Here is a 69,968-nt window from a genome sequence, read left to right on the forward strand (position 1 = left end):
CACTTATTTATATTAACAATCTGCAAAAGATTTTAAGTACCAGTGGGACTATCAACCCAGAAATCTACTTCATTTGACAACAGCCAAAACTTGGCATCAAGATAAAAAGGAAACACCTTTCCAAAAAGCAAACCAACCCATAAAAAAGAACACAGTCCTAACATTTAGTCCATTTTCTATGACAATACTTACTTCTTACTCAACACATCTGCTCTTAAGGGCTCATTTGATTCCGAATCACTCACTGCATCTTCATCATCTTCTCCTACCATGCTTGGAATGCAAACAAAGAGAGCAGCCTTTATCAATTGTTTGTTGTATAAATTCAATTGATGTAACAGTCAAAACATTCCAGTGCTCAATTAAAAGACTCCTGTAATACTTTAAAAGCTTTCCAAATCTATTTAAATATTGATGAGTGACAATTTATATTCTAGTACATAGATGCTAACTATAAAAAACAAACGAGACATCAATTACATGAGTGAAACCTGAGAGATATGTACACCTTCCAGTACTCACAGACCTCCAAAATTTCACTGACGGTCCTTCTTGTAGCTATAAGCCTTTACTTAAAAGCTTCATCAATTCAAGTATGTTGCATATACTCAGTAGGATAGCACAGTCAGTAATATGTCAGGCAGAAAGTCTACTTCACTGCAAAACTAGCCTGTCACCTGCCTCGTGCCAGATGGCCATTCAGAAACCTACCTGTGATAAGGAGTACTCGGCTCATCGATTTTCATCAGGCCATAATCTTTGCCCGCTGGGTGGTACGTGGCTATGATGTTCATTTCGTCCCATTTCTGAGATTTTTTACTGAAACAAGAAAGCAAAGTGGTTTTGTTTTAATCCCCTAAAATCAGCTCATTCTGTTTGGCCATAGAAAAGGAATGCTGAGAGTGATTTTTGCCCTCAATTCTACACTATGGAAAAAAAGCACTGTTAAGGCACGGGGGCAAGTTTGAAGTATAAAGGTGGTTGTTAAGCACCACCTCACGCACACTTCTGTTGGGTCAGGACAAATCACCGCTGTGACTTCCCTTTCCCTAACGAGTCACAGTATCTAAATGAACCAGTGCTCACAGATACGTTCAAGTACCTGTGCACATCTTCAAGAGACCACCAGTGCTGCCCACTCACTGCCCCGTTAACCAGCTGCTCACTGCAAGTCACTGCAACAATCATTCTTCCTGTCATTACAGCCCTCAACACTTGATGCAAAGAAATAACCAACTTCCACTTCAGCACAGCTCGGTGAGCTGCCAGGACTGTCTGCAGAACCGCTGCACAAACAACAGCAACCAACAGATAACTTCCTGCAGTAAAACTAATTGGACTGAACAAGGTGGTTGTTAATACTGCCTTTGTCATCTTAAATTGGAACCATAAAACAGAACTGACTCACTGCTGTAACGAACCAAAGGGAGTTTCGTGCTCTATACAGCCAGCCACCAGCCATGCTGCTTAATTTAGGATTTCCTCAATTAGTCACAGAATGCATCATTTTATGTGTATTTGTAGAAACAAAAGCCTACCCAGACTGACACAACATGGAAGCCACAAGGGAAGCAACTGCCTTGTGGAAAAGTCCCCGCTCTTCTGGTCTAGAAGCCACTGAAAGGTTCCCTGGGCAACCTGATCCAGTGCCTGATTTAGTGACTGGCAACCAGCCTGCTGCAGGTGTTAGATCTTTGAGGTCCCTCCCAACCAAAGCCATTCTGTGAAAGATTTAGTCAACAGGACCTACCAGGTTCCACATTTTTCCTGAAGCATCAACACAGCCTTCCGGAGAGGTGGCCTTCTCTTAGATTAAACCAAGAAATGTAATTCTAGAACAGCATCAAATTCCACTGTAGATTTCTATTCCCTGTAGGGGGCACAGTTGGCTGAAAGAATGTAGCTCATGTACTCTTTACTTAAGTACAGGCTGCTCCAATAACAAATTGCCAGACCTGACATCTGAACTCAGCCTCAGTAATATTACTGCTTTTAAGCAGAATGCCATCCGTAAAACAAAACTGATAATGCAAAATTGCAAAGACAAACAAAGCTTAGCCTTCATGGAGAGCTCTCCATAATACGACGGAAAGAAAAGAAAGGATAAAAGAAATAGAAGTGGAAGAGCTGATGCAGAATCCTATGTGCCACAGACCTGTGAGCTGAATAACTTCAGCATAAACTAACCAATGCCATAAGTTCCCATCTGAAGTTCCCTATCTATTTAATCACCTTGTGCAAACTGCAACACCAGGATTGCAAGCTGAGCAGACAGAACACGAGTCAGAGTGCCTGCTTTGGTGGAGAGTCGTGAGCTCCATGATGACAAAGCAAGAGCTCCAGTGTAGGAATGTCCGCTACTCAAACCTGCCTCGTGAAGGTTCTAAAAACCACTGTCTCAACGCCAGCTGAACAGCTGCTTCAAGCTCCTGTGATTAACATACCACAAGCACATGGTTACAGGGAGCACGTGAGAATTTTTACTAGCCATAGCAGCTGGATGATGGCACAAAGGACAAGCTCAGATAGAGAGGAAATATGACAGATGGAAGACAGTCCCACCCACACCTTAGTGCTCACTGCGCTGCCCACAGGACACCCAGGTGTAACCTGCACCAGTTCACAGCACAGTACCCAATCTGCCTCGTATACCAGTCTGGAAATTGGATGGTCCACAGCTAGCAATTCAGGAACTCGCAAATGCAACATGGAAAGAGAATTTAGTGGCCTGTTTTTCACAGTCGTGTGTTTAAACTTACATTTCAACACAAAAAGCCTTGGCTGTGGAACACACCCCAGAACACAACTTGAAATTCAGCTGGGAAAAAAATGATCATGAACAACAAAGAGACAAGCATGTCATCTCACCCCTTGGTGGAAAACAGCATCGCGGGAGGGTGACTAAGTGCTCTAAAAACACACACCTCCCTTGGCTGCCTCCAATTCAGCGTGCTTATGCACCGCCATGGCAGCCTAGCATTAACAACAAAGCTTACGACTATCACCACAAAACACTTCCTGCATCCCTTCAGAGGACCAGGTTCGTATTTCTATATGTGAAACAGACTCTTCCTTAGTAAAATCAGATTTAAAAGATGAAACATTCCACAAGTATTCGTTCGTATTCTTTCACGCCTTCAAATGTCTAAATCATTCATTCTAATACCACAAGCCAACAGGTCAGAGGCTGCAGCATTACTCAAAGGAATACATCTCCTAACTCCCTCACTCCTGCCAGTTCCAACACAGCTACTTGCAGGACTACCCAGCAAACAGGGCCAAGGAACAGCAAAATACAGCCAGCTACTTTGTACAATGCCATGTCACGTCCTACAGAAACTCTAACAGGAGTGCGAAGGCAAAACATACTTTCTATCTGGTTTGCCAAGAACGTCTCTCCCGTTAAGCCATCATCTCAGCCCTTCAGATGCTGTCCCAGTGATGTCTCAATTTCACCAATTTCTCTCTTGAATCACACCTTCATTAAGGATATTACCATCGCTAGCAATAGCACAAGGCTGATGACGATGAAAGTACGAGAGCTCTTCTGAACACGGTACTTTGAAAGATGACAGCTGACACAATGAGCTCCTTTATCTACAGCTATTTTTAAAGGCGTTCAGATTTGAATTTCAATGCTAGAAAGAAGCAGGGAGGCTGCTGACAGACGTGCACTAAGAAAACAGAGGCGTTAATTTATAAACCCGTTTTTTAGTCTTAAAGGAAAATAACTGCAGTACTGCTTGCCATTCTTTCAGAGTACAAAATGTTGCTACTTCTGACCAAATAAAATCACTTTAATGAAGAGCTGCCATCCAGAAAACAACAGCTGCACACAGCCTAACATTAAATATCCTATTCTGATCTTTTCAGGAAATTTTCTATTGCAATGTGCCAGGTTTAGACAGAGTGCTTTAACTTGCAAGGCAGTTTCAGAATTAACCTAACGATGCATTTATTGACTCTCATCAGAAAACAAGCAACAGAAGATGGAGTCCTGCTCACTTAACTGCAATACCAGCTGTCCCACATACTCAGCTCAGCAGCCTGTATTCTAACTTCTGCTCATCCTACAGGGTGGTGGAAAAAAGACTCCAGAAAAATGAAGCTGAGGCTCCTAACAGCCAGTTTTACTTTATGCCTGCTGTCAGTCAGTTTCTTGTCCTTATATTAAAACTAGGGAACAGAAGGAAAACATTAAAAAGGGACAACTTGTGTGTAGCACATTCTTACTTACATCTGATTCCACTCCCAAAGCCATCATGCCACGGCTTCCATTGCAATACTTTCTCCCTGGAAAGCAGGAGCCCTTAGCAGGCAAGAGAGCAAACCAAAGGTTTTCTGTCCTACCTCGCAGACTCGGACTGTATTAATGACTGCCCAGCCAAAGGGGAAAAGGAATTACTATGCTATAAAGAAGACTACGTGCCCATTTTATTTTATTTCATTATTATTCCTCACCTCTCCTCGCAATACCGGGGTCTCAGATTAGAAAACTGTCTAAAGCCACGTTATAAATACAGCAGCCTGGGAGCGTGCCGGCGCTCAGAATAACGTTGCAGCGTTACGGCATCTCCAGGCTGTCCTGCTGAGCGCCAGGGCCTCTCCTGCGCTTCAGCCCTCATTGCCCTCATTGCCCTCAACGCCCCGCGCCCCGCGCAGCGCCCCGCTCCGACCCGCCTCACGACACAGCGCGCTCAGCCCCGCGCCGCCACCCCGCCGGCTTGGGCGCGGCCCTCACCCGTGCTCGTCGTCGTCGCGGGCCGGGCTGGCCTGCCGGGCCCCAGGCCCCGCGCCTCCCGCGGACTGCTTGCCGCCGCCCTTCTTCAGGATGCCTTTGATGGGCGCCCGGCCCGACGCTCCCGCCGCCGAAGCGGCCGGCACCGAGGGCGCCTCCATGGCCGCGCCGCTTGCCGACTTCCGGCCCCCGCCTCGGCCCGCCCCGAGCCGCATCGCGTCAGATCCGCCGGCGCCGGACAGGTAGCGCTGCGCCTTCGCTGCCGCGCCCCCTGGTGGTTGGAGGACCGCCGCTGTCCTGCCTGCAGTGCTGCTGCGCGACCGCGGTGGGGCGCCGTGCGCCGACGGCGAGTTCTTGCGCGTGCACGGGGCTCCGGCACGCGCGTGGGGCCTCGCGCGCGTGCCCTGTCGTGGATGGCGATCGGTGTCACGTGGGGCACGGCCCGCACGGCCCGCGTGCGGTTTGTCGCAGGAACGGCTCACTGTCATCCCGTTTCTGTCCCGTTCCTTTTCCCCTCCATCTCAGAGCTGGGCAGGGCGACGCCACGCCAGGCTGGGTGAATGCTGCCTTAGAACTGACTGAACCCCTGGGGAGAAACGAAGTGATCTGCCCCCAGATGTCACCCAGTGGGAAGCGGCCATGCGGCTGTCTGCATCCCCACGTGTCCCCGTGTTACCCCGAGGCTGCAGGGAGAGCCTGGCCTGCACCATGGGATTGTGGTGGAAGCACTGAGAGCCGTGAAGGGGAGATGGCATGAGCACGGCACCTGCATGCAACCCTACACGGCTGTGGAGTGCAGCCCAGGGCCCCCAGGGCCAGGGGCGAAGGTGGGAGGCAAGGGCTGGCCGAGCCCCTCACAGTCCAGGGGCTGCAGGAAGGCTGCAGTGGGCTGGGAAGCGCCGCAGGGAGGCACACAGGGCCGGGAGCAGATGCTTGGTTTTGTTTTTAATGAGTTGCTTCGGTGCTATGGGAACAGAGCTGCAGCGGGAGTGAGGTGCTGAGCAGGCAGCTGTGGAAGCAGGACAAGGCACATTGTAGGCAGGAGCTATGTACTATGAGCTGTGTGTGAGAACACAAGGTGCTGGCCCTGGGGCTCTGTAAGGCCTCGCTGGGGGGAGCTGGGGGCACATGCAGACCGTGGGAAGGAGGTGTGGTAAGGTTCTGGGCATTTGGAGACTTCCCAAGCTTTAAATACAAAAGACCAAATCTGAATTTTAGGGTGGAGATCAGATGTGGCAGCAACCTGCGGAGAAAGCACACTCAAAATGCCTGGCCCCAGCTGTAGCACTGTCCCCTGTGTTCCCAGCAGGCCTAGAAGCATCAGAACCAAAACTGGGTTCATGATCAGTCTCCCCTGCATCTCACAGCTTTTTGCACCCACGTGCTGTGGGACCCGTGGCAGCAGCAGAGCCCCATGCCTGCACATCAGTTGCTGGTTGTCTTCCCCCATCAGCTTGCAGTCAGCCACACTGCAGAAGTCAGGTGGGGTGAGATGGACTGGGAGGAACAGCGACAGCGGGAGTGACACACAGAGTGCGGGGCTGGCAGACTACTGGGAGCGAAGGGATCATTGCTTTGCTCTCTTACACAGAAACACTACTGGCTAATAAGGGAAGCGACCCAGTTCAGAGCTGGCCTGCTGTGCATGGCAGCAGTTACATCTCGGCGGGGCAGCTGAGCTGATCCGTGGGCATCATCTTGTCGGTGTCGATCTTGTAGGACTGGAGCATGCTCTTCAGGTGCTCTACAGTGTCTGGGTGCATGTCGGGAGTTCGGGACATAATCCAGGCGTAGTCAAAGTGGAAAAGCCAGAGGATGTTGGTGCAGGAGTACACCAGCGAGTAGTTCTCGTAGTCAGTGGAGATGACCCAGTATGGTGCAGAAGGCATAACTGGGGAGAGAGGCTCGGTTACACTGGGGGCAGCCACTCCTGCATAGTGGGTGGCCACAGCTCAGACTTAGAGCTGCCCCCGCTTTTGCTGCTGTCGAGCTGTGAAACTGCAGATCTTGTTGACAAAACCCCATCAGGATTCCTTGCTCTGCCCAGAGGGACCCAAAAATGCCCTGCATGGGAAGCTGTAGCAGGGGAATTAACACCATGACCCAACTTGCTTGCTCAGTCGTCTGGCAGTATGCTATCCATACTCATGTGCCTCAGGCCCCTGCCTGCTCTGAGCCCCATGCCCTCACCCCACTGTGCTGCCAGGCCCCAGGGCAGGCCTGGCCCTTACTCTGTGGCTCTGCCCCTCTGCTGCGAGGGAGCTCAGCCCGCTCACATCAGCAGTACTTACACCAGTTGAAGCGGACGCCCAGCTTGGCCGGCTCCTTCACATCTGTGTGCATGATTTCTCCTTCAATTTCATTTATTTTGCCACTGGAACTAAGGGCAGGAGAACACGGAAGAAATCGTATCAGCCATGCTTGAAATCACATTTCAATTTCCTGACTTGGTGGGCAGGACGTTACCCCTCCAGATACCCTTGCCTACCAACAGGGGCAGACCCCTCCTACTGCCTGTGGGAGCTGCTGGCCTGCAGGGATGGGGGCCGGCAGCACCCAGGATACACCAAAGATGCAGACCTCCCTGCGCAGGACAGGCAGAGCCCAGCACCTTATGCGATGTGCCAGGGCTTGCCAAACCCTGCTGCTTGTTGTGTGTTCACCTCTGTTTAATCACCTGTGTTTTTTCCAGGTCAGCACACTCTTCCGCACACCAGTGGCCCGCCCCTGCTCGGTGAGCTGGGGTTTGTTCCACTGCAGGTGCTGAGCACGGCCCTGCTGGCAGCAGGCTCTGCCACTTGGACACCCATCTGATAATTGCCTTTATCCGCCACATGCCTCAACACCTCCACGCTGCCCGTGGGGCAGGAAAGTTTCACTTTCCTGTGGGGCAGGAACGTTCAGGACAGCAGCGCACGGCCCCATTGGCACGCCGCCTGCATCCCACAGACAGCACACAGCTGTTTGCCAGAGTGGGAGCTGCAGGGACAATGCGGTGCAGCCAGAGAGCATCATGGGCACAGCTCCCTGCCGGCCACAAGGTGCCTGGTGCCACGCTGTTGTTCTTGTGAGGCAGAACAAAGTCCCCATGCCATGCCAGGGACCGAGGGGACGGCGCATCCCCCCTGCTTGCTCACGCGCTCCTCCTGCCACTGTCACTCCATGGCACCAGGGCTAGCACAGAGCCTGATACATCAACATCTGTGTTTGTTCCTCCCCCAGCAGCCAGAAACAGGGGATGTGGAGAAAAATCACCCCCTAGGATAGGAAGAGGGGTGGTGGAAGCCTCACCAATACAGGCATGGCCTGCACACCGGCACTTACAGCATCTCCTTGTTGATCACTTTAAACTTCCCGTTCTCCTTCAGAGAGTAGTTTGCCTGGACACAGCTTCCTTTCTCGAAATTTGAGGGCAGCTTTTCTATCTCGTACCATTTTCCCAAATACTGAGAAAAGAAAGTCAAGAGAGAAGCTTGGAGCACAAGGACTGGAGGTGGAACGGCTGAGCCCACTGGGTTTATGTGAGCCACAGGCACTGCAGCAGGGTGGCTCCTCCTGCACAGGGCTGGGTTGGACCAGGAGCAGGGCACCGGTATCACCGCTGCCATTGGGCATCCAAGTCACCACCGACCCATATCTGAGCACTGTGCCACTGCTCCTGTGCCACCCAAACCCCCTCACTGCCTGCTGTGAGGCTTTAGAATAACTTCACACCTTGTTGATATCGAAGTCCTGCTGCACTGGTGGGTCTGGGCATGGTCCCATGTGGAACATCTGTGCGTACCCCAAGCCGAGGAGACCGAGCAGGACTGAGAGCTGCACTGCCGTGCTCAGCATGGCTGTGCTGGTGGGAAACAGACCTGGGAAGGAGGAAAAAAGCTGCATTTGGTCCTGAGAGGTGACAGGAAGGACAGTGCAGCTTCAGATGCTGGGGTGCTCACAACTTCATCAACACCAAATGAAGTGTGATCTGACCCCTGCGAGGTGTGCTGTGAGGAGGCAGAGGGCACGTTTCCTGCAGCACAGCCCCCAGCCCCATGCCACAGGCACGATGCAGCATCCTTCATGATGTGCTGACCAGTGCAGAGCCGGGTGAGACCTGTGCCCCCCACCCCACATAGACCCAGCTCCACAACCCTGCCCACACGGTCCGGGCATGGACCGTGGCATCTGCGTCCAGAAAGGAGCAGCAGCTGCATTTCCCCAAGTTTTGAAGATGAGCCCAGCCTGCCTCCAGCTGCAGGGCATGGCCTCTCTGTGGACAAACACAGCATCTCCTAGCTCGTACACGTACCTTGGCTGATGAGACACAGCAATGCTCCGCGAAGGACCAGGTCCGTACAGAACAGCTCTGCAGGGAGATCTCCACCCCTCTTTTTATAAGCGAGCCAGGATTCTCATTATTCAGCACCAGCACAAGCCACTCCCTGGCCTTGGACATGTTTTACTTTGCGGAGGGCCGGTCGGCTGCCTTGGATCCGTGGTTGGTATGGGGCCAGGGATGGGCCGTGCCTTGGCTGCTCACCCATGCAAACAGCACCCCTCGTCTCTGCGCTCTGCTCCCTGCTGCTGGGCAGCCCCGGCTGGCCGCTCACACAGCCCTGTGGCTGCACACAGCGGGAGGGAGAACCCGCAGCCCTGCCCTGTTGCACTGGCCCATCACTGTGCTCCTGGGTGAGATGTGACCGTCCCGTCTCGCACAGAGCCTGTCGCCTGCCCCATGTCCCACGGACCCTTGGTGTGCTCAAGGGCACGGAATGGGGTCTGTACTGCAGCGTGGTGCCGCCCCACGGCCGACCCACAGAGGGGCCTCCTGCTGGGGGGAGCACTGGCTGCTCACAGCCACCTCTGTGCAGGGTCTGCCCGGTGACACAAGCTGGCAGTGTGTGCAGTGCTTGTGCAAGGCAGCTCCCAGTCATCCTGGTCAGACCCAGCGCACGGGGAGGATGAAGTGCAGGAAGCACTGCAGGAATGCTGAGGAGCCGCAGGGTCTTTTGGCAGTTTGTTTTCCAGACTTGTCTCATCCCGAATGAAAGGTGTCAATGTAATTAGCGGTGTGCTGAGCTGACAGCCCTTCCAACAGGTGCCCGGCAAATGGCTCTGACAGCAGCGCAGTCATCTGTGCATCCGCCGGGCCCATGCGTTATGCAAGGAGCTGGGTGGCAGCCAGCTGCCCCGTGTGGTTAATTGCTGTCTTTAAAACCTTATCTCTGCTGAGACTTTCACTCTGTGTGCACTTACATGTGTGTGCACATTCTAGGGACCCCCTGGCTGCTCACATGATGCACCAAGAGCCACAAATATCCCTCCCAAAAAGCCCATGCAGGGACAGTCAGGCCATGATGGGCCCCTTCAGGTGCATTAAGACAGAACCGAGGTGAGCTGACAGCCGGGTCCTGGCTGCTGGGCTGCCTGGTGCCTGGGCTGTCCCTCTGTATCTGCCTGGCCACACAGAGCCAAGGGTCAGGGGGAAGCTGAAGCTGAGCCTCCCGAGCAGCTTAATTGCAGGGTGCAGAGAGCTCATCTCCAGCTGGCGGTGGCTCCTGGCCCGGGGCGGAGGAGGGAGGCACATCAAAGAGCAGGAAGCTGGGGCAGGGCTGGGAGGGCAGGAAGGAGGAGAGGTGGGGGGAAGCCGAGCCGAGGGAGAGCAGGAGGTGCCCGGAGCGCTGCTGCAGGAACGGCGCCTCCACCCGTGTCTGGGTGCCAAAGCGCTCTGACCAGATGCTGCTGCCCGCTCCTCACCGTGCACCCCAGGGATGCCAGCTTAGGGCGGGAGGCAATGGAACCCCTCCTTGCACTGAGAGCCTGAGGCAGGGAGGGGTCTCCTCCAAAATGCCATCTCCCCTGTCCACCTCTGCCATGGAGAGCGCCGCAGTGTGCACATTGACTGTGGTACTGGTTAGAAGCTCCACGTGGAAGTGCTTCTCAGGGAGCACAGGATGCGGTGGATGCAGGGCTGGATGGCTCCTGGGGCTGCTGCTTGTGGCAGGGTGGTGGAGCTGCCCTGGGATTTTCAGTTGCAAAGGATGGGAGAGCAGCTGGAAAAGCCTCTGTTGGAGGCACTGCAGTGACCAGGAGCTCAGCCTCTGCTGTGGAACACCAGCAGCTCCTGCCTCAGTGCTGGAGCAAGAATGTCCTGGGGCCACGGCAGAGATCCAGCACAGGGACAACACTGTGGCTCTTCCTCATACACAAGGTTCCTTTCTTCCCTTTCTCTGTCTTCACCCCTGCAAGTTCATCTGAAGTGTTTTTCTACCTCCTCTAAAGGAAACGTTGTTTTGGGAAGGCCAAACAGGCCAAAACATGCACTGAGACAAAAATGAGCCCAGAGGGGAAAAGGCAGAGAAAAGAAGGGCAGGTGGGAATTCTTCTCCGTTTCTAGGAGTGGCAGAAAGTGCTTTGAAATCTGTTTGTGCAAAATGGTGTAAAAATTCCAATTACAGCTATAGAACCGAAGGAAATAAACAAGCTCTGGAAGCAAGTAGTGGCCTCTGGGATGGAGGAATGTGGTCCAAGGTGACTGCCTGAAAGATGTTGTGATTCATGTGTGTACATTAGTGAGTAATTTTCCACCTCGGAAATTATCCAATTACATATTCAAAACACAAGAAGGCAGAGAGAGATTTAAGGAGTTGTAAAACTGAACAAGATGTTATTATGCCAAAGCAGTCCTGGCGGTGAAGGTTGCCCTGGTCCAGGTGGGCAAATCCCTGGGGAGAGAAGTCAGTTGGGTCCCTCCCTGCCTGATAGGAGAAAAAATGAAACAGAGCAAATTAAAATAAGGACAGAGAGGTATAGCCAGGCAATCTCCTCAGACAGGACTACATTGCTGAGGTGGCAGCACTTCACCCCTGTGGACCAGAGCTCAGGTACTGCTTGATCCCAGCCTTCCAGCCTGACCCAGAGGTGCCCCGTACCATGCTGTACACTGCTAAATAAGGGCAAAAAATGTTTATTTTGCATTTCACTGCTGCGTTATCTCTCACTGTGCTGGGTACCAGGCACAGCGTTGTGTTCAGCCCCACTTGGAGGAGCAAGGAGGGGTGCTGTGGAGGACTCCTCCAGGGCCATGCAGCAGCTTCCAAGGCTGTGCTGTGCCACACCACATCATGTCACAGGGGTCAGCGCTTCAGCCTGGCCCAGGCACTCCTTCCCACACACATCCACTTTTTGGCAGAGTCCTTCAGTGGTTCCCAGCAAACTGAAGCATTTATCAAATGCTTGTCCAGCATACTTGGAGCTGTGGTGGGACTTTGCACAGGCTGCAGATCATTGCAGCAGAGGTGATGGCTGTGCCCTGAGTGGCTGCAGTGAGGCTGCTGGGCTGGAACTCATCTGCCTCAGTGCAACACAGGCCTGAGTGTTCCCCGGCTGGAGCTTACCCTGTACAGAAAGTAAATAGCATACATTCTGCACCCAGTGCTCTGGCTTTCTTTCAATCCACAGTTAGGCTTTGAAATAGCACAGAGATACCATTCATGGTGAGCTTTGTACTAGTCAAGGGATTTCAGGAATGATTAATTCACTTCTGTAGCATTGACACATAAATCTGGAGCAATGTCTTCTATTCTGCTACAAAAAGTGATTCAGCTGATGGAAGAGGTAACAGTGATTTGGACATCAGTTATAACAACAAAATAGATTTGGTTTTCCACTTTCTGACACCTTCCAGACAGCAGCAGAGGTGTGAGGAAGCTGAGCACAGGCAGAGGGAGCTGCTCGGACACCTCACACACCAGCAGCAGTGCCAGGAGCAGAGCTGCTGCATCTCAGTCTGTGTTACAGCATTAAAATGGAGCAGCTCTTCCTGGACTACATGCCTAAATGCTCGCTTTACAATAAAAGCAGCTGTTTTCTTCAAACTTACCTGTTTCTACTTTCATCAGTGTCTTCACACACGGTGAAGGAAGATGGGTCAGGCTGCTCCAGATCACTCTGCTGCTCTGGCTGTGTGCTGGAGCTGCCAAGGGAACTGCCTGGTCCTCCAAGAGAAAGACAAGAGGCCAAAGAACCTGGCACAGCACTTGAGGGTGGACAACCTTGCAGGTGCAAAGCAGTGCTGCAAACCCCTAGGCGGTGGGAGACAGAGACCCGCTCTGCAACTGTTCTGCTTGCAATCAGTGCTGGGAGATGAACCCCTTGAGGGAAGTGAAACTATCCACCCTGAGAGAAGTGAATCACTGCACGACAGACATGACAACCACACCTGACCATCGGTGCCTGAAGCTGCCCCCTCCCAGCCAGGTGATGCTGTCGTGGCTCTGAGCAGGCGATGTGCACGCAGGGGTGGTCAGACTGAAGAGCAATGTGAAAAAACCATTCGCTATACCAAGATGCTGCCAGAGAAGGCAATGCACCATTGTGCCTCTGGAGCTTCTATCAGGGAAGAACTGTTATTCCACATTGTTCTAGGTGAAGGCACAGCTGTGCTATGTCCTCGAACACATGCCAGGGAGAATATGCTCTGGCCATGCTGGTAACATCCCTGAGGCTCTTCCAGCTCTGCTGAGAATTAATGCACTCCACCTGGCTCTTGGCCAGACCCCAGAGGTGGCTCTGGCTCTGTTACAAGTTCTCATGCTATTTGTAGCATCTCTCCCACCCCCAGCACTCAGGCAGCTGGCTGAGAAACATGCTGTTATTGGTTTTGGTTTGTTAAAAAGGCATTTCTCAGCATTGTGGTTATAGAAGAAGCTGAAGACTCACTTTTGAAACCCCAGTCAGAAAGACAGGTGCTTCTGCTGCTGGTGTCTTGCTATTTACAGCGTCAATGTGTCCAGAGCAGCCCAAGGCTAGGAAGATTAAGACCTAGGACACACGGAATGGTTTTGAATTGTAAAGCACAAAATGAGCCTCCAGCTGAGATGCACTGGGTGGCACTGTTGCAGTGGATGCAGCTGTACCAGCAGCAGTCAGTGCAGAGCAGGGCTCAGCAACCTCACAGAGCTGATGTAGCTGTTGTAGTAATCTTGAGTACAGCCTTCTAACCTTCATTTAACATGTTGAACACTTTTTTCTTTTTCAGATGGTAATGATGATGTTCATCTTTGATCTTTTCTGCGTGGTGGTTTAACCCAGTGGCTCCAGTGCAGCAGTGGGTAGGGACAGCACGTGAATTTACAGCTTCTGCATCTGAAACCCTCAGCCCTGTTTCCTTGCCAGAGCACATGAATTTATTTGTCTAACCTCAGTCTTTCAAACTGAACTTCACTCATCACATAAGTGGGAGGCCACAGCTGCCTGCACAGTGCTGCACTTCAACACTGAAAAATGATGTGGATGAAAAAGTTTAAAGATGGAGGTTCTTTAGTCAAGATTCAGTACAATCTTCAGATACATAAAAAGCAGTTATGAATGGAACAGGCTCCAGTCTGTGTCTCCCACTGGTGCAGGAGATGTTTGAGGGTTGAAGTCAGGAGCCCTGGGTACCCAAGTCCCCATGTAGACCTTTGAAAACAGGACTGCACCACAGCAGCAGAGGTATGGTGCTGAGGAGAGCAGCCTTGGGTAATGTCCCATGCTGGTTTCAGGAACATTGCTGTGTGTGAGAACACTGCCATCACTGGCCTCCTTCCCAGTAACGTTTCTGGCAGAAATACAGCTCCTCAGCTACAGGTTCAAAGCCAGATATGCACAAAGGGATCTTAAATCCAACATCCATCCACCTCCATCCCGGGTATTGAAGCAATAGGCTCCACAGACTGTTGCCAACACGAGTTGGTCAGATGCACGCTTTGGCCAGGAAAAAGAGTATCTGTTAATTTGGGCCTGCCTGGCAGAGCAGAGCAGCTCACATCCCTTGCCCTTTGTTTTTTTTTTTTTGGCAGTGCTCAGTAACCAGACAGTGCCTTTGAGGCCATCATTTGGAAGAAAAGTGGCACATAGAAATATTCCAATTGTAACATTATCTAAGAGAAATTACGCACCATTGCCTATGAACACTTCTCCAGATGCTGGCTGTTCTCTCAGCCAACAGACTGCAGATTACCATTCCAGTGCAGCAGTTAACATTTGGTATCGCTCAGCTCCTGACCAATTCTGCAATTGTTTGAACTCCCCCAGACACACAACAACAGCAGACCTAGAGTGTCATTCATTCCCAGCTGTGGTAACAACTTCTGAAGCCCAGAGGAAGGAGCATGCATTCTTATTCTCTGTGTGTCTCCCTGTACAGCTAAGCACATACAAGACCATCAATGAGGGATCTCCATAGCAACTTCTTGCCTCTGCCTGAGATGAACTGCTTCCTCTGCAGCTCTTGCTGCTTAGAAGCTTTCTGGTTTCTCTGGACTTATAGAGATCTTTATTTACTTAATCTTTATTTACTCCACCCCCAATGAACCTCACCCTGTAAACTCTCTCCCTGTGCTGCCAGTTGAGGATTCATGTTGGGTGTAAGCCAAACACCACGGGTTCTCTGAGGTCAGGGACACACACTGAGATTTGTCACTATTCTGGGTCTTGCTTTGTGGTTCAGACAGAGAGATCCTGGAGCTATTTGGAGCACCCAGACAGATTCACAGCGCTCATATCGGCGGCTGCAGAAGTTCCCTTGCTGTGTTAAGTTGGCCCAGAGCAAACACGACATGCAGACAATCACCCCTTGGCTCTCAGAGGCATCATAGAGAACTAACCCCATGTGAACAGGAAAACAGAACTATTTTGCAAAGACTGAAGGAGCTGTATGTCTTAAAGTATGAAGAACACACAGGAAAGGCAGGACTGCCATGGTCTTAGCAGCTGGCCATTTGTAGGAAAGCCACAGCCTCCTACTCCTCACGGGATACCAGAGCAGAAATGAGCAAGGATTTCCATGGGATATCACTTAGCTTCTGACTTATCTGTCCTCCAGGCTTGAAGGTCATTCTCAAAAGGAATTAAGCTTTCTTCCCTGTTACTCATTAGCAAGACAACTATCTCCCTCAATGACTGCATAATGCAACATGCTACAGTGATCTAACTGCCTCAGGGAGCAGATTTTAAAACCACGTTTTCTCTGGACAGCAAACAGCTGCTGGAAGATGGGAAGGGAACCGCTCAGTCAGTTTGGCTCTCCCCCGCTGGATCAGAGCTCACGTACTGTACAGAAACATCTGATATTGCTCTTCCACGTCAGCACTCTCACCCCCAGCCATCCATGCAGAGCTCCCAGCAAGGCAGAAATCAGACTGGGCTGTGGCAGCTCACCCGAGCACTTCTCAGAAGGACAGACCAGGGGACTGGGGCTCACATGCTGTGAAATCCTAATGCCGGCTCTGGCATGAGGTCCTCGCATGGCCTTGGGCACTTTTTGGCTTGCAAGTCTCAGTTCTGCCTGTAAGAAATACTAATCCTTATTACCTGACAGCTGTAGCATTTGGATTAATTACATGGAGAATGCTGAGGCAATGAATAACTTGCATCAACACTCTCTCACAAGTCACTTGAGGGAAACCACATAAAATACAAACAGTGGTAATGTGTGTGTTTGCAGAGGCCTTTCTCTGGCTGCCTTTTGCTAATGAAACACAGGGCCTGTGGAACTGTAAGTGCACTGCTGGTCTGGAAATGGCCTTCGCAGCACAGGCAGTGGGCTTGTTGAGACCTCCCTGAACTGGAGAGCTGAGAGACCTAAGCAAAGGCAGCTCAACTTAAGAGGCTTTTTGCTTTACATCCAAGACTGAATACAAACAGCCACCAGGTGCGGCTCCAGAATAGGGATCTTCTGAGGAACCTTTTCTCCGATTGCTTCTTCCCTTCCACTCACTCCTACCAGCAGTCCAGACTGGGAGCTGCTGGAGGAGGGATCTCATTCCTGTCACTGCCTCAGTACAAAGCCACCTTGCAGAGAGGAACTGGCCTGGTAACTGAAGCCATTAACTTGAAAAGCAGCACAAACTTCTCACTGCCCATTTGTCCAAGTAAGCTTGACCAATTCCATTGCCTCTCCTTCTCCTCACCCCATTTTTTACTTCAGTGCTAAAAAAAATGGGTATAATCAACCAACACAAAACTGCTCGGGACACTGAGATGTTCACAGGAGGAAAGAAACGTTGTAGAAATGAGCAGTGGAGACACAGACATGTGCTTTACAAATCTCACAGTTTATTTTCCTCTGTGCAAATTAGTGCTACTTCACATTACTCACATTTCACAGTGCAAGGGGCAGAAGTGATTTCAACACTGCCTAAACAAGCTGCAGTTCGGTAGGACAGTGGAATCATTCTGGGTACCAGATCCCAGACAGCCTCCATGTGATTATGGTCTGAAATAAAAAAAGAACTGCATAGCCAGCATTTTCAGAAATTATTTGTAATACAAGCTACCTCCACGGCATATCCAAAGGAAGCCTGCTGCCTCCTTAGGCCTCACAGCATTCAGTTGTATCCAGTCTCCAAGCAGTTACAAAGAGCAGCATATAAAAGTTTAAGGCACAGTTTCAAAGTCATAGCTATCCAAGACAGATAAGGAAAGAGCAAATTATAAGCTCTTTTCATATTCATTTAATCTCACGTAAGTCAAAACAGAACAAAACTTAGCAGAATGGGAAGCTGGTCCCCTAGAATGACAAGGCAGATCACCACTAGCTGCTTTGCTGGTGTTCACCACTTGGAAAGAGGACATAAGGTGTGAGGTTTGGCAGCCTCAGCACTTGGAAAAATGATTGAATGCCCCAGATATGGCCAACAGGAGAGATCCTCAGGGGTATTTTGCAAAAGCAGCTCGTATCAGTTGTCGTGTCATGAAATTCTGAGGAGATGATTACGTGTGACGTAGAAATTTCATTGTGCAGTATTAATTAAAAAGAAATCCATCACCTGAAACATCCTTCCAGAGCTCGTAGTCAGGCCAAACTGACTGCACACTGTCCTTTTTTCACCTGGTACCTAACACAGCAGTTAAAGGAGCTAAATCTGTTTGCTACATAGATTCAAGTCTGTCTCACACAGCTCATCAGCAGTGGGTGGAAAGATCACTGGCTGAAGGGCAGCTCAGATACCAGGAGATATTACAAGGGCTTTTCCCTGCCTAGTCTGTCTCCAGTTGCTGGACACAGTGCTGGGAGAGAAGAACCCTTCTTTGCAATTGGGTGATGAGGCTGTTTAGAGGCAGTGCTGCTGTTTTCTTGGAAAGAGCAAACAGTTATGGAGCAGCAGAGCTTCCTACCAGTACTGTGAAAACAAAATAAGGCTGTGATTGACCCATTTTTAATCAAATGGAAAACTGCTTTTGTTTCCCATTTTAGCTTCTTCCCTATGAGACATCTCATAGCAACAGCTTCACTCTGCTATTAGCAGCCTATCCTTGTAAGGAAAACCAAGAGCCCAGTAATTAGTCCAATTTATCACTAGGGGAGCTCAGCTGACCTAGTTACAATAGCCACATATTTGATCTGTTATGTTAACCTTCCTCTGTCTTCTCCACAGTCAAAAGCAAAACACCTTTCAACTTCAATCAGGACAGTGGGGGATACAAAGACCAAGGGAGGAGACAGTAAAGACAATTACCCTCCGCATCCCGCAACGCAAGATGCGAAGCCATAACCCAATCAAACTGAAGACACAAACATCTAAAGAGGAGATGCACCAGCAATTAGTACAGGACTAAGTCAGCTCTAAACTGTGCGTACATACAAGCCCTGGAAGGATGTTTGAAGGATGGCCGTTCACAGTGTGGCTCCAGGAATGTAAAGCCAGTCAGCAATGGCAGTGGGCAGATGAGTCATGACTTGCAGTCTCACCCACCAGTAGGTCTCCATGGGATTGTAGCGGTTGCTTGGGTGTGCGGAGACGAGCGCGTTGGTGATGTCATTCAAGACAAGAGACATGTCCTTCAGGCCGCTGTTAACAAAGGACTTCATCGTGGCCACGTGGCGAGTGAAGTACTCCCTGCCATAGTCCTCCCGCACGGTGTTGCTGGCTCCACTCCACAGCACCTCGGCCTGCTTGTCGATGCCGCCCTCTGTCAGGATGCCGGTCGCTGCCACGAAGTTACTGGGCTCGATGAGGATGACTTTGACTCCCCAGCGATACATCTCCTGCCGGAGGCAGTCAGAGAAGGCGGCCACCCCAAACTTGGAAATGCAGTAGCAGGAGCGAGATGGGCTCACCATCCGTCCTAACATGCTTGTGATATTCACTACACGGCCTGGAGAGGAAAGAGCAATGAGAAATGACTGACTGGTTGTTCCCAGTGAGGTCGGCATGGGCTACAGGAGCAGCAGTGACGACGTTCTAGTAAAAAGGTGCTTTGTTGGATGGCACTGATTTGCGAAATCTGTATCTTGAAGTAGTGTCCAAATCTTCTGTCAGGAGTCTCTCCAGACTCAAGCAGGCCAGCCTCAGCTCTGACCTCTTCAGTGGGTTGTCCACATACCTGCCTATGTACAGATAAGGATGTACAAAGCATACAAGACATCTTCTTCCTTCTAATTTCCAAGTCAGTCAGTATCTGTATCTTCTCAGGCTACTAGCTGTATGCTCTTACACCAGCGTTCGCCAGTAGAACCAGTGGAAGAACCTGCAGCACAAGAGCTGTAATTTTCTCACCTCACTGGCTGGCCAGGACTGCCTACAGCATGGGATACATGGAGAAGAGACTTGATGTGCTTCTGTCTGTGGCGCAGCAAAGAGCATTTGTTCAAACGCTTATGAGCAGCCCACGTCAGCCTAACAGCAGAGCCCTGGCAGCTTGTGCTAGATCACTGTCTGAGGGCAGTGGTAGTAGCAGTCACCCCTCCGTGGGGAACTGTCCTTCCCTCACCAAGTGTAGGATTACAGCTTCAGCTACGCTTATAAGACAGGCCCTTGAAATCTCATCAGCTATTCCCGCAAAGAGGATTTTCACAGCCATGGAGTATGACACCTTTCTGCAGTTTGAAACTTTAGCTGAGAAACAAGTGGGTGGCCCTGTTCTCTCATTACAGAGCAAAGCAAAGTTTGGAGGGACTGTGAGAACCACTTACTGATCTGAAGGATAAGTGGCATTCTGTAGTAAGACGGGGCTTGTTTAGTGGGTACTTTCTGGAAATGGTATCCGAGCAATCTGCTCAATATAGCCTCTTTCTGTCCTCATAGAACATATAGCTGTACCAGCATTCTCCCACACACACTAAATAAAGAAGTTCTTCAGAGCTTTGCTCTTCCCCCCCCCCCCTATAAAATAGAATTTTGATGGTAACCACCTTTTTGTACGCTATATAAAATGGCTGTTATGGATTCATTTATTCCATGACTACTCCTCTGCAATCATCTGTGAGCTGAGTAACATGAAGGGAAAGATTCAGCCGTCCAAACTTAAGCACTCATGGTGACTTTGGAAACCAGAAGCATCTTTTTTATGGCCTCCAGACACTTTTTCTAAAGGTGGCTCAAGTTCTGCTGTCATCTCTGCCAGCAATGCTTGGAGGTCTTTGATATCCCAGAACGTTTAAGATCACACCTGCTGTGTAGTGCTTAGACGCCCCCCCTGTTTGGAACACAATACATCAAACAATGCTGTCTATTTTGCCTGCATGCCACAGACCCCTTGGCATTCTTTGAAGCAATCTGGTTCATACATTTTAGCTACGCTTCTTTGCTGCGTGGCAAAATATCCATGAACCTTCCCACACTACCCAGCATATACCTTTAGCTCTGCGAATGAGGGGCAGAAAAGCCTTTGTCACCCTCACGGTGCCCCACAGGTTGATATCTGCCACCTCCTTGTAGTTGTCTAAACTTGTAAATTCCACCTCTCCAAAAGTTGAGACACCAGCATTGTTCACCAGGCCCCACAGACCTGCCAACAACAAAAAAAAAGGTTAAAGAATGGAACAAGGAAGAATGTCACAGAGAAGCACTTCAGAATGTCACAGAGAAGCTCTCTTCACAGTAACCCAACACCTTGACAAAGAACTGGACACTTTCATAGAAAAAAAGTTATAGACAAAAACCCAGCAAGGAGAGAAATTATCCTAAAGATAACAGATATCAAATTTATAGGGCTTATTTGAAGCTTCTGGGATTGTGAGAGGGGTCCACAAGCATAGCAATCCTGAATGTCTCCTCTAAGGCCAGAGGCTGTACTTTGTCTCTGTATGGTTGAATCCTGTTGGCCCTCTTTTATACCTTTTCTAAGTCCCAGGTTTGACTTCTCTCATGGACTTTATCACGCCCTCCTGCATTCTGAAGAGGGTTGGACTTTCCCTCAATTAAGCAAACAAAAAAAAACAGAAAGAAAACAACTATCTTAGATCTCTACATCTTCTTCACAACTCTGGGATGTGATGCACTACCTGGGAAAGCATGCAGCATTGATCTGCAGGATCATGGCCAGTTACCAGCTCCTGGACTTCAGTCCAGATATTTGGACTCCCTCAATCCTAACTATTGCAGGACATGGCAAATTTACAACCAACCCTTAAACTACTAGAATTAAAAATTGAGCTTCTATTGTGCATGCAGTCCCATCAAGATTAAATAGACTGCACTTATCACAAGCTCCTGCACTCAGCCCCTTACATGCCCAAGATTTAGCAGGTCACTGAGCATTTGAGCCTTTGAAGTTATTACTGTAGGAATCCCCATGGCAAATACTTTAGGGTGGAGTCGACACTTTGTGAAATTGCTGAAGCACAGGACTATGCAGCCATAAACTGCAGTAAGAACAAACAGAAAAGCTGGAACAAGATAAGAATTGTCCTAATTAGCTGTCCTGATGTTGCTATTTTTTGTGTAAGTAGCAAGCTTGAATTGGGGCTCCATTCTACTTTCCGACCCTCTTCTTAGTACTAAGAACACACTTAGGAATGGGAAATAACATTTGTGTACAGCTCAGGAGCTCAGACACAGCTATCACAAGTCCCCATGCCATGCCACTGTGACACAAACTTACCAAACTCTGAAAAAAATTGGGCTGTTTGCCCAGCCTCTGTTCCACATCTCCTCTGCTCTCATGTATGAAAGTCTTCCAGCCTAGATTTATTTGTGGTGAGATAGTAACCACATATTTTACTAAATACAGTCTAAGCAAATTGCAACATTCCCCTATTCGCCCAATAAATGTCAATAGAATGTATTTTCCTGGTTCATTTTAAAAGCCCAACCTGCCCTTGCTAGGCTGGCTTTCATGATGGCGATGGTAGCCCTCCCTGTCCTCCCACAGCTGGGAAGCTGAGTTTACTTTCCCTGAAAGCTTTTGGCCAACCCATGTAGAAGGGAACAGAGGAAGTCATGTCCTACCCAGTGATAACCATACATTCCCTCACAGTCTATCCCAGTCAGGCCACGCAGAACAACGAGCTAATACTTAAATGGTCACAAGGCTGTTTGCAGGACAGTGGTGTGTTTATAGAGCACAGCCTTATCACTATTACTTCTTTAATGTCAATAATGCAGTGGGAACTACATAACTCTGAAGACAAACAGTGGCACTCCCAACATCAGAATGAGTTTAGCTTTATGTACACAGTGGAAAGAGGTAGAGGAGTCTAACACAAGAACTGTTCTGTGCTACCTCCTTCAGGGCTACACTTGGTGTGCAACACACCTCAGTCTGAATACAGACTGTATTCCAGTATGTTACTGAGCACTATTTATGAGTAAGCTCCAACCCTCAGTCACATGCCTCCCAAAAAGAGGTCTTTACTGCTTTGCAGTCTGTGCTGCAGCAACCAACGACAAGGTAAGGCTCTCAAGAGCAGGAGGAACCGGTCCAACTTGCTGAACAAGGGCACAAGCTCTCACTGTTCATTTTGCACACAAGATTTTGTGAACAGTGCTGCATTTATAGGAGCAACAGAGCTGCCCCCTTACAAGTTATCTCACAGTGGGAAATGGCACCGTGCCACCACTGCTGCTGCTGGGTTCTTCAGGAAAAGCTTGAGAAGCTATGAAATGTGTGACGAGGGCTGGATGATTGCGTAGGAAGAAAAATCATGCAAAGCACGTGTGGGAACAGAGCTTGTATGTAACTCCGTTTCATATGCTTCTTTTAGGAGGAAAGGTGTGCTACATAATTTGCGAGAAGATTAGAGCTGTCATTTGCTAGCTTTAGGCATTTATATGAATTAGGACAGGCTCACGGTAGCCTCATCCAAGCCTCAGGAGCAGTCACCATCCAGCCACACAACCCATTAATGCTGGAGACACAGATGTGAAACTTCACCCTCAGCCAAGCACTGTAGCTGCTGCCCAGCTTGTTATTCACACAGAGGCTGCACAGAAACCCAGAAAGGGCAAGAAAGCCTCACAGCCTCATTATGTGGGAAGAGGTGAGGCCTCACACAGGCCCTGGTTGTAAGCTCATATCCCACTGCCAAACCATTCACAGAAGCTGTCTGAAGCCCAATCTAGGAGCCAAGCTGTGCTGCAGCAGCAGTGCAATGTCACCCTTCCCCAGGTACCTCTCCTCCATTCAAGCCCAAGTGCAAGGGTAGACATGGAGCATCCTGCCACCTGTATCTTGAGCTGTCTGCACTCTCATGGGCTGCTCTTCTCCTGCCTTCCCACTCCACACACATTCCCAAGCAAGAAGAAACATGAAAGAATTGTCTTCTTTTGCATGCTCCTAAGGCCCCTGAATTGGACTTATACTTGAGGCTGCATGCAGATTAAGGTGGTCTGTGCTGAGCCTATCTTGAATTCTGTCTCACATCACTGCTAGAGAGTTGCATGGCAAATTGAAAGCATGGACTGGCACAGATGAAAAACGATCTAGATTTGGGTCCAGGTCAGTTTTATGGACCAGATCAACACCTGATCACACAAGCAGGTTGTACCAATATAGCAATAAGCAGCCAGGGGCCATGACCTCTCCATAAGCAGGACTGCTATAGAAAAATCTGTGAAGCTGTAACAGGAGCATCAGAAGAGAACCAAGGTCTTGCCATCCTATGTTACTATGGTCACTCAGAGAAATAAGTTCTTAAGGACATGCTGCTACTCATCACTTTTTACAGGATGTAAGGTTAGAGTCTTACCATCTAAGCCAGTCTTGGTCTCTCATTCTGGTACTGATGTGCTGGCCACATGGGAATTCCCACTGACCCAAATACAGCACTGCCTGACCTTTAGGCCTTCAAGCTTGTTAATCATGTTTTGGCATTGCAGCACAGGAACAACCTGGCCAGAGTTGGGCCTGATCCATAGGAAGGATTCCGTGAGTGCACCGAAGAATCATCTGGCCCAGAAAAACAAAGATTCCCACACACCTTCCTCTGGGTCTTTCAGGGTCTTCTTCACATAATCCACAGCCTCAGCCACCTCCTGGTCGCTGCACACATTCATCTGCAGCACTTTCATGCGATCTGACTTCATGTCCTTCAGCTCCCTGGCTCCGTCTCCATTCTTATCCTGCTCAGCAGAAAAGAAAGATGTCTTGCTAAGGCAGGCGCATTCACAGAGACAGGAAATACCACCTACTGAAACTGCATGCAGAGGTGTAAACCTGGTACAGAAACAGGCACACAAGACACACTGTGCAACCCATGGCTATAATCTGTCCCCTCCAGCACAGGGAGGGAACATCTACATCATGACCCACTGCTCTGAAGGGCCAAAGCCCTTCGTGTTTGCTCCTCATGTGAAGGGTTTCACAATCATAACAACGTCAAATAATGCGTCAGCTCAGGATAACTTGCAGGTAGCTCTCTGCTGCCCCAATCCCCATGCTCATAGGTAACTCAGCAAACATTATACACAGATCAGAGGCTGCTTTTCTAGGCTTAACAGCAAAAGGCTAATTAGGTACCTTACTCATCTAATTCCAAAATATTGTTTAGCTTCTAATGAGATAGTAGTGTCAGAAGGCAAGACACTAGGGTCACCTACCAGCAAACAGTTTGATGCTACAGGATACAGCAGAAAGCCTATAACCTACATAATAGTAATATTTTGCACTAAATATGCAGCAGAACAGCATGCACAGTAAAGCATGAACAGTGAAGATGTCTATAATTTTGTCTTGTGTGGCTGAAGCATGAAAGGAGGAAGTTCTGTCCAAAGAAACAAGAACAAGGCTCTACCAGTAATATGATGGCTTCCTTTCTCTCCTTTTCCTTTCTTCTGTCTTTTCTGCAAGGTACTTCTCTCCTTCTCAAGACTTCATTATTAAAGAATGATATGGAAATGTTTGAGAAAAGTAGTGTACAATTAACTTACAATAATGAAGATAATTTTATGAGCCCTTAGCTTCTTATCAGCTTACTGCTGTTACCATCAGACAATCTGTTACTACTTGTTGGTTGGTTTTTGGTGTTTTTTTTTTTGCATACCAAACTTAAATGTGGTTTGTGTTTCAAATTTTACCTGGTCACTTCCAAACAGGATTGATAGCCAAGTTCAGCTATCATACAAAAAAAAAAAGAGACTGAATAGAGCACAGATTAGCCACGCAGTTCCTCAGCAGGCTCAAGATACAGCTCACCAAACTACTCCCTGAATTACAGGATCTGCCTTGTTAGGGAGGAAGAAGTTATGAATAGTGAGTCACATGCCTGGCTGCCACTCTTCCTTTAGTACTGGATACCAGCACCCACCCACAGCACAAGGGCAAACAAGGAGAGCAACACGCTGCCTGCACAGCAAAGCTAATGTAAAACTGTAACCACTTGTTTTTCTACAGGCATCTCAAGCTACCTATTCAATGAGCACAGCATAAACCACCCTGCCTCTACCTTCAGCTCGGTGAACAGTGACATGTTATGAAGGAAAAGAGCTGAAATTCCATCCAGGCATTGAGATGGGTTCCCCTGTTAATATGAGCATATGATTACTCCAGATTTATGGCAACAGTAGGAGTCTGCTTCTGTCCCTATGGCTGCAGATCACATCACAACTGACCTATTTCAAGGTATCACAAAAAGAAAGACTTGAAGTTTTCCAGTGCACAGTGACTCTTATCCAGCCATGAAAGGAATCTCTAAAGTGACATTACAAGGAGTTAACAACACAGTCATCAAAATACTATATTCCCTTTGAAATGAGTGAAGGCTGTGTGATGTCTCACTGTATTTCTGGAAGATGCTCTTGCATCTCAGCTCTGAATTACACAAAGTTCTGAAGAAGTTTACTGTATCTCACTGCAAACAAACAACCACAGCTGTAATCACAGAGCACAGAACACACATTTCCCTGTGTTGCTTTTCTTTTTCTTTTTTTTAATCTTTCATAGTCTTCATGATATAAAGAAATAGTTCCACTGTTTGGTTGGTTGGTTTTTTGAGAAAAAACTTGCAGATCAGCAACTTAAAAGCTCAATATAAGTGTATTATTCACACTGAAACATATTTTCCCCTATTCCACTGCAACTCCATCTGCAAAGTTACCTTCCCAGCTACAAGTTAATTGCTGTTGACAAAACACAGTGATCTTGGAAGACTGATTTCAGCAAGAAGACACCATTCCAGACACCATTTAGCTATAAAACCAATAGCTCAGGGCACCTCAGGGACAGTGAGCACACTGTACAGTTCATATGCTCCCACGGTTCCCCCTCATTTTTGAAGGCTGGTTTTGAACCTGGCATTTGTTCTTCTTCACACACTGGCTGGTTCCTCTATCCTTGCAATTCTATCCAAGCTGCCACCAGAATGGGGGGGACAACATCTTGGTCCCATTGGCAGTGCTGGCCCTGGCAAGGCTTTGGGCACTTGCAGCGATTTCTGGGAATTGAGAAGCAACAAATCCAGTGCTGAGTACCATTGGCGAGCTGCCACCTATCCCACTGGCACCCTCCCACTCCTCATCCCTGTGCTCCTTCTCCTCACATGTGCCTCAGACCTACCCACACCACGCAGCAATTCAGGCACAGCTTTGCTGTGACTGCTTCCCAGAGCGAGATGTGACACGGCTCAGCAGGACATGGGCTGACTCATGGGGTTTGCATCCTCCTGTCACCTTCAGTTCCCTCACTGCTGCCTACCCACCCATTCCTTCTCCACATTTCCCCAGGAAAAAACGCTTGTATTTGTCATTACTGGATTTCAGCTATTTGTTTTCAGATCGCAACTGATTTATTGGCATCATTTTGAATACTGCTCCCTCAGGGACCTGCAATCCTCCCTGCTTGATACTACGTATTTATTTTTCCTCTGTGTCAACTGTGTTCCAGGGCACTTCCAAGAAGATTTCACTGGGACTGAACAGCAGTCACAGGCTTAGAGTGTAAGTTTGCTCGTCAGACTATGAGGGACTGCATCAGAAGCCTTATTTGAGGTGTATTTATTCCTTCCCCTTTAACCACGCTGCTGCTTAGCCAGAATGAGATTAGGCTGACACGGCACAACCTGTTCCCAGTGAACTCGTACAGCACACATGACACTGTGATCTAGGCATTCATCACACTGACAGTTCTGTGTGTTGCAGCTTCATCTCATGTGCAGGAGGTAAGCTGCCTGGTTGATAACCTCACAGGTCTGCCTCCTTTTGAGAGACAAGTACAGCATCTGCCCTTTTTCAGCCTTCTGGAAATGCCCTACCTTCAAGAGTTCCTGAAGATATTACCCATGGTAGAAACCACTTTGGTTCACCCTATCAATGCTCTTTTGGGACATTTATTACATTAAGAAAAACTTATTTCCCCATGAGGGTGGTCAAACACTGGAACAGGCTCCTAGGAGGTAACTGATGCCCCAGACCTGTCAGTGTTCAAAAGGAATTTGGATCACATCCTCTATAATGTGTTAACTTCTGATAAGCAACCAGGCAGTTGGACTACACGATCTCTGAAGGTCCTTTCCAACTGACCTACTCCATTCTATTTAATCAGGCCTTTCTGTGACCAGTAGTACATCATGAAACCTTTAATTCTCAGCACGAAAGGGAGTAAGCAATGATGGAGTAACTAGGTGTGAACTAACAGGCTGCCACCTACTTTGGGACAACTGCCCCCAGACCTGTTCTGACCCTGCAGTGAACCTACAACAGCTCAGGTGTTCTTTGATGACAGGGTAAGTTGCTTTGCATCTGCCATAAGTAGTTTCATGTACACAGCCAATTCTCACAGGCATCCTTAACCACACTGCATACGCACAGCTTGACTTACCAATAATTACTCACATGCTCCTATCTTACTCTTCACTAGTGATCTTACCTAACAGCTCTCTGCCTTCACTGCTGTCTCTTACTTCATTTGGACCCATCACCCTTTTCTGCTCTGTGCTTCCTTTTCTTGGAAGAGCCAGCTCTAGATTTCATCCCAAACACTTTCTACCATTAGGTTTTCAGCAACCTCCTGCTCAAAGTTCTGAGGACACTTTCCCCCACCAACCATCTAAAACCCAAAGCTGTTCCCGCTCTCTACCTCTTCAGGATCAAAGCACTCATTTAACATCTTAAAAGTCATGTGCAGACCAACTATGATTGCTGATGAATTTCCCACTCACACAGTTCAAGCGGGGATCACAACAATTTTGGCTGTCAGTAAAAAGCTGCCAGACCAGATCACAGAGGATGCCAGCAGCTGCCAGGCCACTCTGGGAACAAGTAATAGTACATAATCAGAAATATATATCATTTTTAGTGTCAGTAAAGTGAGCAAACAAGGCTCATATTGTGTGCACTTTAATTTTTTATGCATCTTCAAATCCAGTCTGTTCCTGTCTGCTGTGCAAAAGCATTGCTGCCTTCTGAAAGAGCCTCCTCAGAACCCCTGTCACCTCTTTTCTGTTTCCTACACCTGCTCTTGTAGAAAGCGAGCACCTGACTTGCTATCACTACAAAGACAGACACCCCAAAGTAGCAAATGACATGATCACTGAAGGATTTACAGAGCCTCCACATGGAAATTTCCAAACAATGGCAGCTTTCCAAGAGGGATTGTTTGTTCTCATATTACACAATATGTCAGCTGATAACTTTCCCTGCTGGTCTGGAGGAAGAACGTAACCTCCGCTGAAATCACACAGGCAAGGATGGCCACACTGCTTTTCCACTGTTCTTGCCCTTCACAATTTTCATCAACCTGTGGTCATCACTCTGAGCATCTGGACTGGAACAGACATATTCAAATAGCATCTATTCCACTGAGAAGTAGTAAGAGAGCAAAACCAAAGAGTTCCACTATCTATTTAACGTCATCCGTTAGCACTAGAAGTGATGATTGTTACACTGTCAACTGAATTCACTTATTACATTTGATTGACTTCCCTCCTATTTTGGCTTAAGGAAATAGGTAAGTCAGTTTTCCTCTCTAACTCTCCAGTGCGTGTACTGATGTGTTAGAAGCAGCACTTGCACCAAAAGAAAATAAAACATCTAAGAAATAACTGAAATAAAGACATGAAGTACCATTAAGAGAGATGGCAAATGACAGCACTGGACAATACTGGAATTAAAACGCTCTTTCTGGTTAAGAGTCACCAGCGGAACTCCCCAAGGACAAACCTCATTCACTGTTTTTCATCAGTGACTTTCATCCATAACACAGGAGGGTGCATGACAAAAATCAAAGGTACAGAGAAGCACGGCATAACATGGATGGCCATGAAGAATGAAGTAAAAGAACCGGACAAAAATTAGAGTGTGAAATAAACCACAGAAAAGCCGGTTACGAGCCTGGCACTCATTTCGATTGGTGTGTTTAAGGCAACGGACAATGTTTAAGAGAAATTATGTGGGCAACTTTGTTTAGACTAGATAACAAATGTTGAGAGAAGCTTTGAGCACATTGTCGTTCCATCCAGGGAAGAGATAAGAAACTAAAGATCATTTGATAGACAAACGAGCGGGCATGAACTGATCTTAAACAATTAATGCTGGAAATTACATAAGTTTTGATAATCTAAAGAGGAAAAAAAAGAATAAAACTTCAGATGGAAGTGGATCGTGCCCAATTTATGGAGGATTACACAACATGATTACCTGCAAGAACAGGGACTGGACTGACAGCTCTGCAGCCCCTTCTGATTCAGCGTGCCTAAACTTATCTCTTGCAATTGATACTACCTACCAAGTAAAATGACAGAAGGTGAGACCTACAGGTATCAGAAGGGTACAGTTAGTTGGTTTGCTCATCTATCCAAACAGCAGACAGCTTTCAGAAAAGCTGGAGAAGCACTTTGGAGATAAACCCAACCAAGGCAGCTTGGAGAGAAGTTTGAGTAAAATGTCCTTAGAGGACTGTGATAGAATGAGAAATAGCAACAGAGATGCCTGAGAAGACAGAAAAGCATGGTGCCATAGCAATTTTGAATCACCAGATTTATTGTGTATTTTGAGACGTTCCAGAAGCAACCTCAAACCTTGCACACTGTTGTGCAAGCTACTGTACAGACATGCAGCTACAGACAGTCCCTGCCCTAAAGAGCTCAGAATTACAGGAACAAGATTCAACAGGTGGATGAAGCAACAGAACATACATAAAATCTCTCCCCACCTTACCTCCCACGGGTTTTGGATTAGGACAAATGGAAGCTGCTGATAAAAAGGCTGTTACTTGAGAAAAATTTTTCTGTAGTCCCAGAAGAATTTTGATCAGTATTATTACTCACCGCTAGCAAGCATCCAGCAAAAACAGTAAATCCCTTTGCATGAAGCTGTTTTGCCAAGGCATGTCCAAAACCTTTGTCACAGCCTGTTATGAGCACTGCCTTCCCTTCAGCCTGTATGGGAAAAGACAATATGTTATCATCAGACACTGCAATCCTGCAGGTACCAGCAGCATTGAGCTACACAGCAAAAGAGCAGTTACAGACCTGCAGCCAGTGTTTAGAAGGTACAGCTAGCAATTAAGAGGCTGTATGGCTGATACGTGGACTCTGTGTGGGGCTGAGCTCACCTGACCTAAGCTATCTGAAAGATGGCCATTCATGTTAGCAGTCAAACATCCTTGTGAAATCCACAGAGAAGGAAAGGCAGCCCCTATAGAACACCTCAGAACCTATCCGGAAGAGCTGGGATAACTTCCCTCCAGACCAGAGGGAGCTCAGATAACCATCTCAGATCTGGTGAACCACTGTGGACAAGTACCACTCTCAAAGCAGCAATAACCTAAATGCAACAAAGCCTGGTCATATTTCTCTGCAGCTCAGCTCTCTCCCTGTGCATGATGGTGGGCACAGACTCAAGTCACAATGACCAGTGACCTGTTTCACTGCAAACTAGATCCAGTGATTTTATGGAACTCCTGCTGGAGCAACCAGCACAAAGGTGTAGGTGAGATTCCTGTGTAGAAAAATAACCAGCTCCCAACTACCATGAAATCCTAAGTTTATTTTATCACTGGTCTGTAACAACTTGTGTTATCTTGATACCCTAGCTAAAACTGCAGCTATCAAGTATCAGTGGCCAAAACTGCACAGACATGTTTTAAAATAAATGAGTGATCTATCAGCTCATAGGCTTATGAGAAAGAACAGCATAGAAAAAGTTACGATGACAGTATGTCATCTGTCCAATCAGCACAGCAGCTCTTTCGACTGCAGTGACTATTGTCTGTACCCTTCTTACTCCCACTCTATGCAGTACTTTTCATGCTGTATTTTAGCAGGAGTGTGACTACAGCTTAGGGCTTCCTTTTGAAGCACTGAACTCTTAACAGGAACCGTTTGTCAAATCCCGCAGTTCCCTCCTACATTATTATCTTTTGACTGACAGCTAAATTGAGAGAGAAGATTTGATACTACATCTGCTTTGACATAACAGGCTTGTGATAGTTCTGAAAACAGAACTCAAAATCCCGAATAGAGTTCCATACCAAAACATTGCACATTCATCCTCTTTCTTTGCTTGAAAGCCATCTTACCCTCTCTTTGGCACTGCTGTGAAGCAGTGAACTCTTGAGATGTTTCTCAACCAGCAGCCACCCAAGTGCAGTGCTCCAGACTGTTCCAAACAGAAACTCTATCTGTCAGGTGATAACGTGACATGGCAATTAATGCCTGGAGAATGCAGTAAGGAAGTGAGGTCACTTCCATCTCAGCAAAGGCATTCACTACTAAAATTCCCCACTGCCACATTAATGGCATCTGGAATACGAATATTTGTATTTTATACTACCTATGTAGGAATTTCATCATTTTGCCCAACCACTGTTTCAGACAGAAATCAGGCAACCCCCAGTGCTCTGATCCCTTGTTCTGCTGACATGCGGTAGTGAAATGGCAATAAGGGATAACTGCAGGGTGACAGTGATCAGTTACTGCACATACTTAAATGAGGGCAACAGGCAAACGAGCAACGCCCTCTCCCATCCACAACTTATTGTTTCAAAGGACAGTCAAGAAGTGAAGCTGAAGTGAGAACTGATGAAAAGTCTGTCCTGCATTTATCACATCAACACCCACACGAACACTGACTCCTATAGTCAGACAAAAATGCACCCAGCTACAGACTAGTTCTACTGAACTGTTAAAGATAACTACAGCTAAAGGACATAGGCTGAATGAGAACCAGATATAGTGCTCAGTCTTAACCTACAGTGACACAATTTCAAGAAAAACGAGGATCAATAATGAACCAGATCACAGACCTGCCAAAGTTACTTCCCACGTTAATTCAGCAACCGGACCCTTAAAGAACACACCTTTCTTCTTTTTACTGCCTTACCATTTGCTTTTGAGTCCTGAACACAAAGAACTTCCAGAAAGCAGAGGAAATGAGCAGGACATAAAGAGCCCTCATCACATCCAAAGACCAGAACAGGCGAAAGGAGAAGTGCACCCCTCAGCCAAAGGCAGCTGCCTCCTCAGTCAGCTGGTAAGGGCAGGTACATGAAATAAGGGAAGACCCATCTATAAATGGCTGGGCTGTGTTCCTATCTTCATCGAGTTTAACTCACAGCAGCTGTTTAGTTTTCTCTGGTTAAAACAAACAAACAAGCAACAACACAACAAACCAACCACCAACATGTATGCAAAAAAACAAGGATAGGGAAAAATCCTCCCAGCAACCTACAGTGACCAGAAAGGTGAGAAACAATTTACAGTACAGAAGGCTCCTGTGATCATTTTTGCAAATGCAAATTTGTTCATTTGTCCTGTGATCATTATTTGTTATTATACTCAGAGGCACACACACTCCATAAGCTTTTCCTACTGGGATACGAATGCTTTGTTAAACAGCAGAAGCTTTTATCTATGTAGGTAATCTATCCAAAGTGTACACGTTTATTGCAATAGAAATTAAGCAAAGTTACTTTGTCAGCCCTAGTCTTCCCACAGTTTCAGAGCTTGCCCTGTCTCTTTCCTTTTCTACTTTGTGCCATGTTATTTTCCACATTCTGTTGCCTTGGAGGACCTCCCTGATCATTTCCTTGTTATCAGGTACGTTAATTTGAAGATAAGAACAGCAGTTACATTGTAAACTTTCCTTGTTCCTTATTTCCAGAGTTAGGAACTCGGGGCTTTCAATCCCAGGAAGAGAAACTGAAGATGTTCTCTAAAGAGGTCTTTTTCCTAACATGCAGAAACCCCTGCCTGCAGAACAGCCACCAGTCACAAAATTCCTTTGCTAGAGAAATCTCTGAATTATTAACTTTCCTGCAGTTCTGGCTAGCACGGATTGCCTGGTTACGATGCACAGGCACTGTCACTGCTTCAGTACAATAAACATTCACAGGGCAAAGTCGTATAGGCAAGTTAAAGCACAAGAAGCCAGGCACAAGTCATCACACCTGGAAGGCCTCCAAAGGCAAAGGCTGGAGGCCAACTCGTGTGCCATCCATCACCTTCATGATGGACAGACACCAAACTGCTCCTTGGCTCTCTGGAGAAGGCCGCGGTGCCACCTCTACTCAGGTACTGCCAGCCAGGGGTTCCTCGTGGCACAGAAGGCAGAGGATGGCTATGGGAAGCGCCACGTGGAAGGCAGTGAAGCAGGAGCACGGAGCTGGATCCCGGCTGCCTCAGAGCGGGCAGGAGCTGCGGATCCCTCCTGCAGCACAACCAGGAGCCGAGCTCACCGAGAGCACCCGGCCGGGCTTCTGAAAGCACACTAAAGGAGGCCGGTCACGCAGTTATTCCATTCACGGGGCTTTTTTCTCCGTTACGTTCACTTCCTATAATGTCAAAGGCCGTACGAAGATCCGCGCGTTCAGCACTCGCCGAACGCAGCGCAGCCGAACGGCTGACAAGGGCCCGGGAGCCGCAACACGTGCCGGGCTTCGGCTCTCAGCGGCCCGGCTCTCCCTCGCAGCGCCGACTCTACGCCTCCCTCAGCCCCGCACAGCGGAGAGAGGAGCGAGGCCGGCCCGCCGCCCCCCCGGCCCCCGCCGCGGTACTCACGGGCAGGGCGCGGCGGAGCCGCCGCAGGAGGCGGGGGGCCAGGCACAGAGCGGCGCCCAGCGCCAGCAGCACGGCGGGGCCGCGCATGGCCGCGGCGGTTCGGCCTCAGCCTATGGCCGCCGTCTACCGCCGCCGCCGCCCGCGCCCGCCCCGGCCCTTCCCCCGGCCCGCCCCCCGCCGCGCCCCAGCAGCCGGTTTGCGGCCCAGCCTCATTCAAACGCAGCGCCCGGGACGCCCGCCGGCCGCAGGTAAGGGGCTGCCGATGACCTCGCGTGTCCGCGGGGAGGGGGCGGGCGAGCCGCGCCGCTTCTCCTCTTCCTCTTCCTCCTCGGGGCCTCGCAGGCCGCGCGGGCAGCGGCCCCGCCGACATCTTCCCTCGCCCCCCTCGCGGGGCCGGGCCGACGAATGACAGCCGCCCGCCGGGCCGCCCGGGCGTTTCGCCCCACGCCGCCGCCCAGGGACGCATCCATCGCCCTGCAGCGGTGCGCGCCGCTCGGGCACGGCCGAAGGGCGGCACCGGCACGCCGGCAGCTTTTCGGGGGTTCCCGGAGCCGCCCGGTCCCTGCGGAAAGTGGAGCGACGTTGGCGCCTTTAATGCACGCTTTCTAGACCTTTCTTTGCTGAGCTGCGGCCAACAGCAGCTCTTTCATAGCAATTTCAAGCTTAGGCCCGTTTCCAGCAGGCCCTAAAATTGCAGAATTCAACGGAGGCGTACATAAAGCCTAGCACTTAGACACCATTTTTCAGCTGCGGTGAGGGAGACAATGCCCTAAGCTGGGGTGCGTGTGCTGGATCAGTTTTAAACAAAAAAGAAATGAATACAATGGACTTTCTGAGCTTAATTCCTGCTCTTGAGCCGTGTTCTCCCCTGGGTCACAGGGACTCCTGTGCACAGCCCAGTATCACAGCTGCTCCATTACAAGGAAATGCATTTTTAACCACGTGGCTGTATGAGCTGCATTGCTTCGGGAACATTGTAGCACAATGTCACCTGTGCCGCCAGCATCTGTTTTACATCATATATTGTACTCAAAATAATAAATTCCAGTTTTCAGTTGTTTCAGAGAATAGTCTAAGATGCAATAAACAAAGAGAAATGGACACTTTGTTTAAGTGACTGCCTGCTTGTCAGCCCATCTGTAGTCTTTTCCTTGTTTAAAAGCATGTTGAGGTGGCTGAAGGTTGAGCCATTTATCTCAGGATGAGGAACTGCAAGGGGGAAAGATGAGTGCCTTTGGACTTTATTTTGTCTTTAAAATGTACAGAGTCAGCATGACTTACAAAATAATTGAGCAACTAAAGGTGAGGCACTATCTTGCCTTGCAGAGCTAAGGAAGAGCAGGCTTGCTGTTGATAGAGTGTGTTGATTGGAAGCATGTTGGCAACCAAGCTGTCCCGTCCTCTCCTGAACCTCCCTGTAAAAACCCTGACTTTCAAGAATCCAGGGAACAAGTCCAGGTAAGTAACTCAGTAGAGAAGAAGAGCAAGATCTTGAGTAAAGCACACATAACTTGATTTCAGGGGGGCAGTTTATTTACAGAGGTTGGGAGGGCCCTCCAGAGGTCATTTGGTCAACCTCTTTGCTCAAGAAGAGCAAGGAGCTGCTTGCCCAGGACCACATCCAGGCTGCTTTTGAAAGTCTTCAAGGATGGAGATCCTACAACCTTTCTGGGCATTCCTGAACATTAGCAAGTAGGCATTGGTGCAGTGCAAGGAACTATCACGTTTCTATAACTGTAATAAAGAGATAATCATGTAAAATAGGAAAGTTGATGAGAATTTTAATGAGAAAGAAAGGTAGGTTGAATAACAAAACTGTCTTTTTTCTTTTTTGGAACATAAATAGGCAGAAAATTATTTAATTCTAATTCCTAACTCTGAAAAAAAAAAAAACCCAAAAACAAACAAAAGCAAATCTTTGTGCCTGTCTGTGAAGAGAATCCTGCTAGTCCAAACCCAGCGCAAACTGAGTACTTTCATTGGCTTTAGAACAGGGTTCCCACACAACAGTGAGCATGCCACCGATTGTAGAGTGGTCTGCTAAGCAAGAATTTACACCTTCAGTGTTGTTCTACTGCTGTTGATAATGGTATCACACTTTCAAGGTTGGCTCTTGAAACAGCAAAGATAGCTAATCTGTTAGATTTCCTATGCTGATCGGCAGCAGACATCTGTTATATCATGTGACTGTAGACCAGCTTCCTTTCCACCTAGTTCAAAGCTTCTGCTCTGTTCTCTAGCCTTGTTTTCTGAAGATGCAGCTCAGAGGCCAGTGTCTGCAGATTGCAGTTCAGCGTTGCATAGATCACCCTGGGAGTGCCTGTGATTTCTGAGCAGAGATAATTGTGAGTGATTAAGCAAATTCAGCCTCAAAGAGGAGCTCTGTTGGAGGATAGATTTTATCAGAGGAACCAGAGAACAGCTGAAATATCCAGAGGAAAGCAAGGTAGCAGGCCATAGCAGTGCTCAAAGCAAACCGTGAAAAAGCTGATAGAGCCCAGAGAGGTGGCTGGCAAGGTCAGCAGGCAGGGTTAGCCTGGCATGTTCTCTAGACCCAGCTTCACTGGATTATAGCAAGGCCTAAGATAAGATGTTACTGATAACAAGACTATTCTGAACAGGTTCTCCCCTGGAAGGCATTGTTGCTTTGCTCTGATCTGTGTTTTTGAACACACTGTATATTCCTCAGAGTCAAACATACTGTGCAGAGTAGCTTTAGATCTGCATGGCACATTTTGTGCAAAAACATCTTTGTTTTAACAGCTGCTAAGAGGGATATGAGATCTAAGAGGATCTAATGGGCACACGCTGCAGAAGTGTCATAGATGACAGAAGGGTGGAGCTGTGTGTAAAAACAGTGAGATAATTCCAAGCAAATCAGCATTAGGATGGATATCAGAGACAATGCCACAGCAGCATGCTTTTAGTAGACAAACGCATAACTTCCACTACCCCTGCTTTGTGCAACTCTAATGAGAGCACTGTTGCTGTTGAAAATGAAAGCACTGTACTGCCCATTTTGCAGATGGAGGCAATTCTGTGCATTCAGACTAGGAGCTATTTTAGAATTCTCATTTATATCCATATATAGATCCAGCAGAGAGAAATAGCATCAGTCTCAGGAGAAACAAGTGTTTCCTACTGTAGGAAACAGGCTCAGGCTAAGGAGAACTGTAGATGAGATTGTCTTCTCAGATGGCAGTCCACATTATGTATAAAGGCAACACAATATTCTTTTTCACATACATTTTTCATATGTAGCACCAAGCTATGGACAGGATATTCCATGCTTGATTGTTCTGTGTTGCTGTTTTTCTTTAACAGACCCATGCAAAAGTTTTGCTTCCCTCTCCTATCCTCATGTGGCAGCCGCTCTTATGCAAGTGAGGTTGATCAGGTGAGTATTATTGTAGTTTCCAAGATCTAGTTCTGCTGAGCTGAGGCTTTAAACTCTCTGGAGCCTGGTGACTAAAGTCTTCTTTCCTATTTGCCAGAACGACTCTGAGCTAGACCTCTTCAACATACCCCACATTCTTTCCTAGCAGAGAGATTCCATTGACGCAACATGGTACATGCTACTAAGGATAGCAATAAACAATCAGACTTTTTTTTTTTTTCTATTTCTGGAACTTACTCAGCAGATGAAACCTTCCACCTTAGAGTGGAGGGAATTTGCATGACAAGTTCTTAATAAAGCACTCTTTCCAGAGTATGGTTGTATAAAGTGATGGAAATAAATTGGAGCGTCCTCGCTCTGGGGACTGACCCTCTTCTTTAATAGCTCTTTCCTTGAAGGCACTAACTTAACAGAAAAAAAGTTTTTCTTTTTGCCTGGCATGTAGCATGGCACAGAACTCAGCTCTATAACAGTACCAGAGCACGCACATCTTGTCTGGGACAGAGTCTCAAAGGAATTCATGTATGGCCCTCACGTTGTCAGGCTTCTGATGCAACTCTCATCAGTCCTCCTGTATCTTGGGTAAAGCCAAACTTCTAGTTTTAACAGAGATAAGCTGAAATGAGTTGCAAACAGTCATTACCTAATCCCACCCACAGCAGCACCTTGCTGTGTACACACCTGGTGTTGCTAAGGTGGATACATGATGCAGTTCTTAACACAGAACTTAACTGCTGCCTCGTGAGATGCAAAGTATTTGGAGAAGGAAAGAAGTGTACTGCTTATTTTTCAAACCTGTAATTTAAATAGAAGACTAATCACTGATTAATCTTAATTTCAACTATATAAGCTATATACAAGTTGTATATAAATACAACTGTACAAGCAAACTATACAAGCTGTATACAAACTATACAGCTATATAAGCTTTGTGATCCTACTTAGATTTTAAAATGCAAAGCCAGAGGGTTTATGTGTTGGAAGGAGAAAGATAAACAAGCAGTCAGTAATATTAACCTGTTGTCATCTTCTTCAGTCAAACTATATTCCCCACACCCTGCAGGCTACAAGATAGCGAAGAGTGGATTCTTGCCTGCTCTGGAAACATAAGAACAGTTCCTACTGTAGCAAAAACATGTTTTGAAATGCGAAAATAAACCAGGCAGTTCCCAAAATGGATATGAACTGCCAGAGAATGCTGGTTTACTTGGTCTCTTTGCCTTGAAAGCCTGTTGCCAAAAGTGCTGGGAGGACAGCGATCCTACCTCACTGGAGTGATTTTTTGTATGAAGCCTTAGTTTCTCTCTTCAGGAGGCACTGGGTGGCAGTAGCTGGCAATGAACATAGAAAATGTGCCTAGAACAGGTTGCTCCTGGCCAAGGACACTATTTGTTCAGTGCACACGAATGGCTGTTCTTGATTACTCAGTTCCAGTGCATTGTTTTGTTCTGTTTTGCAGATTGGCAGCAGAGCTGTGCTTATAACAGGCTGTGACTCTGGGTTTGGATTTGCCTTGGCCAAGCACCTACATGCTAAAGGCTTCATTATCTATGCTGGCTGCCTGCAAAAGGTAGGAAAACCAAAAGCTTTATTCTTCATCTGTGGCATATGAACAGACACACAGTAAATCCTGTCTTTCATCTCAACAGCATCTTGCCAAGGAGAGGGAGAGTTGTTGGTCACACAAAAGAAAAGACACATGCTTGAATTTCATAGAGCATTACCTGGCCTAGACCATAACAAGAGCTCATCAGGGCTTGGAAATGGTTCTATTTGAATTAGGACATCCTGGTCTTTTTCAAGTACAATTGACTCAAACCCCAGATCTGAGTTTGTAGGCTTATCTGTAAGTGATCTGAGGATCGGTTTAGTTTGATCCTTTGGAGCTGCACTCAGTTTATACATAATTATGCAGGGTTTGTTTTGATTAGTCATGACATCCAACAAGCCACTAGTGTTTTTATAGTATGTGGTATGAGTATTTTCTTTTACATTCATGAGTACAACCATGCTGGAGTACACACTGAAGTCACTATGAAAGCAATGGTTTTGGTAGTGCCAGGACTACATGAGGCAGAGCCAGGACACACATAGCTCAGCAATGCAGTCTTTGGTTTGCTCTTCAAGAGCAGTCCAAGTTACCTGGTCACGAAGAATGAGAGCAAGCTTTAGCTTCTCCTTAGGAGGTTTTCCTTTTTTTTCAGCTGCACTGTCATCTCCCAACAGAAACAAGTTTACTTTTCAGGATATCCTGGGGTGAATCAGCTATTTTGATCCTAATCTTTTTAGTTCACTTATCACTGTGAATGTCTTTTAAGTAGTTACATTAGTTAAAGAGACTTTATCAGCTGCTTTTATAGGTATTATCAATATTCTTTCTGTTGTTAGTCTTGCTATTATCACAAAATTTTGCTTAGATTATTACTTTCTACCAGTTTGAAAAAAGTGTTCAGGTTGCTCTGTCTCTTGTGGTCTCAGCTTTGAGTCTTTGAGTTTTTTTAAGCTTTGGCTCCCTCTACGGGCTTCACAGAAGAACAGGATACCTGCTATAAACTACTGCTTTTCTAAAGACAATGAGAAGAAAAAAAATAGAAGAGTTTTTTCACAGATTTTTTTTTACCATGCTTTTTTAAACTAGAAATAAACATTGGAGAAGATAATACTGTAGACTTTAAAAAAAAAAAATTCCATTCAGAATAATAGCCTGCCTATACATAGGCAGTAGCCAAAGATTTTAAAGCCACAGGCTTACTTCCTTATTTCACTTCCTCAGTCTGAGCTGCCAGAAAAACACAAACATGTTTAACTGTTGCTGAAGCCTCCCTACTATTTTGGTGCCTTCAGTATGCATACTGCTGAGTGCATGGGTAATGCTATAATGTGATGGAAAGTACAGCAGTAGTCACAGAGTAGCACAACCCTAAGCTACAGCAAATCAGAACAAGCCGAAAAAGACAACCTGGACACAGAAACAAAGGAAGAAAAACTACTTACCTTTAAAAAGCCTCCAGTAGGCAGGGATCTCCACTGAGGCACCCCTGCCTCCACTGCTTGCCCTTAAATGAGGTCTGGGAAGGGGTGGATCCTGGCTCTACCCCTTCCAGTCACTCAGCTGCATTATGTGCACCTGAGCTCCCCTGGGTTGACCCTGCCTTCCCACCAGGTGCTCAATCACTGTTTCAAGCCATGACTTTAGCATTTCCACTACAGCGTGTTAGTGGAAAATATTGGCCTCTGATAATTTCAATATAAGCTGACATGAAGCAGCGTGCCAGAACTCTTTGATCAACATTTGTTTCCTTTCCAAGAATCAGCAAAAATCTGTACTGTATCCCTGTGTAACTGACTATTGATTTTTTAGCTGGATTCACATACCATGTTGCAAAGTCTGTGTGACCATGACAAGCTGGTAACAGCAGCTGTCATCAGAAAAATGCTATAAGTGGCACAGTCAGCAAATTGGTGTACTATGTGTCTTCAGATAATATTCATTTTGGAAAAAAAAGCCAGGCTCTTAACCCTGCAGAACTGAACTCCAAGACACTGAGCTGATTTCTGTTTATGTCACAGGTTTCATTAGCAAAACCGTGAGCAGAACCACATACTATAAAATCAGTGTTATTGTTGGTGGTACTGATTTTAGGGGCAGAACAATGCTAGCATTTATTTTGGCTCTAGAGAGAAATAAAGGTGGAAATAAGAGGCATTGTGTTTTGCTGTAAACTGGATGTATTTGACCTTGCCTTGACTGAGAGGAAATGAGTATGACACTTCAGTGTTATTTTCACATGACTACTTGTCAGAACACAGCTGCACATCAAAAACACACTCCAGCTCAGGGAATCATATCCCCAGGGTATGTGCTCTCCTTGCAGATACAAAATATGTGCAGTGCTGACTCTGTTAGGAGCATTTCCTAGAGTGAGCAGATCCTGAGCATCTGACTATACTTTTTACTGAAGGAAATCTGAGGGGTTTTTAAAGTCATGACTAAAGGCAGCCCAAGGGTGCATCTGTGCTAACAGAGCTATTTCACTAGTTTCACTATTTTCACTAACAAATGTTAGTTTAAGAGTTATATTGATTCTTCATTGCCAGAAGACAGTGGATTCAATGAACAATCACACTGCAGCTGTCTTGTTTTTCCTCTTTGGTTAATAGCTGGAGGAGCCAGCTGACACAAGATGAAGAAGGTATTTTTCCATCATATCTGTTACCAGTGGACATGTGCTGTTTGTCACTACTGTCAGGAGTGCTGTGGGATCTCTGCTTGCTTTGCATTGTGTGCTCAGGTCTGCTGGGGCTTGCAGAGGGTGCAGAGCCAGAGGTTATGTGATCAACCCAGCATGTGAGTTACTGAAGGGCTCATAAGGAGTGCTCAGAGCCACATGCCACTTCAAGAACACAGTGATAAAGATCCAAGCTGGAGTTGTGGGCTCTAGAGAGTGACCATGGAAAGAGGAAGATGGCACAGTGATGCCAGAGCTGAGACCTCTTGCCATGGGGTCAGGGAACCTCGGGGCTGATAGCAGAAATGCACTGGTCTCTTGGCATAGCGTGAGAAGGTCCTTCCACTGCTGCTTATGGGCCAAGGGGTTGAGTCCTATGCCAGGAGTGCATGACACCATCACAGGATACCTGAGGGAAACACCACCCATCTGCCCTTCCTGAGGAGCCAAGGGAATGACCCTGTGTGTCTGGGTTAGTGTCCAGAGTTCAGCACTTGAGTCAACATCCCATCCCACCTAGCTGCATGTGGGTGGGAGGGAGGAGGGAAGTTGGCTTGCTGAGACAGCTCTGTGAGGGAGGAAGAAGATGCTGTGAAGTTCCCAGTAAAGCCTCTGAGGCTGCTGTGGTTATGCAAGGAGAATTGAATGCTGAAGAACCAAGTTCACTGCTGCACATCTTTTGCCAGAATTTCTGACATGTTGAGCCATGTGCCTTTTCCACCTTGTGCTCTCATGGTTTTCTTCTCTGGGAGGTGACTTCGTAGATATGGGACAGGGGGAAGAAGCACATTGGCCTTGCTGTTGTCCATTGTCTCTTAGCTATAGCTGCTGATTCTAAGGGGCTTGCATGCTTGCTGATTCCCTTTTGGCATTCCCACCTGTGCCTTTGGTATGCTTTTCAGTGCTTTGCCATGCACACTGACTTGAGCACCAAAGTAAGTTTGAGTGAGCAGCAAACAGCACGAAACTCTATTTTCAGTCACCGCAAAACCAAACATTAAACTATGCATGGAACTTTTAGTGGCTCAATTCCGTATGCAGTATGCTTCAGTATGAAGTGAGTGCAGTAAATGTCATCTCTTAAAGAAAAGCACTAAACAGTATTAACTGTCTGCTTTGGAATAAGGGGGGGATGGAGAAGAATATGCAGCAGAGACCAGGCACTGAAGTTAATGAATTTCAGGGTACTGCATGTGAGCATGGCAGATAAACACAGAAGCAAAGAGGAGCCAGGAGAAGGTGTGTTGAAAGATAAGGTGGCACTGAGAGCAATCTATGGTCACCCTTGTGGCCTCATCTACACTTCTGCCTTGTAGAAGCTGAGGAGTGAAGAGCACTCTGATGCTTACCAACAATGCTAACAAAATAAGCAAGGCTACCTAAAGGAATGAGAGCTCAGCTAGGGGAGCAATCATCAGATCGTTCTGTGGAACATGCTTCATGGCTAGGCTGTTAGTGGGGAGTAAAAGATTCTAGTGAGGATGATTTTGAGGGACGTGGGGCATTTTTTATAGTAAAGACACATGTTCCAAAAAGAATATCTGGATTTTCAGATCCAGCTAATCAATATCCTGTATAAAAGTACCCCAGCATGGCCAGCTAGCTACAGTCCAGTAGCTCATAATCATGAAAGCAATTCAGGAATAGTTAGGAACTCCTATTAATATTCTCTGTCTGTGTCCTTGCAGCACCATAGCAAAACTGGGCTGCAGGACCACTGAAGTAGCACGCCTAGGGCATGGCAACCCTGTTGCTTGCTCATGTGAAAGATATCTGAGGAGTTGGCTGCAATTACATGGCTGGACTATGAGCAGATATATACGTGTAAGCTGGGGGGTCTATTGCTCTGAGATGAGGAAAAAAGGAGTGGGGATGGGAAGCAGGAGTGAGAAATAGCTTGTGGAGAGAAGAGAGTAAGGTGCTGGAGAAGACTCCTGGGGAATTACTAATAGGCAGGTTGGCCAGACGTTTGATGATTGTACTCTGTAGGAGTCCATTGGAGGCAGCAGATATGTCTCCAGGCAGCAGGAGCTGCATGTACAGATCAGCTGAAGGGAGAGGGCAGTAGACAGGCAGTCCCTCTTATGGGATTGTTGCTCCCAGAGCTGGTAGTGTGACTGAGAAACACATGCAATGTATGTGTGCAGCCTCTCACAGCTATTTTATACCACACCACTGCCACACTATTTGTTGTGCACCATATGCAGGCAAAAGTGGCAGTGGTACCACGTTCACATTGCTATGGTGGATCATAGCTTGATCTCAGGAACTTGTGCTGGGCAGGAGTTACGTTGCTGGGGCAGATCCAGCTCTGCCTTCTTCCCAGGGTCAAAGCAGTTGGTACCAGCTGACTCAATGGCAGAGCTAATGGCCAGATGGCTCAGGGAATGGTGTTCTTCTGTAGAAACATCCCTGTTCATCTCCTTTCTCTTTGAACTGCAGGTCTGTCCTGATAATACTGTCTGCCCTGCATACTCTCTTTTGCTTGACTTGGTGGTTGGTGTGTTTTGGCCACATTCAAACCAGCTCTTTCTTCCCCTTTAGAGTAAAGGAGAGGGTGGCTCCAAGGAACTGGACAACATGAACAGTGACCGAATGAGAACTGTGCAGCTCAATGTCTGTGACAGCAAAGAGGTGGACCGAGCAGTGGAGCATGTGAATAGCAGCCTGGAGGACCCAGAGAAAGGTGCGTGCATTCAGTGGGCTGTAAGGTCGTATGCAGATAGGTGACAAGAGCTCCCTCAGCTGGGCTCTGAGAGCATTTTCAGGGCATGCTTCAGGAGCTGCTATCCTGCTATATATATCCTGCTATATTCAGGAGCTGCGGTTGGAGGGCAAAAAGCTTTGAGGAGCAGCAGTGTGGAGCAAATGAATCAGAATGCAGCTTCCCACTTGCACCATAAGATGACGTCTCCAGAAAACAAAACAAAAAACACTCTGCTTTTTCTCAACCAGCTCCTACAGGGGATATTAGCAGAAATTGTGGTGCTGTTTCAAGACCCTGGGATTAGTGCTTTGTTCTTGTGACTTGAGATTTCTTGTGACTCCCTTTCTGGCATAAATCCTGGCCAATGTTAAAAAATTAGCGAAGGAAGTAGAGAGGTTATTCAAAGGATTTCTCGTGAAGCTGGCTATTGTTAATGCTGCTGTAGATGTTACCATAAATGTCAAGGTTCAAGGGGTAGCTGTACCTGTCTTTCACTCTGATGAGCAAATTTTGCTCCAGTAGGTGAAAATCCCAGTTGCATTCCTGAAACCATTCCACACTTTGTCATGCTACGTTTTCCTCAGTATTTTCTGTCTGATCCTGATTGTGGTTTTATTTGCTCAGAAGACCTAAGTCTCACTCTGGTCTCTTTTCTGTCTGGCTTCATCACTACAGGTCATAAGTGCTCTGTTAAATGGTTCAATAATCTGTTAGCAAAGCTTTTCCCAAGCTGATCTCATTTGTCTCAGAGAGGAGAAGATTTATGTTTGATCTGTCTTCTAGGGCTCTGGGGGCTGGTTAACAATGCTGGCATCTCCACGTTTGGGGAGGTAGAGTTCACCAGCATGGACACCTACATGGAAGTAGCTGAAGTGAACCTGTGGGGGACCGTGCGAACCACCAAGGCTTTCCTCCCACTCATCCGGAGGTCAAAGGGTGAGTGATCTCCTCCTGACTGGCATTCTGTGAAATGGAGCTCTCTTTTGCCCCATGTCTTGCTGGACACCTGGGCTCTATGTGGCCCAGGGAGCATTTCTTCCATCATGGGAATGTAGCCATCTTTGTAGTCAAACCTCTTTTCAGTGCAACTCAGCACAGAGCACTGGCAGTGTGTGATGTGCAGCCTCTGAGCTGTGGCATCCACAGTCTCCTAGTGCTCTCCGCTACCAAAATGCGTGGCTTCTAGTGAGGAGAGGGCGCCCAGCTCTATTTCTGAAGCCACAATTCAGCTGTCGTTGTAGGGAAAGAAGCATTGGACTTAAAACTTCCCAGTTGTGGTACAGGAGCTATCACTTTTGATAGGCAGACAGTATAAGGCGCCATTGGGCTCCTGAATATTGTGCTTTAGCCTTGCAAATAACCAAGCTTAGTCTTGGTGACAGAGGTTTGCTCTGATGCTGCTTCGTCTTGTCTGAGCTCAATCCTGATTGCTGCTGAGCATTCCTATTTCCCACTATGCAAGTTCTGTCCAGCCTCTTCTGTGTTCCCCATAGCTTTGTACTTTCTGCATCACCACGTGCCTGTGCTCACATGTAAAGGGAGCACCCCACCTGTTTTCCTGCCTGAAGGCTGCTGTATGTGACAGCAGTGCTCAGACACAGCTCAGACAGCAGCACGTCTGTCAGGCAGCTCTTAGAGATACGCAGAGTGAACTGGATGCACTTTCATGAATCCGGTGGGTGGTGTATGTCAGGGATCTGGTCTACGCTTGTCAGCTCAGCTGTGCTTTCCCTGGCCTCTGCCTAGGTCGTGTAGTGAACATCAGTAGCATGATGGGTCGGATGGGCAGTCCTGCACGGTCACCATACTGCATCACCAAGTTTGGTGTGGAAGCCTTCTCTGACTGCCTGCGGTACGAAATGCAGCCCCAGGGGGTGATGGTCAGCATCGTGGAGCCTGGCAACTTCATAGCTGCCACCAACCTGTACAGCCCCGAGCGGATCAAAGCCATAGCCGACAAAATGTGGGACGAGCTCCCGGAAATCGTGCGCAAAGACTACGGCAGGAAGTACTTTGATGAGCAGGTCAGCAAGATGGAGACGTACTGCAACAGCGGCTCGACGGACACCTCACCTGTCATCGAAAGCGTTGCCCACGCGCTCACCTCCACGGCCCCCTACACTCGCTACCACCCCATGGATTACTACTGGTGGCTGCGCATGCAGATCATGACCCACATGCCTGCAGCCATTTCAGATCGGCTCTATGTCTATTGAGGCCTGACACTCTTAGGCTGTCCCGGGGGGAGCATTTTGTTTTAAGGAGAGCATTGTACACAATTCCCATTTTTTAAATTTTTCTAACCTCATTTCAGAGTACTGTAGCTCTAAAGGGTTCATTTAAACATCTGACATAACCTAAAGGGCAATAACTTGCAAGGGATGCTTCGTTGGCAGGAATGTATTATGTTTGCAGGGACGTTGTTTCTTTGCTATTTATTTCATGTGATCTTTTTATTTTCACCTCAAATGCCGAGATAAAATCATTATTTAAATTGCAATTGCTCTGAAATGGTATCAAAATAATTTCTTCTGTTGATCCTCCACAATCTTCAGAATTCCTGCTTAAGATGCAGCCTTCACACCGTATAGCGGGGGCACTCCATGCTGTAGTGGCAAACCACTGCCTCCTGATGACTGTGAGTGTCCAACAGGCTTTTTCAGGCCTGGTCACAGTAGCTCAAAGCAAAGCAGAGGCTTCTTTAATTTGGGGATCAGGACTCAAAACACAGTGTTGCAACCAAGCAACTGACCATTTCCCTTTTTCTCTTAGAATTATACCCGTAATTACTAGAGAAAGGAACCAGACTGCTTTTTTTTGCGTACTTTCTTGCAAAGGAAGGAGTTCAGTGATCGAGGGACTCAGTCTGGCAGGCCTCTCCCACAGAAGTTTCTTAATCATACGAGCATTCCCATGAGCATGAAGAGCTTTAGTGGCAGGACTGCAGTCATCAGGATTGGCCCACTGTAACATTTCTCTTCTCTTCAACAGTAGTTGAACATCAGCTGCAGACTTCATTTGGAGTAGAGTTTCACTCCACCTCCTGTAATCTGAGAGGGTCACCGTTGATCAGGGGGAAGCAAAGAGGGTTACAGTAGATCAGTGAATGCCATTTTTGCCAGAGACCTCAGTGTGTTACAGCAAAGTGTTTGTGCAGCACCTTGCACAGAAGGGCCTTAACTCTCTTCAGGGCCTGTAGGCACCATCGCAGTGCAAGTGCTGCTCATAAGAACTTCCATTGAAGGATTTACCAAGCCTAAGTACCTCTAACAGGATACAAATCTAACAAAACGTCCATAACATGAGAAAAGTAACTTTTAGAGCAGTTTCATTTCCATGATGGTTATGTTTACATATCTGTGAAACATTTGTTTTGTACTGAAAGGATAGGAGAAAGAAAGCCACAAAAGAGCCTTTCGTGGGGAAGTGTGGAAAGAGTTAATTTGTTTAAGCTCAAAAGGCAAAAAACAAAATAATTACAATAACTGTTGTTAGCAAGTTGAAGAGAAGGGATCTCGTGCTCTAGTGACATATCATGACATGATTGAACTCCTTTGGCTTAATAAATGTGTACATGGATGGTAACAAAATTCCGAGGCTCCCTCTCTATTCTTTGGTATTTAAAGTGAGAAGCTGATATACTTCAGTTCTTTTGTTTGTTTGTTTAAGTGGGACATCTGTTGTTACACATGCACAATTCATTCAGAGGCTTATTTGCAGCCTGGAGTCTTCTGTCCATGTTTGTGCAAGGCTTCAGTACGAGTACCAGACATCTCCTGCTTCTCATGACAAATATGTCTAACCCCTGGACTCCGTATGTTAACAGCTGTTAAGCCTGCGTCTGTATCGGGCTCCCATGGATTACAAAGGATTATTATGGATTATTCCCACGGAGTGGGAAGAGACACTGAGCTGTGAAGAGGGGAGGAGGGGGACAGCAATGATTCAGCAGGGCAGCGTGCAGCAGGACCCTGGCAAACCTAAAATGAAACCTCGGGTGTGACGAGCCAGCTTCCAGACCTTCGTGATCCCGAGTCCTGAAGTGACGTGGCTGTGGTAGCTGCATCTGGTGCTATAGGGAGGAGCATTGCCACATTTTCCAATACGTGGCCTTCTCTCTGGGACAGAATGTAAGATAAACCACAAGAGACTCAGCAGGCACTAATTTACAAGGCAGAGCAAAACATCTGGATAACAGTGGCTACACTGCAGTATGGCTCACAGAGGGCTGTGCTGCCAAATATGTGATATGGGAGACAATGGCCAGGATGCTCCTCTGTGTCTGGGCCAATTCTAGGTTTCCTTGCAACTTTCTCTGACACTGGGAGAGTTTGATTGATGGCCATGAAGGCAGCAAGCTTGTTAGTTTTCCTGCTGGAATCCTGGCAATCCCCCAGTTTAAGGGTTTGCCCTGAGAATCGCATTAAAGGCTAATCTCCTTCAGCTTTGCTTGACTATCCTTGCAACTTACTGCACACTGGGTCCTGCCTGTATGATGCCACTGGGACTCCTGGAGTAGCTTCAGCCCACCAAATTTATTTGAAAGTGAAACAAACAGTGCTGGAGAAACAAATGTGTGTCCAATTTAACCCAAAGGTAGGAGAAGGACCTTCAGAGCAGGCTGGGCTGAGACCAGTTTGCTGCTGGGGAATACATCCTTCCTCTTCCTTTTTCCTTGAGTAATGGGGGATGTGCTGCTTTTTCTTTGGATAACTAATCAAATGGGAGAAGAGTGGTTCACTGCTCAGTGCACTGAGCAGAGGCTGTCAGAAAGCCACTGGCCAGCTTGCAGCACTGCTCTCCGTGCAGCCGCATGGCTGAGATCTGCCTCAGCTGCCTGGGAGATGAGCAGATTGTCACCAGTGCTTTCCGTGGTAAGACTCTAATAACCTAAAAATAACTTCTCTGGTGTGGTGGGAGGCAGCAGAGATGGGGTAATTTTAACTACAGCTGTTACATCTTGTTCACAGTCTTAGTGAGGAAATCTTGAAGCCCCAGCCACTTAAGATCTTGTTGTTCCTCGTATTGAGGGCGGTAAGCGTGGTGTTTGAGACAAGCATTTAGTGACTGCTGGTTGCAGGAATTTGCCAGTTGAACAGCAAATTATCTCATGGCCAGGAATGTGACTGCTGTCCCTGTAGGTTTGTCTGAGACTCGCTGCTCTGGAAACAGAAAGTGAAAGGGGCCGGTCCAGTCCTGGCAGCGTTACATAGCTGAGCGCAGGATGCCTGCCCCAAGTGAATTGAGTGTAAGAATGAAATAGTTACTGAATTAAACATGCAAATGGATCGGCTGCTGAGCCACAAATTCTATACTGAGATTTGACTGAAGCAGAGACCTTGCTGCAGAGCTGATATGCAGCTGCTGGCACTTCAGGGTCTGTGGCTCAGAAAATGAGCAGCTTCCAGCTTGCTCCCAGGAAACCAGGAGGAGATCGTATGCGTAATTCACAAAAGACCCAACAGCAGCTCCCAGGAGCACCTCCCAGGGGACAGAGCACTGGTGTCACCCACAGCCACGCTGAGAGATGCGCAGTGGCACAATGTGATCTGCAGCTCCTGCACAACAGGTGAGGGGCAGCTGGAGGCTTACTGCCTCCCATTTGCCTTGGAAGGGCCCCAGGACTTGAGGACAGCCAAGAAAAATTCAGACCAGGTTCCTGCACCCAGACAGCAGCTTGGGACAGCCTGCAGGAAGCAGAGGGGGGCAGGGGAGCTGGGTAAGATGTAGGCTGCTATTTTGAAATCATGTTTGCTAACAGAGTGTTTTGTTTGCTGTTCATGTGCTTGTTTGAAGATGACTCTTTGTCAGTGTCTGTCTCTGATCACAAACGAGTCTCTGTGCTTATGGAGCCCTACCATTGGGTATACATAATGATCTGGAAGAGGGACCAGACTGGTACGTGCCATACAGCTGCCCTGACAGCAGGCTCACCGAGTTTTTCTCTCTCCTTCCTCCTCTAGCACAAGGTTGTGTAATTCCTGGTGTGACGTGGGTAAGCTTTAGCAGAAGAGCTTAGCAGAGCTGTCATCACCCACCACCTCATTCTGGAGAAGCAGTGCTCTCCTGAGGCGGGGCTGGCCCTGTTTCACAGCTATGGGACAAGCAGGTCACCTCACCCGCAGCCCAGCTGAGCTCAGATGGTGCCAAGAAACTGTGCCCTGGGAGCTGAGGTTCCACTGCAGCCATCTCAGGAGTGCAGGGACTGCATTTCTGACCAACTCCATCGTGCTGCTTCCCAGGGTGTTTGCTCCCCTCACTTCCTCCGTCACACCTTTACTAATGGAAAAGTGGAAATAGAAGGAAAAAAAAAGCCCTAATTCCATCCCTGGGCTAACCCAGGTACTCCTTCCTGAATACAACCTGATCTTATTCTCCAGCCAGAACTACAAGTAGGGGATAGCAGGACATTGCTGTCATTGCCCCATGGTACCAGCACAGCCCCCAGATTGTTCTCTGGGTGGAAGTGTAAATGTTCCTATCATCATTTCTCCCTTAGCAGTGTGTGTCAGAGTAGCAGTGAAGAAATGTGGCAATGTCAGGAGGGATCACTGCAGTGGTATTTCTGACTTCACCTGGAGCAGGGTGGGCCATAAGTCTTGTGAGATAACGTGTTGCCACAGAGACCTGCAGCCAGTTTTTCAGGCCTTAGGAGTCTGAATGCTGCCAGCAAGCACAGCTGAACCAGCACACCAGGTCTGCGCATCGCTAGCACAGGAAACAGCAGGTTTGTTGTAGCAGGAGCTCGGCGAGGACTGGGAGCCCAATGCTGCAGGCTATATGAGCACACACAGCAATGTGCTCCTGGAGAGTGCAGCCCCAGCGCTGCACTGCCCTCACTGCTCCCAGCCCATGCAGATGGGACAGAGGAGATGCTGATGTCTTTGAAATGGGCTTTTCAATGGGATTCGTCCCCATTTGATTCAGCAGAGAGAAAGGAAATCTATGAGGCAGTACCCACGGGCCTGTAAGTGTTAAACTGCAGTGAGGATGAAAGCAGATGGGATTTATTTAGGATTGAGCTGCAACTCTTTAAAACCCACTTTCAGCAGTGCCTTGGGCTGGCCTGCTTTGATCTGAGATGCAGTGGGAAAGCTCACAAGAGCCCGTGCAGTGCTGCAGCAGTGGGCAGAGGTGGGGGTGCAGATAGCAGCATTCCTGAAGAGACTGGCAGCCATCCTTGGGGATTTCTGTGAAGGAAGGCTGCAGTTGGATAAGAGCAAACTTTCAGCCAAATCACATCCCGGTATGTGATTCTGCCTTCTCCAGTTGGTGACAGGCCTGGCTGGCAGTGCCAGCAGCTCCTGATGTCCATATGAGTCCGGGAGGCTGATGGCTTTCCTCTCCTTGGAGCTGCAACCTCTGGGTTGGGGCAGTGACCTGGAGTGTCAGCCTTCCCTTGCCATGGAGTGTGCTGCAGCTGCTGAGCAGCCCCCAAATCAAGGGAGGGAGCAGGAGTCCCTTCCCCTTTCTGGGGAAAATAGGCCCCGAGGTGGCTGGAGGAGGGCTGGGCTCGCTGGGACCCATGCACGGGGCACAGGGAGATGCCATTCTCCCTCACAGGCAGTGGGGTGCTGAGCTGGCCCTGCTCGCTCCCTCATCTCCAGCAATCTCACTCCACTGCAGGGCCTGCAATGCACTTGGGGAGAGGCAGCTTTCAGTTTCCAGTAGTGCCACAGCTGGGGACGCTGCCCTGGCTGGGGCCATCAGCACTGCCTGGCACTGGGGTGGGCTCACACTTGCTGGGGTCCATCAGCCTGTGGCACTTTGTCATCTCTCCTGGGAGCCATGCTTCCAGGAATGGAAGCAGCCACATGGGTGCACAGAGGGCTCCTCTGGAGTCTCCACAACAGGTGGGAGGTGAGGGGCAGGCTGGTGGCTGCAGCACACCTGGGCTCAGGCTCTGCCCACCTCAGGCTCATGGTGCCTTCCCTGTGGCCATTCCCAGCCTTTGGTGAACTGAAACTTCACATTGACAGAGGTGGGCAGCGGATGGGAACTAGGGGCTATCAGTTGCATAAAATGTTCTATTTCATTTTTCTAGCTTCAAAACTAGCTTGGAAATAGCTATGGAAGCATGTCCTGCGGCAGCACGCAGTACCTCGAGTTGAAGCTTTACAGCCAGATCTGCTGGCTCTGTAATGCCCACATCGCCCTTTGGGCAGCAGCAGCTTGCCGTTCCTGCTCACTTGCTGGTCTGTTTGCAAGATCTCTGAGCAAGCCTGTTCTCTAAGGGGATAGAATTGACTATTCGGAGATGGTGGAGTAAGACAGTCTCCTTCCTACAATGGCTAGTATTTGCTGACTGCCTTTGAAGAGGGAAAGTTCCTAAGAAAAATTTAATAATAAAAGACCTTATTTTCCTCCAGGCTTCAAGAGCCTGGTGAAAGTCTGTGTTCATTTGTTATTTATTGCCATAAAATGTTTTTCTGACATTTGAAATCACTGCCAGTACCCTCCAATGTGTCTTAAAGCTTAATTGCCTGAACTTTTCTATTAGCTATGAGCTAATGCTCTGACCTTCTCTTGCACTGCTTCATTTACAGCAGAGCAGCCCGCGGCACCCACTGCCTTCCCACCATCGCCCTGCGCTGGGGAAAAGCTGGGCAGAGCCAAAGCCCCGGGATGACCGGGTGCTCACACGGCTCCTGTGGTGTCTTGGGCATAGGAATCCCCTAACTGCAAAGCTGGGCTGGCAAAGGGGGCTAAGGCGACATCCAAGCCCTGAGATGAGGCTCTTCGGCCCAACATTAGCACTGAATGCCCAGAGCTGCCAGTCAGGAGCTGCCTGTGCCCCCTGTGTCCCACACAGCTCCGTTCGCGGCTGTGCATCATCCTCAGCCCCACCGTCCCCTCGGCGCCCAGCCCCACCGATGCCCGCCGCAGATCAGCACTCAGTTCACGGCTGCTTCGGGGGGGGCTGTGGCGGCTGCCTTCCACTCCCGTCCCTGCTCCTCAATGAGTCACCGGGATGCAGGAGCGGAGCTGCGGGCCGGGGATGATGTGCCTTGCGGTGATTCAGCCTCTGCGGGGCGGGGACGGAGTGAGCGGAGCTATTGTTCTCCCCGTCACTTGATGACAAAAGGCTTCTTTACCCTTTTTATGTAGAAAAAATGCGAACGAAGTGATGTGTAAAACAGTGGTGATTAATGTCCCTGCTTCAGGGAACACCCTCAGGTTCTCGCAGCCTGCGCTGAGCACCGGGGCTGTTTGGTGCGACCCAGCCCTCCCCTGCTGTCTGAGGATGGCTTTTGTCACGCTGCTGGTCCCACGAGTGGGGCGGCGCACAGGGACAGGAGCAGCTCAGTGTGTGCAGGAGCTGAACAGCGGAGCAGACCTGCCCTGGCAGCATGGGAGTGCCACGTTGCCCGCTTGCATTCATACAAATTCCCTCGTCTGTGTGCCACCAGCCACCCTTATGGCACGCCCCAGCATCGCTGAGTGGCTCATGAGGCACACGGTGCAGCCACTGAGCTGTACTACTAACACGGTATTGAACAAGCAGCAGTTAAAGGTCAGCTTGCCCTCAAAATAGGAAAGCGAGTCACTGTATGTACAGTGATTTGTACCTAAAAGCCAGCTGCACATTCTTCTGTTCCTGCTCAGTCCTCCCACCTGCACCAAACTTCCCCTCCAATTTTAAGCAGTCCAGCAGCAATGAGGATGAGTAGTGTTTGCAGGGCAGCATCTGCTGTACAGCAACCAGCCCAGCCCCACCGTGCTGCTGTCTCTGGGAAAGGCAGCAGTGAAGGGAGAGCAGGGCTGTGCTGTGACAATGGCTGGGGGTTTGAACAGCTCCTGTGCATGGGATGGGACAATGCTACAGATGCAGCCTTTCAGCAAATGCTGACAGATCAGTTGCTACTCCAGTATCAGTAATGTGAAAATCAGTAGGAAACTGAACCAGGAACCCCTACTTCAGCACTTACTGACTTCAACTTTTTTTTTCTCCTGGTTCTTTACATTTTCCATGTTTCCCATCTGCATTTTAGATGAAGTCCTGGGAGTTGCAAGATTAAGACATGATTGATAGCAGCTTCGGACAGCAGCAGTAATAAGTGTGCCATAGACTGTGAATATTCATGGGGATAGATCAGCTCAGAGGATTAAAAGATGTATCCTGGAGGGGCGGATATAATGGAAACACAGCAATCAGGGAAACAACCAAAAAGGAGCAGCTTTCCCGGCCCTTTGCAGTCACTGCCTCTGAGCCTCATTCAGCCCATAATTGCTGCTGCTGGAAGATAGCAGCTAGTAGCACTGCTGCAGGTCTCCGGCTCTTTGAAGTCCTGAACAATGGACCACAGGAGGTGCCACGGTGTCTTCTTCATCTTCACCCCAGTCTACACCATCCCTGTGTCTGCACACCACTGCTGGCTGTTTCCACCAGCAGCGTCCGTTCGCCTTTGATCACAGCTGCCCTCTCAATAACTTCAAGGAGCAGGATTAATTTGGGTGCAATAGAGGTCATTTGTTGCTGATCAAGCCCAAACAGGCACTGAGGGGCCTGGCAGCAGTGGGGGCGAGCAGAGCTGTGCCTGGCAGACCTCAGACAGGGCAGCAGCTCTGGGCGGTGCTGTTTAGCCAAGGGCTGGCAGCACCCGGTGCCTCAGGGCTTGGCCATGGCCATGGCTCAGCTGGGTGGGAAGCCAAGCATGGGGTCATGTGCAGCTCCAGTGGGATGCAGAGGGTGCAGAAGGCCAGCACTTCTCTCTCGCTTTAACACCAATAATATCTCAAATTTAAACCAACAAGGCTCTTTATTTCAAGTATGTTTCCCCTAACTACCTTTACAATGAGCTCCATCCTGTACGTAGCAAGAGCCACAGATACATTTAATTTCTCTGTGAGATAAGAAAACTGTTTAACTGCTTGCTGTGTGGCTTTGCCCTAATACCAAACCATTAAGATGCCAGAGCACAGCAGTGCCATTTTAACATGTGGGATGGCTACAAACAGATGTTCACGGGCCTGCCCTCTGCCTGCTGAGCTCATCTGTTTTGTCTGGGACTTAGCAGTCATAAATTACTCACTCTGAGCATGGGTTTTTGGTGCATTCCAAAGGACAGAGCTCCCCATAGCCAGCACCTGCAGACCAGGTGTTCCTGCGCCCTGGAGCATGGCACCCTCACTGCATCCTTGAGGATGTGGAGGTGGCCTTCATTGCTTGGGTTACCCAAGCCAGCCAGCTCTGAACAGGAAGACAAAAGCGCCCTTGCCTTGTACTGAAGGAGGCTGTTTGTGCAGCCCCCAAGTGAGGGCCTGCTGTCTCAGGCAGCCATTGTATGTAATTCCTTTCATTAGCAGCAAGATCTAGCCTGGGCTGTTTCTGCATGGAACCAGTGTTCTCATAACACCTCCTTACATTTCTTAGTCCAGAAACCTGTCTTTACCTGGAGAATCCAATGATGGTCCTCCATGCCACATGGCTGCTCGTGCCCACACACTGATGTTCTGCTCTTTAGGTTCTCACTCTCCCCAGTGCCTGATGCACAAGGTGGGAGGGGAGGGAGAGGTAGAAAAACTTCAGAATAATGAGGAAGGAAATTTTCTCCTTTTGTATTCACTTCAGAACTGCCTATATGAAAACCCCTTTGATGAAGCCCAGAGCATATGAGCGCTCATTCTTAGCCATGAGCAGTATTAATAGACAAAGGCAAAAGTTTCTTTCCACAGGAAAGGGCCTTGCAGCCCGAGGCAATATTTCCACAGTTTCCAATGGTTTTAGTCACTCATAATGGGTTTTCTCTATTTCATGTATCTCTGGGCTGGCACATTGTGTGACAGGGAACATTTTCAAGTTAGGGTTTGCAGACTGGGGTTATTTAATTAATCCCGTGTAGACAGAATAATAACTGCCTGTCTTCTCTGCTTTGGAATAACCTTCTCCCAGCAGCAGACTTTGCATGTCCTTGGCTTCACTAAATGCAGCGTGGTTATGCCCTTTCTCACGTGTGAAAGTGTACATCAAAGCTTTTGACTGCTGCTCACAGGACAAAGTGTGAGGTCCTCTGAACTCTATTTTTAGCTGAGTCTTGCAGAGGTCTGGAAAACCAAGAGCTGCCCCTTCCTTGCTATGCTGGTCTGAGGAGTCTGATGTCTGCAACCAGAGCTGTCCTGAGCTGCTTTGCCAGGCACTGGCTCTCACCAGGTCTGTGCCTTTCCCAACAGACTGGGACATGCAGTGGAGGCAACGTTCACATCCATCCACCTGCAATGACAGAGCTTTGCATAAAAAACACTGAAAATCCAAAGCAAACCCCCTCAGGATGCCGAGATCCACCCTATGTCAGACGGGATTTTTCTGGATCAGCACCATGACTCCATGTCTAGAAAAGTGTGAGTTAATCACTCCCTGACACAGAACTGGTTTTGCGTGATTTGCAGATTCTTATCCTTGTCTCCTTATTCTGCCCTTTTTCCTCTCACCACCCACACAAAGCTTCTTTCTTTCTACCTAATTCTAGCTCCTTCCTGACAACAGGAGTTACTGCCTCCACTTGCCCTGCCAGGCCCCAGCTCCCTGCTGACACCAGTCTGCTCCTGCCCAGTGAGGAGCCCCATGTGCTGGAGAGCAGCCATGGGCAGCTGTGCCCTAGCGCTCTGCCCAGCCGCCAGCACTGCAGGATGCTCAGGGCATCGCACGGAGTTCTGCAGGCAGCACAGCTGGATTTGCTTAGGCAAAGCTTGCACAAATAAAGTTAATTGATTAGTAGCCCAGCAGAAAGCTTTCCTTTGTAGGTACTGCGCAAACCTCATCCTGGATTGCGATCCAACTTTCCAGGAAGGAATTATTTTCGTGAAACTTCTGAAGCAGCACAGTTCACTGCTCCTTTCTATCACTGCTCGGAGTATGTTGGTTTCCCTGCCCAAATATGCACAGCTACAGCATCACAGAGATTTCAGTATGAATGACATCCATATATTTTTGTGTGTGACCTTTTGCCAATTTTATTCCTTTTCCAAAGACGTATATGATAGGCCATGGCAGTTCAGATCAGCCAGAAAAAAAAGCCATTACTGTGGGTTCTATAAAGACATTTTCCATGAGAAAAGCTATGTTGGAGGAATAGGAATAGTGTTTTGGCATGAGAGGAAAAATGAAGCTAAACTGGTCTGCACTGTGAAACCACATGTGGAAGGGCTGGCTCCATCCGCATGCTTGCAGTGTGAATGGCAGCCCCAGATGGCCTGGGTCTCCATCTGCCTTCATACATCTCCTTGCTGCTCCCCAGGAGCACTGCTCTTCAGAGCTGATGAACTCGTGGACTTCCAAAGGTGCCAATATAACACTTTATTCCACTGTGAACTGGTGTGATCCTATTTGGTCTTTTTAAAGCCAGCTGGGAGGAAAGCTGCCTTTGTTCCTGAGATCCTCATCTTCAGCTTGTTTCCAATAGGAAGTAAATCAGGAAGCTTTTAGTGATTCAAATCAGAGCTGCATTCCTACCTTGTGACTTCTCGTGTATGCTGCAGACCAGAGTTACGTTGCACTGATTTGAGCTAGGTGTTCTGGCAGCAGTCTGACAGAGCAGAGGTGCTGCATTTCTAGTTGCTATTCAGCACCGCTCTGTAACAGCCTCGCGTCATGGTTGCTGGGGGTCCAGAAAGCAAAGGATTGCTCCTGCTCTCACCTCTGCTGTGGTAGACCAGCCCTGGTACTCTGCGGGTGAACACAACACGGCCCCAGTTTGGTTCAATCCCCTTTCTGCAGATGAATGCCCTCTGTCAGGATGTGCTTTTTAGGCTCAGCGCTGCATTTCTGAATTGCAAAGGCACTTCCACATCTCACTGAGCTTCCTTGTAAGGCTCAGTGACAGCAGCAAAAGGCTTTTCAGCTGGCAGCGTGACACAAAGCGCTACACCTCCAGCAGGAAGCAGCAAGCTTGTGGGGATGAGGAGATGGCTGGCTATAAAGGGTACAGCCTGGGGGTGAGGAGTGAGCTGCTGTTGACCACATCTATTTAAATTGTGATGGGGAGCCGCTGGCAAATATCCACAGCAGCCATGGAGGAAGGCCCAGGTTGGCTGATGCAGAGAAGTTTGGGCTCGGTAGGAGGTGCAGAGATGTCTGTGTCGTTCCCACACCTGTTCCACGCTGATGATTGTTGAGTTTTCTGGCTGTACAATCAGCCTTGCTCTGAAAGTGGTAGATATTTTACTGTGTCCCTTGGGAACCTGATTCATTAGTTTATAATTTTAATTAAAATTATACTCCTTAATTTCTTTGAACTGCACTGACTTTGCTAGAGTTGTGCCATTATCTAACAGAATAGGAGCACCTGATGCTGGCTGTAAGCACTGCTGAGCACGGTCCCTAAGGAGAACCAGAGGAGAGAAGAGCCAGGCTACTTCCAGCACTTGCAGGCACTCGTGCAGTCCTGTGGTGTGGTGCTGGTGGTAGAAACTGGAGAGAAAAATGGAGCACAGAGCTAACGAACTCCCTTACATCATAACTGGTGGTGCCTGGCTGGTATCCATCCACATCAGTAGGGAAATTTGCTGGAGATTACCAGGGGTGAGACGTATTATGTGCTGTGCAGAGGCTGAACAATGAAGTTAACCTATAAGTGAGGAAAGAGCGCGCGCCAAGAGATGTTATCTTCCTTCAATGAGCTGGATCTGAAGGGCTCCTGACTTGATGAAAGGCAGGAAACCCAAGCTCCTATTTTATGAGCCAAGGGCTCTGACCACCGTGAAGCAACGCCTGTGTCATCAGCTTGGTGAATGGCCCTGAGTGTGTGAGGACTGTGGTAGGGGCTGGTGCTGCCAGGAGCACCCCTGCTCACCTGGGGGCTGCGGAACTGCTGGCACTTCTTGTGCCACACATGGAAATGCGAATCTCAGCAGCCAGCCCTTAAGGCCCCACATCGTTCACTCTTCTCCAGGCTCACCCTCCCTCCATCAGCACTGCTTTTCACCGCTGCCCCTGGAGCTGGTTTGGTTCCTTCCTGCTTTGTAATGCATTTTAGCAGAAGTGTCTCCAGTTTGCTGATCTCCCTTTGATGCCATGTCAGCCGCTTCTCTGAAGTCCAAAGAGATGAGCTCTAAGGGGCTTCCTTTGACTTTCAAAGGAAGAAAGAATAAAGTCTGACAACATTTCTCTTTGCAAAGTCCATATTTAATGTTCTTGTGTTTCCCATTATCTCTGACTCTTTCCCAATTTAAGACCTAGCTCCCTGCTGCAGCCAGAGCACTGGAGCTCGAGCTTGCTTCCCTGCTTCTGCCTTAACATTATCTTTTTCCAAGTTATATTGAGATGTCCCAGACATGAGAGACTCATTCAGATACAGCTGTTTCTGAGGTCATGTAAATCCATCCCAAGTACCGAAACTGCTTTTTACACAGTATTTAGATATCCTATTATCTATTTTGCCTTTTCTTCATATTCATCGTTATTGTTTTCCTACTGAAAACCAAGCAAAGGGTTAACTTAGCCAGGGGTCATTCTGCCCTGCCATTATCCCATGTTATCTGTAAAAGGGATCTCCTCTTTCTCATATATCTGAATGCCCCTTCCGTTTCTTTGCTATCCCCAGTGGTACACAGGTTGCTCCACTCCACTTGCAGTTTTGCATGTTCCCTTCTGTGTCAAAGTCCCAGAATGCAAAATCAGACCTCTGTTTCTTTCCAGTTTAAGCTAAAACAAAGAAGTTTGTGCTGAACTGAGTTCTTCACAAGCCATCTCCAGAAGCAGCAGTTGGTGGCTGCCATGTCCTTGGAGGAATGGGCAGAGTCACAGCTGTACCTTCTACCTTCAGGCCCTGGCTGAAAACCAGAGTGTCACACAGCTCCCACCGTGCCCAAAATTGGGCAGCCCAATCCTGCCCTTGTGGCAGCTCGCAGATATTCGCATTCTGGTTAATTATATAATTGAGATGTTTCCGGTGATTTAAAAGACTTCTGACTAAGCTGTTGGCATAATGGGGAAAACTGAAAGCCAGAGTCAGGGGGAATCAAGAATTCAGCAGAAGCCTTTGAACCGGCTTTGATTTACATATGAATGACGCTGAGCTGCAAAGGGAATTGTGTCCGGCCATCTCCAACAGAGGCGCCGAGCAGGTTTCTTGCTGCGAACACTCCCCCATTTCCTATTAGGATTACTTTCACTCCTGTGCGATGTATTTCAGCCTAGTTACACGGAGCTCATCCAGATAAAAAGTCCCTTGATCGCAGGGATGCTGAGCCGCAGTAAGGTGCGACCGTGATGCGCAGCATAGGGACAGCCATGCAGTCCCGCTGTTTGCCCCGTGCTGATGGAGGAGCCGACGCCAAACACGTAAGGAGGAAGGCACGAACATGCCATGACTGCAGCCACACTCTGCTGCTGGTGCCGACCCGGCGACCCGTGTGGCAGTGCTGCTCCCAAGGGTGCCGGAGATGAAGGACTTTGCAGGTTTTTGCTTTACATAAAGGAGGCACGGAAGCATAACGTGTAGCCTATGTAGCCTATAAACTGCTTAGGAGACTCTAAGCTTTGCTTTCTGCTCCTTCTGGGGTAACTGGCATTGTGTACCTCACCTGACTATTGCTTTTTAAAATGCAGTAGCTGAAAGGTAAGCATGTCAGTTTGGGTTTAGCAGTAAGGTAACATATTTCACACATAATCAGGGAGGATGACCTTTCCAAAACATGCCTGTCATCTGCTGATTGAATCTGTGCCCCCACACCAGTCTGTGCAGCACATCTGCCTGCTTGTGCCCCAGCCATGCTGCTCCACGGCATGCTGCAAGACAAAGCTGTGAGTCTTCATGTACAGGTGTTTCTATGCTAAATATCTGGGCTATGATATTTCTGAATGTGACCTGGAGGCGGGGTGAGTTGGTTCTTTGTTTGCATTGCTGCCTGGCCACAAGAAAGGAGGGATGAGCCATGTGTTTTGAGGGCTGCATGCCAAAAAAGATAGCTTGTGCCTTCCGCCCACCTCTCCCCCTGCGCAGGCTGCTGATCCCTAAGGGTGGCACGCTGCAGGATATCTCGCTGGAGCTGGTTTAAGCTCAGACCATATTCACAGCAATATATATTTAATCTGCTGCCCAGTTCTAGCACTTCTGAGCCACTTCAGTCTGTGTGACTGCTTCTCCTTCTTATTCTGGGCTCCTGGGTGTGCTTTGATGCTGCTTCTGTGTAGCTCAGCCTTCCAAGCTTCAGCTTACTTGAAATCCCTAAGACAGCCAGCTTATGTCACCATCATCCAACAGGGACAGTCGCACAGAAATCCTCGGCTCAGTAGATCTGCTCTCTCTCCCTTCCAACTGGGAAGAGGAAATACAAACTGAATTGCACATGAACCACGGTCACATTTAAAAGGGAAAAGCAACATAAAACTCCAGTGCTATTCATCAGGTAGCTGTTATCTGCTGCTCAGTTGCTTTTGGCCCTTACCAGACCTACATGCTGGTTTCTTCCTAAACGGCTTCCTGCCATGCTGCTAAGAAATGTGGGAATTTCACACTTGAAGGAGAAGGATGCAGGGCTGCTCTCTGCTGAACAGCTCTTGTTATTCTGTGTTGCAAATTAATGAGATTGTATTCGGTTTGTAATCAGCACTGATTAACCTACCACAGAGGTCGAAAGACAAATCTTCATCTCACATCAGAGCCTTCTGATCCTTCTCACAGAGCAGAGCCTGTATAGAGCCATCCTGGGCCGTGTGCTGCAGGGTTCCCCTCCTAGCTCCATGCTGGATTGAGGAAGGAGGTTGGCAGGCCCAGAGCAGAGCACTGCCCCTCTGCTGGAGGCCTGACCCAGCTGGCCAGCCCTGCTGGCACCGATAATTGCATACAAATGAGATGTAATTAGATGGAGTTTATTTAACTGTTGGTTGTGTTCAAGCTCTCACAGAGACATCTTTATTGCCTTAAGGTTAAATTAATTAATTCAATTGCTTATTTAGACAAGCATCAGAAGAGGAGGAAGATTACCATCCAAAACCTGTAAGGCTTACAGAGCTTGTCTATTTGATAGCATAGCACTCTCTGCAAAGGCCTGATCTCATAAAATCAAGAATGAAGCACTAAGTGCATCAATCACCAGTGAACGAGATGCAGGACCCATGCTGGAGCCCACGCTCGCTGCCTCCTCCCTAGAGGCTGACAGGAGACAGCAGACGAGCACCCTGCCAGGCACACAAACGTGGGGCTCACTCTTCAGCATCCATTCTTTCTGAAAGGTTTTTGGAAGTAAACTTTGATGGCTCATCACTGCTGTCGAAGTCCTCTTGTATCCTGCTCTCCCGCTGCTGTCTCCTTGCTTGGCCTCAAGGCAGAGGAGATGTTCTGACAGCTTGGAGACCGGTGTTTTATTTCTATCATTCCATTTTTTCTCTTGCATTGTTAGATCAAGACGGTTGTCTCTTCTCCTTCCCTGAGCCTGCTATGATGCAAAAGCAGCGTTGGCAGAAGGGTCATATCTTCATCTACTGATATTTATTGGCAAAATTCTCACTTAGTCCCGGAGCAGAGCAACTCAGTCTGTGCTATCTAAGGATATCCTCTACTGTGGTGAGAATAGCATTTTCCATCTCTATGAAAGCCACAGAGAAAGCCCTAGGTGAAACACTTCAGTGTAAATCTCTAACACAGATCCCTCTACTTGGATATCCTCATAGGCTTGGATATTTTCAGGTAAAACAGTCCCATTTTTGGAACATTTTTGATTGGAGAGAGATTCCAAGGAACATTTGTGCAATGCAGAGAAAGTGTTTCCCCAGCTCCAAGGCAGCTCAGGTTGCTGTGAGCACAGGTAAGATCAGCTCAGACATCTCCCCAGACAGCAGGCAGCCATGAGATCCAGCAGGATGTAAGCCTCATGTTGCCACATACCTTTGGCTGACAAAAGACACGTGAATCCATTCTGATTTCCTCACTGGCCTCCTGCTCTTGTTGGACTTGAGACTGAAGCTACAGGAGCAAATGCACCATCTCCAGCAGATGCTATGTTGCAGTGAGACTGACTTAAATGAAAATTTTCCTTGTGAGCAGTATATTTCATATTTTGCTTCCCCTTTTCAGTTTTTTCTATAGTGTTTGGAGTGAGGAAGATCTTGTTACAGGAAAAATAACAAAGAAAAATGTCCATTCTTTTCAATTTATTTTTTCAGGAAATAGTTGCAGTCTGCTTTTACATAATAAGGGGCAGTGTATGGCTGTTGTGCGCAGTCCACCTTTGAAAAGCGCCTGCCCTACTTCACAAGAAGCCACAGAACTCATGACTCAGCTTTAGCTGCTTGTTTCTTCCCACCCTAAGGGAAATCACCATGTGAATTCTGCTGATGCTTGGGAAGGGAGACCTGAGTTCCCCAGTGGTGCAGCAGCTTGTCATACTTCTCTTGTTCTCACTGGATGGCAGCTCTGCACCCTGTCTTGTGCCAGGAATTGGCTACTGCAGTGTGCCCCCTCTTTGATCAGAGAAGCCCACCTTAACATTTAATCATAGTATTTCATGATGCATTTAGACTGGGTTAAACAAATAATTCTCCTTTGGCATCTATGGAGTAGATGTCTTGTTGGAAATCTAAGTTTGGCACTTCACTTTGAAACATTTTTAGACTTCAAATGAAATGACTTCCAGCTGCTTTCACGAAGACCCACATGATGTCCCTGTTCTGCCAGAGTACGGCCTCCGATAGAGAATTCTTTAAAGTTTGGTTTCAACGAAAACAAACTATTTGGGAATATAATTGCCTCTCACCCCCTTAAATTTCGATGTGTTCCAAAGGCTTCTCCTGTAAACAGACCCCACTCCTCAGCACAGCAGAGGTATTCTGCCATGCTGATGGAAGCCAGCTCTCGCCAGGCTCCATTCTGTCAGGAATGCTCAGACAGGCAGTGCTCAAGTAGCTCACTGTAGGATTGTAGCAGAAATGCTGAGATGCTTCTTGAACCAGTGATTGAGCACCTGGTGGGAAGGCAGGACCAATCCAGGGGAGCTCAGGTGCATGGAATGTACCTGAGGGACCAAAAGGGCTGTAGCCAAGATCCACCCTACCCAGACCTCATTTAAGGGCTGATGGTGGAGGTGGGGGCATCTCAATGGAGATTCCTACCTGCTTGAGGCTTTCTCAGGGTAAGTAGTGTCTTTATTTCATGTGTTGTGGCTGTGGTATTTGAGTGAATCTTTGTTTGTTGTAGCCTGGGACCTTGCTGTTCTGCTGCCATTGCTGTGCTTCCCATTGCATTACAGAGATAAAACATGGCATTTCTTCTCCCTGCCACCCCTCTCACTGAGCTTCAGCTCCTGCAGGAAACCATACGGTTTCCAGAAGCCTACCCACATACCTTTATATGCCTACGCAGCCCATGAGTCACGCTCACTGGTTGGATGCCCCCTGAGTCATGCTGAAAATCTGTGAGATTTCAGATTTGTCTTCCATGTAAACTCTTCAGAACTTTAGGCAGTTCTACATAACAATTTGCATATGCATGTCTCTTTTCCTGTTCTTAGTTTTATGGATGCACTGACATTTCTTATTTTGAGGCATATTGTACCTAGATGTTTGCAGAAGACTGGGAGCTGTTGTGTGGCCTTTGGGAGGATGCAGGCATTCTTTGAGCCCACTCGTATCTATACAGCACATCCTGGGGATTAAGCCAGGCCAGTGGGACTCAAGAAAGAGGGACATACACTTATCCACACCATCAGCCCCTCAGCTGCATGGGCTCTGATCCCAGCTGGGCATGAGGCAAGACTGTCATTTTGCTTCCTCAGCGCATTGTAGGCGGTGTGTGAACTTCGACAGTTCTTTTTGCCAATAAAAGTAGAGGAAGAATAGCTGTTCCCTTTTCTGTAACAGGCCAATGCAGGAGTTGTGTTACATACTAAATTAAAAACAGCAACCGCAGGTTGTGCTTAAAAGAAAGTTGTAATGAGCCTAGCAGAAGCTGTGCTGTTTTTGCAGCTGTACCCCAACACTGTCAGTGTTAGGTGACAAGGAGAGTGATCCCACTCCCAATGAGGGGTGGGTAGGCGCACTGCTCAGCTTTGGAGCTGGTTAGTTGCTGTTGCATTCAATGTACCACTGTGCCTTGAAGGTGTTCCCTGACCTAGTGATTATCTGTGCCCTAATACAGTCAGAGAAAGCAGTGGGGGCTATTTCTTCATATGCCACATGTGAGAGCTTTTGAAGAAGCAATGTGAGGCTGTAGGGAATGTTGTGCTGTAATTTAACACAGTCAAGCTGCCAGAAATGTTCATTAGGACAAACAATCCAGCCACCTCCCCCACTGGGTAAAAATGTGTTACTTCACTCCTCTGCCCAAAGACACTGCTGGGGGAGGCAGGTCTTCTTCAGTGCCACTATAAGCGTGCCTGACCTGAAAAGTCACAGAGGGGCACACAAAACTACTGCTGGTTTAGACCATTCCCAGTTCAGTTTTGTTTGGCTTCAAATATTTGTCCTGATGTGGAATAAGTTCATCTCACCCATTTCCTGAAAAGCAGATGCAGTCATAGTAAGCTGCTCAGACATTTCTTATCAGCAATCCTATCTGAGATGCCCTATGGGAAATGCTTGTGCCCTTCCCAGGCAGTGCTAAGGAGTGTAGCAGGACCGCCCGAGGAAAGCTTTCTTTGAGCTGCCTGCACAGCACTGCTCCTTGGAATTCACTGGGATCTGTGCAGTACCAGTATTGCTTTAAATACCCAGCGCTGCAGAACGTGTTGGGGTGTGAGGCTGATGATTTCATTCTGTGGTGCTTGTGGAGCTGTTCCCTGGGTTTCACCAGTGCCACTGCTGTAAGGGTTGGACAGGGGCTGCCTGGGGCTGGCAGATGGCTTTCCTCTGTGGGCATCAGCCATGTAACCCCTCTGGTCCAGGAGTGGGGCTGGTAAGATCTGCAGGGTGCTTGGAGGAGGCTTATAAATTTTCCACATTTTCAAAAATACTTTCCACCCATCCCAGCAGTGTACTGAAATAACCAACTGCAAAACTATAAAAAGCAGCAAGCGTTTGTAGTATGTGGAAACATTAATTTGAACTCACTGGGGTAGACCACATTGTTTACTTACCAATGCTTACAGCATGGATAGAGCCATTTCTGGAGGTCCTTAGAAGCTGTAAAGCAGACACCTCTCTGACCACATCACCAGTAGGACTAGGGCCAGCATGGCATTGCATTCTGGTGCAGGGAATGCAGTGCTGCAGCACAGAGCAGGGCACCAGAACCTGATGTTTCCTCACAAACTGAGATAAAGAGCACATAATGCATCAAGCATGTGAGGTCTGAGGGTCTGCATTGTCCTCACACAGCTTCCCTTTGATGCTTGTAGTTCTGTGAGCCTCTGGAAAACAGATACAGTGAGTAAACAGTACCCAATTCCAGTCACAGACAGTAACTGGCATTCTTTGTTTGCTAATTCCTCAAAGATATGAGATGTTTCTGGTATAAATACAAGCATGGGGCTCAGTGCAGGGATTAACTACAGAATTATCATTTTCACTTACAGTAAGGTAAGGTGGAGTAAAAAATGTATCTACAGAGGCAAAGATGCATCAGGAATTGACTGGGACGATGGCAAAGATATATCCTGCATAAGTAGCCTTAGCCAACAGAAACTAACATGGCAAGCATGCTTCATCATATATTGTAAAGAGATTAGAAACAGAGTTGGTTAATCTCATCTGAATTGTAATGCAATACTATAAATAATGATGCAGTTTTCTTTCTCTGGACTACTGTTTGCTTTTAGGACAGTATCTTTGGAGTCTGAATGAACTGTTAGTGATGAAACTAGATGTCTCCTGCAGCATGGGATAGAGTTTATAATCAAATGAGCTTTTAATTAATAATTGAGAAAATCCTTAGTGGGACTCTGAAATGTGAGGCATGTTCTACACCTGTGTTATGCCCAGAGAAAACTGAGCTATTTCTGATTAGGAAAGTAATGAGAAGTCCTTCAATCCAGAGCAGCAACACAGACTTCTGTCAAGTCTCAGTGCCCACCCTTGGTGCAGAGATCTGGGTGCTCACAGCAGTCCTTCATTAAACAGAAACTCCGTGCAGCTTTGGGAGAGATATTGCTCTTCCTCATAGCTGAGGAAGGTTCTCATCCTTGTGAGCCTGTGCATCACAAGAATATTTTCTTCCATCAGATGTCTAAATTATCACGGAAATAGGGTGAGAACTGCAAGCATACACCTGTCTTCCAACTTTTGTTGCCCTTATGAGTCAAGCTTGGTATCGGACAAACTAGTTACTCCATGTGCTCTGCTGTTGCAATAGCATACACCTGGGAAGGAATGCAGTATGGCCTTTGACATCATTTTTTGCTTTCTTAAAAAGAACATTCACAGTCAGTGGAAGATTTTCCTGTCACATGCAAAAAAAATCTTAAAATAAGAAGAAAACATGCGTTATTTCCAAGGATATTGTTTTTGGAGGCAAAGAGCAGAGAGATGGAATGAGGAGAAGCACTGGATTATCAGTAGTGAATGGTACTACAGTGTTTGTTGTCTCTGTGCGTGTGCCTGATGTTTGCAGCCAGCTTCCTGCACCTTTTTGATCCTTGGGCCTGGCTGCAGAGGTTGGGTTTCCATGCGAGCTGCTGGCAACAGCTTAGGTTGATGTGCTTGGAAGTAATATGGAGAGCCTAATAGGAGGCCAGTAGGAGTGTATCAGAAACTGTTTAAATTCCTATTGAACTCAGCTTGCAACAGTACTTCAGGGAATTTGAGTAAGAAAAGGGGCATGTAAGCTGTAAGGCATAATGAGCTATCTGTCACATGGAACTTATTGAAAGGACAAACTGGAGTCTGTGTGTGAATCAATAACAAGTTCATTTTGATACTGTCTCTTTTATGCCCATAAGAGTAGAAACAGTACCACTGGGATTCAAAAGCATTACGAAAAATGCACGATGGCTCCAAGCAACATTCTGTCCTGAAAACACCACAGGTTTACAAGGACTTCCTGCAACTAAACCAGCCTCAAAGTAAAACAGAAGAGAATGGAGGCACTGCAGAGTTCGTGAGCTCAGCACCACTGAACGCTTGCTTCACCCAAGGGCACAAGGGGCCTCATTCATTCCTGTGGGCAATGTCTGTGACCCCACAGAGCTGCTCCTTTCATCTGCAGGGCCTACTCAGCCAGGCAAAGCCTTACAGATTTTCTCTCTGCTCACTCAGAGCTGTGACGCCGGAGGACTCACCTCTTGGCTTCATTCATCTGTGGCCTCTCCCTCCTGTGATATAAATTATTCATAAAATTCCAAACAAGATAAAACATTTATTGAGTTCTTTTTGCATTCTTTTTTAGTGCTGCTTTTTTCCTTCACTTAACTATTGCACGCAGTCACCTTTATCCTCTCAAAGCTTCTCCACAAACAAGTAAGGAGAAGCCCATGAAAAGGAAGGTGTGCCTGATAATCCAGTTACCTGCTCACCACAGAGGCAGCCCTGGGGGCCAGCGGAGTTGCTGTCTCCAGCAACTCTGCACAGCTCTTCTGCAGCACTGAGCAGCAGGGAGTGGAGGTAGGAGGTGGGGAGCCGGTGATCTGGGTGTCCTCAGCACAGCCTGTGCATAGCAGAGGGCAGAGCTGCTTGGGGAGTACTGTGGGGACGCAGGCCAGCAACTGTACTTGGTGAGAACTGTGATCTCCTAATGCCTTGTGAGAACACCTCATTCGTAAGGTGATACTTAGCTGCTAACAAAGGCAACTTCTGACATGTATGACTTTGATTCCATCAAAAAAAAATCACTATCATCAAACTTCCTTTCTGTTCTTTTGACTCACCTAATCCTTTGTGTCTCTGTAATCCCAAAATTTAAAGGGTTCCTTCAGGTGCACGTGATAGACAACACACTGGCAGCAGAGGTTTGTGGATCTAACCAGGCTGCACAGCCCTGTGCTCTCTGCTACAAGTGCTGCATTGTTCATGCTGAGGAAACAAAGGTATCTGGATGTGATATGCAGTGATGTCAATGTGCTGATGGGCTGCATGGCTAAGGCACAGATGTCCGACCCAATGTAGGACAGTCCCCAACTCTGGGGCAGCTCCTGCAGAGACAAAAATCAGCACAGAGCAAGCAGTGCTTACAGCCTGAGGGATAGCAAACATTTATATAATGTAAGAGTTAAACTGACTAGATTTTACTTTAATTGCCTAATGCCTGATTGTAGAAAAAATCCCAAACTAGCATTCTAACCGCAGTTATTACATGTGATCAGTCAAAACCCAAAGCAACTGCTGCGCTTTTCACAGCAAAACGCTCCTGAGCAGGGTGTAAGCTTCTATTGACAGGTTTGCTTCTTAGCTTGGGTTTTCACACAGGCTCATTCCACATAACGCAGCACCCTCTGCTTCATTTGACTCAAAGTTAAAATAGGCAGGTTATATAATCATGTTTATCTTTACATCAGGAAGTCAACTAAGAAGCTGTTAAGCTGATATTATATAACACAGTCCTGATTACAGAAAGTGTGGAGGAAGATGATCCAGGTTGATGTGTGTTGTATTGGCAGTAATTGCTAAGGGTTATAACTAGTATTGTGTCACAGGCTTTTGTTTCTCATATTTTGTACCTGTCCAGAAAGCATTTGGTCATTAGCAGCTAGGAACAGAACTTTACAAGTTCATAGAAGTTTTAGTTACACTATTCTATGTGTTAGGCAAGAATAAACACACTTTATTTTTAAATCTAAAAAGTGAAGTCACACATTACTCCGTTCCACGTGGTTTTCTAGTTCTTGAAGCTGACAGAATAACAACAGAACTC

General features: G+C 47.8%; 4 protein-coding genes across 8 annotated transcripts in view; 1 reads left to right on the top strand and 3 right to left on the bottom strand.

Moving 5' to 3' along the window:
• Window positions 1-4,899, bottom strand: part of PPP1R2 (protein phosphatase 1 regulatory inhibitor subunit 2) — a 12,192-nt gene extending 7,293 nt beyond the window's left edge. For all 3 annotated transcript variants that reach the window (XR_006169198.1, XM_042821011.1, XM_042821012.1), the window contains exons 1-3: window positions 4,742-4,899; window positions 712-819; window positions 193-273 (exon numbers count right to left, since the gene is read on the bottom strand). Coding sequence is in view for 2 of the 3 variants with exons in the window: in XM_042821011.1 (XP_042676945.1) it covers window positions 193-273; window positions 712-819; window positions 4,742-4,899 (347 nt within the window). In the remaining variant the exon portion in view is untranslated. The remainder of the gene's footprint in view (window positions 1-192; window positions 274-711; window positions 820-4,741) is intronic.
• Window positions 4,900-5,670: 771 nt separating this feature from the next.
• On the bottom strand, window positions 5,671-9,097 carry APOD (apolipoprotein D). Its single transcript, XM_042820941.1, has 5 exons — window positions 9,033-9,097; window positions 8,453-8,598; window positions 8,063-8,184; window positions 7,030-7,118; window positions 5,671-6,629 (listed from the first exon to the last, which is right to left on the bottom strand). The coding sequence occupies exons 2-5, from the start codon at window positions 8,573-8,575 to the stop codon at window positions 6,394-6,396; spliced, it is 570 nt and encodes a 189-aa protein (XP_042676875.1). The 5' UTR covers window positions 8,576-8,598; window positions 9,033-9,097; the 3' UTR covers window positions 5,671-6,393.
• A 7,703-nt stretch (window positions 9,098-16,800) lies between these two features.
• LOC122161490 (D-beta-hydroxybutyrate dehydrogenase, mitochondrial-like) lies at window positions 16,801-33,576 on the bottom strand. Of its 3 annotated transcripts, XM_042820964.1 has the most exons (6): window positions 32,245-32,640; window positions 31,442-31,543; window positions 30,189-30,299; window positions 23,910-24,051; window positions 20,345-20,497; window positions 16,801-18,865 (listed from the first exon to the last, which is right to left on the bottom strand). In XM_042820964.1, exons 1-6 carry the CDS (start codon window positions 32,317-32,319, stop codon window positions 18,384-18,386), a joined length of 1,065 nt encoding a protein of 354 aa, XP_042676898.1. In that variant the 5' UTR covers window positions 32,320-32,640; the 3' UTR covers window positions 16,801-18,383. The 3 variants fall into 3 exon arrangements, with proteins under 3 accessions (XP_042676898.1, XP_042676900.1, XP_042676899.1); XM_042820966.1 differs by lacking the exons at window positions 31,442-31,543; window positions 32,245-32,640 and adding an exon at window positions 33,311-33,576; XM_042820965.1 differs by lacking the exon at window positions 31,442-31,543 and having other exon boundaries at window positions 32,245-32,637.
• Window positions 33,577-34,103: 527 nt separating this feature from the next.
• Window positions 34,104-47,843, top strand: BDH1 (3-hydroxybutyrate dehydrogenase 1). Its single transcript, XM_042821131.1, has 7 exons — window positions 34,104-34,168; window positions 35,247-35,378; window positions 37,245-37,317; window positions 38,777-38,887; window positions 44,091-44,232; window positions 45,037-45,189; window positions 46,000-47,843. Exons 2-7 carry the CDS (start codon window positions 35,296-35,298, stop codon window positions 46,467-46,469), a joined length of 1,032 nt encoding a protein of 343 aa, XP_042677065.1. The 5' UTR covers window positions 34,104-34,168; window positions 35,247-35,295; the 3' UTR covers window positions 46,470-47,843.
• Window positions 47,844-69,968: the final 22,125 nt, after the last annotated feature.

The sequence above is a fragment of the Centrocercus urophasianus genome, unplaced genomic scaffold (assembly GCF_019232065.1).
Source record: "Centrocercus urophasianus isolate 14NV4802_14NV808 unplaced genomic scaffold, USGS_Curo_1.0 seq_19, whole genome shotgun sequence".
In the NCBI taxonomy this organism is placed as follows: Eukaryota; Metazoa; Chordata; class Aves; order Galliformes; family Phasianidae; genus Centrocercus; species Centrocercus urophasianus.

Coding starts and splice junctions, on each gene's coding strand:
- BDH1 (XM_042821131.1), top strand. CDS start 35,296: ATGTTGGCAACCAAGCTGTCCCGTCCTCTCCTGAACCTCCCTGTAAAA. Junction 38,888..44,090: donor ATGCTGGCTGCCTGCAAAAG/GTAGGAAAACCA, acceptor CTTCCCCTTTAG/AGTAAAGGAGAGGGTGGCTC. Junction 44,233..45,036: donor CCTGGAGGACCCAGAGAAAG/GTGCGTGCATTC, acceptor TCTGTCTTCTAG/GGCTCTGGGGGCTGGTTAAC.
- LOC122161490 (XM_042820964.1), bottom strand. CDS start 32,319: ATGAGGGCTCTTTATGTCCTGCTCATTTCCTCTGCTTTCTGGAAGTTC. Junction 31,544..32,244: donor TCAGGACTCAAAAGCAAATG/GTAAGGCAGTAA, acceptor ATCACCTGACAG/ATAGAGTTTCTGTTTGGAAC. Junction 20,498..23,909: donor CCTGAAAGACCCAGAGGAAG/GTGTGTGGGAAT, acceptor TGTTGTTGGCAG/GTCTGTGGGGCCTGGTGAAC.
- APOD (XM_042820941.1), bottom strand. CDS start 8,575: ATGCTGAGCACGGCAGTGCAGCTCTCAGTCCTGCTCGGTCTCCTCGGC. Junction 8,185..8,452: donor AGGACTTCGATATCAACAAG/GTGTGAAGTTAT, acceptor TTCTTTTCTCAG/TATTTGGGAAAATGGTACGA. Junction 7,119..8,062: donor GTGATCAACAAGGAGATGCT/GTAAGTGCCGGT, acceptor TCCTGCCCTTAG/TTCCAGTGGCAAAATAAATG.